We start from the raw sequence: 60,948 nt of genomic DNA, 5'->3' as shown, positions 1-60,948 counted from the left end.
AACTTCCATGTAATGGGGAGAAAATACAAAAAGTTTTACTTCAACCAATGACTACAATGAAGGATTCTAAGGGTAAAAAAATAATCAATATTAATGAAGCACATAGATAACTATTTCTTTACTGGCATAATTTCAATGAGGAAATTCCTCTATTCTTTATTAACAAAATCAACCAATGTGACAGCATAATTTTGGACAGATATTTTGCACAGAAACTCTGTGGCATACCTATTCAAGTTTTAACAGTACATCTAGAGATCTGAATGTCTTTATTAATTTCATATTCCTTTTTCTTCCAAAAGTAAAAGCAGGTTTAATTACATGATGAGTGTTGGTCAGTTTGGGGGTTATAAAAGGGGATTTGAACCAAGATCTTTTAGACACTTGTGAGTTAAAATGTGATGTAAGCATCCTTGACATCAGTGTCACCTGAAAACTTATTAGAAATACAGACTTTTAGGCTCAAGCTCTGACCCATTGAATCAGAATCTACATTTTTAACAAGATCCCTTCATGATTCATTTGCACACTAAACTTTCAGAAGCATTGTTCTAGAACTATAAATATTTGTGTTTCTTAAAATCTAGCTTTCTGTTGCTATTAGTGATTTAAATTCTGTTTATAATAATTAGGCTAGTCAACTTGTACTTAGTAAAATTAGTTAATAAAAAATATAAACTTAGAGGGGACCCCTGGGTGGCTCAGTGGGTTAAGCCTATGCTTTTGGCTCAGGTCATGATCTCGGGGTCCTGGGATGGAGTCCTGCATCAGGCTCTCTGCTTGGCAGGGAGCCTGCTTCCTCCTCTCTCTCTCTGCCTGCCTCTCTGCTTACTCATGATCTCTCTCTGTCAAATAAATAAATAAAATCTTAAAAGTATATATAAACTTAGAAACTGTTTATTGAATTGGGAATAAGGAAATAACTCATCTAACATGGGACAAAATGTTTGAACATACATTTCACTGAAGAAAATATATGATGGCAGGTATGAATAAATGCTCAACATCATCATTAATAAGGAGAATGCAGATTAAATTCAGAATAAAATGCCACCCCACACTCTCTAGAATTGCTACAACCACAACAACAATAATAGTACCTGACAATACTAAGTGTTGGCGAGATGGTAGACTAGTATTGTGATACGTTGCAGGTGGGGATGCAAAATGATACAATCACTTTACAAACAGTTTGGCAATTTCTTACAAAGTTAAACTTGTACTCATTCCAGATTCAGCTCTTCTACTTCTAGGTATTTACCCAAGGACACAAAAACTTAGGTCACACAGAAACATGGATGTAAATATTTATAGCAGTTTCCTTGGTAATCACCATAACCTGGGAACAATCCAAATGTCCTTCAACTGATGCATGGATGAACAAGCCCTGGGGTATCCATACAATAGAATGCCCCAGGGCCACAAACAAGAACAGATTACTGATAGACACAACAACAGGGAGGGATCTCAAATACATTACACATTATGCAAATGAACAAATCCAGATTTCCATTTATATGACATTGTGTAAAAGGCAAAGCTAGAGGGATGAAGAACTGATGGTGGTCTGCAGGGTTACTGGGTAGGTGGAGTATTTGAATAGGAAGGGTTTGAACAGAAGGCAGTTGCTGTGTGTTAATGGAGCTCTCCTATATCCTCATTGTGTTGATGGTTACACTGGCCTCTGTCAGGTCTCATAAAACTGTATGTAAAAGAGGATACTGTAATGTATGCTTATTAAAAATAAATTTACAAAAGTCAGATATTGTTTGCAGGGCATGCTTTTCACTTTCCAGCCACACCAAAGAGACACCTCACAAGTTCAACATGGGACCGATGTCACATGACAGCACGCATGGCAGCGAGTCTGTGGCCTTTCACCCTTTACCACTTTTCTGCCACACCATGGTGAAGGCCTACAGATGGCTCGCTTTGTTTGTTTCCAGCCTTCCCTTTTCTGAGCTGCATTCTCCTCTTGTCAAGAAGACAGGACCTGGAACACACAAGAGGGAAATGGGAGCATAGTCATTTGCATACTCTAATTAAACTGCCGTATCATGAGCTTTCTTTCTTTGGTTATGTTGGAATGGAAACAAAGGTGTGCCTCTAATTCAGATTTGGAGTGTCATCCCTGGGAACTGGCATGGATGAAATAGGCCAGGAATGTTTGCATGCATTACAACCTTAATGCAGCTCTCTGTTGCACAATTTAAGGGCAGAGCCCCTGGCGTCACAGTCCTTTGTGGACTGACCTTTATCTCAGGTAAGTGGGGCCTTTCTGGTTGGGTCTCTTCCTGTCAGGTGTGCAGGGAAAGATGAGAGCCTGGCCCATGGATGAATGATTGCTTCTCATCCATGGAATTCATTTTCGTATTTGAGGTGCTGCGTAATCTGGGGTAGATAGAGCACTGAGTTGGAAATCCAGGATACACAGACTTCATGAGGACCTTGCTGCTGATACTTAGGTGAGCACCGTAATACCTTAATGCCTGAAATAACTCACGAGGGGTAATTTGTCATAAAAATGCAGACAATTTACACATGAGTTAAGTTTATAAAGTGCTTTTACATGGTTTAATCTTTTTAATCTTCAGGTTCAGATGGTGAAAGAATGGATGAGAGCCATTCAGTGTTTGGTTTTATAGGATGGGGATGTCTCAGCTCTATATTCACTCTGTCCAGATCTTTTAGTTAATGAAGCAGATTTGATCCCAGACTTAACTCATTCCCAAATCACAGAGATTTGGCTTTTTCTTTTTCTTTTTCTTTTCTTTTCTTTCTTTCTTGTGTGTGTGTGTGTGTGTGTGTGTGTGTGTGTGTATGAGTTGAGGTCCAGAGATAAGAATGGGTGAAGGTAATTGAACTTGTAAATTGCATCCTTAGAAAATTAGGCCACAGGATTGGGAAATACAATGCTATGGGGACCCAGTACAGTATGGATAGTGTTTATAACATCTGTAGAAGAAGCTGAATTACTTTTTATCTATACTAACATTTGAGAAAGGATAAATAGAGGCAATTTATAAAGTGATTTGAATTCTTTAGGTTCAATAAAATAATTAGAAATAGTGGCCAATGGGACATAAAGAGAAAATAAAAATAAAAGGAGACATGATTTCAATAAGGGTGTGGGCTAAAATTCAAGTTGAGTATACTAAAGTGGAAATAAATTGAAATAACTTATTAATCCTAAGGTTAAATTAAAGGTCCAGTTCTGAACTGCATGACCTTGACTAGAAATAAGTTTTTTCCCTTCTCTCCCTTTAGCAATCTAGCATTGGCGTCTTCCTATGCCCCAACACTCATGTGGAAAGCACTGGCAAGGACACTAAGCACCTACATCTCATTCTCTAATCCTAGGTAGTTCTTAAACTAAAGAGAACCAAGACTCCTTGGAGACCATCAAGGAGAGGAAAATTTTTTCCTACCCCTTCTGGTTCTTTTGGATGGTCTAATAATTAAATTGACATGAGACAGAACAGGAGAAAAGCAAATTTAATTCATACTTATGGGAGGTCATAGAAAGAAGTGAGACCCAAAGAAGTGACCAAAGCAGACAGTTTTTATTTATACCTTTTAGACAAATAAACAATAAATTTGTAGAACTGGCAAGAAAAAGACACTTAGGCTTGGGTACTAATTAGTAAACGAACTAAGCCGAGTTTATTTATGCAGTATCTGGTGCCTGAATTCCCCATTTCTGGTGATAAGGATATCTCTCTCCCTCCTGGTGCAGGGAGGGGTCCCTTAACATGGAAGATTTATTCCTCCTTTCCAGAGTACAGAGAGGAGAGTCAGAATGTCCTTCTTACACTGGTTGTTTCTCAAGTAACGTTGATTTGAAGTAATCAATATGCCACTTTGGTATATTTTGGGAAAGCTTACCCTGAGCCCCATAAAGATCAATTTCCTGCTCTAATAAGAACACCAGTCATTTGGATTAGGGTCCACCTTAATGACCTCATTTTGATTTAGTTAACTCTTTAAAGAACATATCTCCAAAGACAGTTATATTAGTAGGTATTGGGAGGGGTTGGGACTTCCATTTGAGAATTTAGGGAAGGATACAATTCAGCCTATAACATATTCTATATCACAGATGTAAAGAAGGAAGAGTGCAAAGACATCAGATTGCAGGAAAAGGCATGTCTGGGGACATTCTTACTGGCATAATATGCCAATCAGGATTCTAAGAGAAACCCAGGTAAGAAATAGTTGCTAGGGTTTGAGTCGCTTTGGAAGTCCTAACTGTGTCGCTTGTTCTGGTAAATAATCAATTCATGGATAACTCAAGAAGCTCAGCTGGTCTACTATAATCTTTTTGTTTGGTAGGGGACTGTAAATCGGAAAGATGCATTAAGATATATTAAGTTACATAAACAAACAAGAAATTAGCCAAATCTATAGAATCACTAATTTTCTCAGAGGTTGAATAGAAATATAAATGTTTTATAATTATTATGATAATTTGTGAATATCATGCCTATTTTAAGGTGTCTGAAGCACTTAAGGGAACGTGGCACATTAGGCTTATGCTTTTATTGAGACAAGAATTTGACTAAGGTTTGTAATTAACTTCTAAATGTGTAAGAAGATTAGTAAAGTTTATACTTTGATTTGTTAGTTGTGTAATCTTAAACATTTAGAGAAATTTCACTTAATATAATTACATTGAAATATAATTACTAAAGAAAGGGAAGGTAATGTATTTGATTTTCTACATACACATAAACTTCTTTTGAAGTAAACCTCCTGGCAGGACTCCTGAGGTGGTTACGAGCTGGAAATAGGTGTGATGTCAACAGTCCTTGGCAGAGAGGGTATGTGGTATGAACTAGTAGCCCTCATACTCAGCCCTCCCCTTCCACCTCCCAGGACTCCTGGCTATTAATTCCAGTACAAAAAAGGAAGCTGAGTCTCACTTAAATATATATTTCACTAAATTTCCTCCTTTGATTCTGTCTCATTGAGAAATACTGTGGCTATCCCTGTACTTCTTAAAGGGGTGGGGATTGAGGAAGATGATTTGCCACTAAAGTGGTTTGAATCAAAATTGTTCCTACAGTCACTCACTGACCTTCACTAGCCCCATTTGTGCTCCAGGTTTTTCCACATCCTTACCTTTGCTTATGTCACTATCCCCTCTTCTAGTACTATCTCCACTTATGTTTACTCAGAGGTGAACCAAAGCTTGGGTCCTCCCCACAAGAAGACATTAATAGTATACGTAGGAAATTTCTCTTGCCCAGAGTCTGAGGTTGATGAGAAAATGGATTCAATAAATTTAATTCATTAAAATAGTCCATTATTGGGATGCCTGAGTAGCTCAGTGGGTTAAAGCCTCCACCTTCCACTAACAGTCCCGGGGTCCTGAAATCGAGCCTCACATTGGGCTCTTTGCTCCGTGGGGAGCCTGCTTCCCCCTTTCTCTCCCTGCCTGCCTCTCTGCCTACTTGTGATCTCTGTCAAGTAAAATAAAAAATCTTAAAAAAAAAAAAAAGAGTCCATGATTTAAGATACTACTAGAATACCCCATTACTATTTGCATTTCAAAATAGTGCTATAAAGGAGGCACATGCTTAATCTGAAAGAGTTATCTGAATATCTCAAACCAGCTTTTTAAAAATACTTCCATGTGCCCATGATTATGCTATGGATCAGGTCCCTGGTTTTAGTCATGGCATCACTATTTATGGGAAACTTGACCACAAAAAAATTAATGTCAGTAGCTGTCACGTGAGTATCTCCATAAGTGCTATTTGGTACTTTGTGTACATCAATACATGAAATACTCCCTCTAGTCAGTGTTCCATGTCTTACTTTCCTGTAGATGACGATTGGAGACTTAAAAATGTCAAGGTAGTTTTCATAGTAATATCTGGGTAGAGTTGAAATTCAAATTTTGGTCTTGTAAGCTATAAAACTATTCACTATAAATCTAGTTCACTTTTTACTTTGATTCACTGTTGTTTTACCCCTTGAATATAAGTTTCCCTTCAGTGAAACCATCACTAGGATACCTACCAGGAGATCCTTGTGCAACCCAATGTCATTGATGTGAAGAGAAGGCACGCCTCTTTCCATGATGAAATTCAAGGTAGGTGGGCATTTTCAAACCGCTAGGGTACTCTGTCCCAAAAACCTGGTTTTAAATATATATATGTGTTTATAATAATATTTATATTGGTATTTATACATCTATAAATACTAGAGGTAAGTCTACCTGTCTCTCAATTTGAGGCAGAGTATTGATGGACAGTGAGGCAGGGACCCATTTACCCTTCCACTTGGCACAGAATCCGGGTCTAGGTTTGCCATTGCTGAGTAGGGTTGACAGATTAACAAATATAAATATAGAGTTTCTAGTTACATTTAAAAGAGACAAAACATATGTTTTAAGTAAAGTTATGTCTCGTATAATATTTGTAGGTAACACTGGAGCACACTTATAAAAAAATGTTTTTACTTGAAATTCAAATGCAAGTGGACAACCTCTATGCTATCTAGCAACCCTGGTCATAAGCCCTGGGTCTCAAATTGGCAGCTCTCACCACAGATAGGCTCTTCCTAGCAGGGGACTGACACATCAGAAATAAATAGGCCTGTAGACAGAGGGCCAGGCTGACCCTCAGTGCTTGTCCCAGAGACAAAGAAAAGGAAAAGACAGGTTACCACTTACAAAAGACAAGATTAAACATCTCCAGCATTCATAGAGGAGTTGGCCCTCTTACAAAAAGGATAGTCTCTTTTCCTATTTGATGTTGACCTGATTTTCTTTTTTTATTTAGCAAAGCAGACAATTGTACTTTTCTGCTCAGCTCAAATTTGGGAAACTTCTAGTTTGCTATTTCATTTTTTTCCCCCTGTTGTGGGGTCACATGTATTTGTAGTACACTAAAACATGCAAAAACAAAAACAAAAATACCTTTCTATTTCCTATTTAGTCTTTCTACTCCACTGTGTTGTGGAAGAGAATCTAAATTAAGTTCGATCTGGAAAGCTAAGTCCTATCTAATAATTGATCTTTTGGGGATAACACATTTCTTTAGTGTTAAATGTTTAGAACATGAAATAGTCTTTCAGATTATTTTCCCCATACCCCCCCCTTTTTTTTTTCACCAGGATGGCATCAGGATACATGGGGGAAGAGGGGCTCATAGATCCATGAATACCATCTGAGTCTGCACTGATATCAGCCAATGACCAATGTGGGGTGTTCCCTGAACTGAAAACTGACCAGGGGTCAGCCTATGAACCTCACAACTGGAGTTCCAGATCCTAACTTTTCTACCAAGAGACAAGCGTCCTCTCACACTCCACCCTCTTTCAGGGAATGACTCTCAGCATCTGCTGGACCATCTGTACTCTCAGTAATGTTCCATCCCCATCCCTCATGTCAGTGGGGAACTTCTGGATACTGTCACCAACTCTTCAGAGCCAGCTGTCTAGCCTTATCCCTCAACTTCTGTTCAGCCTCACCCACCTCTGCTCATGCAGAGTGTGGCCATGGGGAGTGTTTCTCCTGGGGGCTGACCATTTCCCAAAGTTTTCCCTAGAGAACCATGTCATTGGTTCCTCATTATGTTTTGAGTTCCCCCAAACCTTCCTGAATGTGTTTCAAGCCCTCACTCTTGCCCAGGCCAAACTCCACACACTGGAGAGAAAGGAGGACCACTCCTTCTTAGTTGCTCAGTCTACTCCTGCCATTGATCAATTCCCCCAAATTTTCTGGGGTCCAAAGGGGCATGTTTCAACCTTCACTATATCATGCCCTGAGTTCTGTCTACCTCAGTAATTAAAAAGTAGGTTCCACTTGGCTCTCGATCTCCATGGAACCCACGGGAACTCAGAACATTATGTTTCTTTGTAATAAACCTCATTATAGAGATCCAGCACGAGAATTGAAGTCGATTGATAGTTTCTGTTCAAGGCAGGATTCTGGGGTGATAAACCTCATGGTTTAATTCTTGGAAGTAGAAATCTGCAAAGTGCATTATTTGGGGCCAAGCAACAATTCATTATCCCTCTTTCACTCATCCCATGGTTCTCTGCAGGGTGGAAGATCTTGCTCTACAGTCTTCCTTTGGCTGCTTCATGCTCCCACATCCTTGGTTTCCTTCTCCAAATGCATTTTACCTGGTCTATTTGTTTTCGTTACTCCTTCTCTCTAGGGTGGTCTTTCTTTCCTTTTTCACTTGTCCCTTCCCCCCTTTAAGATCTCTACTCCATTTGCCTCCTCCCAGAAGACCACCCTGACCACTGTCTATAATTATCTGAGATTTCTTTCTTTATCCCTATGTTTTACCCATTTCCTTTCATCTGTAATGTAACTTGCATCATGATAGGAACATTTCCATTTGGTTCATTTTTGCATTTTCAGTGTTTATCTCATGGTAGTTGCTCATAAATATTTGTTGACAAAATTGAAATTTATCATATGTATCTATACCCACATCCATGAATGATAGTTCAACTATAAAGGTAATTTTGTCATAGTTACCACAAAGGTACCTGTGCTGTGTACTGGCAACATACTTAGTCATCTATATTTTTCCTAATTTTTAAAGCATCCTGATACATTTCACAAACAGAGACACTGGGACTTGGATGTGTTAATTTTTGCCTGAGGTCACTCAGATTAAATGTTAATAGGTGGCAGAGCTGAGAAGAGACCCAGATATGTCAAACCTTAAAGTTTTCTATTATATTATACTGCCTTTCAAAAAACAAAAATAGTGTTTTAGTTTTACAATGTGCTTTGAGGTACTTTGGGACATGTAAGGTGAATTAAAATAACTCTTGATTTGGTGTCAGAATACATAGATCTGAAACCAGGGTTGCTCAACCTTGGGGCTTATAACAATTTAGTGCAGACAAATCTTTGCGATAGGGGCTATTCTAGGCATTGCAGGATGTTTAGCAGCAAACCTGACCTCTGGATGCCAATACTATCATTCCTCCTTGGTGACAGTCCCAAATTTCTGAACATGGACAAAGGTCCCCTGGAGGCAAGAAGACCCCTGATTGTAAACCAGTGCTTTCCACTGATGCTTACCATTTATGTGATCTGGATCAGTTCATTGTCCTTCTCCAAGCTCAGTGACCTGCGCTGTGGAGTAGGAGTTGCAAATCGCTGCTGGGACCGTAAACCTTATCAGTAACTCTATGAAATTAGAAAATGTTACATTGATTAAGAGCTTATTATATGTAAGTTATCATGCCAAAGTATATATTTTCTTGCTCAGTCCAGCCCACAACCCTCTGAAGTACTAGGATTAGCTCCATTCTCCATGTTCAGAAAGGAATGCCCTGAGGAATAAGACAACATGCTCGCTTCACAGATTTGGCAGGTGTAATATGGGAGAGTCAAACCCAGGCTGATTACAAGACAAGGGATTTGGGGGAAAAAAAAGAAAAAGAAAAGAAAAGAAGAAAAGAAGTAGGTCATTCCATTTGTTTGTTTGGTCAGTATTATCACCTTGCAATATAATAAACGACATCAAAATGTGTTTATCTTCTGCTCAGCTGGGTAGTCAGAGCAAAAAAGTAATAAGGAATATTAGTACAGACCCTGAACTGCAAAGATTGAGTAGATATTCCTAAATTTCTTTTGTGAGTATGAAAATGAACATTGTATCTTTACAAAAAAGAAACAACCAGTAGACATTATCAAAGAGACACTGATATAACCACTTCTTTAAAAATGAAAAGATGATGTTTTATTCACATGACAGAGGGAGGCAATGCCAGCTCTAGAATCTATCAAGTCAGGATAATTCCGGAGAGCATCAACGTTTTCCACTGCTTTTTATGGTTTTCAGTAATTTCACTATTTTCACTATTTTACAAATAAATAAAATTGGTGCTCTTTTCAGGGATCAGACGGGAAAAGTGGTATGTTTTGGTAACAGATAGAGAAAGAAAGACAGAGAGAGGAGAAGAGACATAGTGATGGAGAGAGAGCAGAAGAGAGAGAGAGAGAGACAGAGACAAGCAGAGAGAGAAGAGGGAAGAAGGGAGAGAGAGAGAGGAAAAGACAGAGATAGAGAGACTGAGAGAGGGAGGGGGTCAAGGAGAGAGAAAAAGAGAGAGATAGAGATCACTAGGAAGGAAGGAAAGAAGAGACAGTATGAAAACCACTCCAAGTTCTAAGTGAGGAGATTATCAGACCATCTCTATGGGAGGGCACGTGTGTAAGTCGGTTAGGTTTACCTGATGTCCCTTCCTGGTCTTGGAGCTGTTAGCTCAGTGCAGCAGTCCCTGGCCTCCCCCTCCTGTCCCGGGGCCTCTAGATGGCCCAGAATGACATCCTGAGCCTCCGGACAGCCTCTCCCAGCTCACTGTGCCCTCTTGGGAAAGAACTAAAATAGACCTCCATTTGCCTTCTCAAAGGAACTTTGTGCAGCTTGGGACTTGCTTCCTTCTGTGGTTTTTGAAAGTTGCGGGGGAGGCTCGATTCTCTCACCTGGAACCTGATTGTCTTTCTGTGCCCCCAGCAAGGCAGCTTGGAGCAGCCTGAAAATGATGAACCCTTGTCACTTTATGTTAGAAAGAAAGTGTTCCCATCTGTGGTTTCAGTTACACTTCAGGTTCAATCTTTTCATGAGTGAGGACAGGGCTAAACGTTTGCTAGTCATTAACTACCTGCAAGAACACTCAGTAACCAAGAGAGATGGTGCTGAGCTACTGTGCCCAGAGCAGTTTTTGGAAGGGAAAGTGATATTATCGATATTGCTCCCTCTTTCCTGGAGGGATAGATGCCTGCACTAGGCCATCTACAGCCTCCAGTATCAAGGAACTCAGATCTCAGAAGACACAGAGGGTGTATTTGGGGGAGAACAGTAAGGGGCCTGTCAGAAACAGCAGCTTTTGGGGATTAAGGTAATAATAATAATAATAATAATAATCTTTCTTCTTATTATTATTATTATTTTAATAATAAAGTTATTATTATTATTATTATTATCTCCTCTTGGACCAAATCATTGGGTCTTTCCACTCACCAGGATTGGTTTAGCCAGACCCACCAATTCCATGCCCTAGAAAAGAAAACAGAATGATACCCAGGATGAGGGCTTAGTTCCTGCTTTATGGTTAATTAGCTTTGTGATTTTAAGCAAATGATTCCCTTTCTCAGCCTGAATTTGTTTATGAAGGTGTGCAAACTGATCACTAATCTCCAAACTTTTTTTTTTTTCCTACCCCCAGCTGCGAGATATATTTTTCAAGCAGAATGTTTCCTGGAACTTCAGTATACAGAACAAGAATAAGCCAGCAGCTCCAGTTGGCATGGTTGACTGAGCAAAGGGCAGAAAAAAGAGCCAGCTGGGTTTCTGGCCTCGAAGAAGTCTCCTCTCCCCTAGGGGCAGGCCCAAGTCTCCTTCCCACATTCCTGGGTCATCACCAAAAGGATTGTGAAAATCCCTGAGTATTTTATTCACAAGACTCTCAAACATTTTATACATCTATTCTGTAAATGAAATAAAATCAAATAAGATCACACCAGAAAAAAAACTGAGTAAAACCGAAAGCACATTGTGTCGTTCCTGAGCTGATTCTGACGGAGATCAGATGGAGCTGGAGGGCACTTGTTTCTCATCTACAAAGGTGCATGGGCCGTTGGCTTTGTCCGGCATGGGCAAGAATGAAACCCAAGGTACAGTTTCAGGAAGATGCCTTTGTTCTCTTCTGTGAACATAAGAGCCTTAAAAAAGTGTTGAGCAACTCAGGGGGAAAAGAAAAAAAAAGGAGAGAGAGAGAACTTTTCTTGATAAAGAAAAGCTTTTCTTGATAAAGCATTTCCTTTCATCTAAAACCCAAACAGAAACCTGGGAGGGCAGGAGCCCCCAGGGCTGTGCTTCCTTACCACGCTGCTTTCACTTCCATGGCCACTCACTGCTGCATCGGGGAGGAGAGGTTTGGTGGCCCTTTGGTGGCAATTACCCATTGGCTCTGGTGGCCTGGAAGGGAAGTTAACCAGGGAGGCTAATCTCCTTGGAAAGTTGATCCCATTGGACTCCTTACAATCGCAGGTGGGGATTCACTCATCCATTCATTCATCCATCCATCCATTCATTCGTTCAGTCAGGACTAGTACAGACTATACACAAAAGAGAACACTTGTATATCCTTTTTCCAGATTCCTCAGTAGTGGATTCTTGATGTTCCAGGTTTTTGCACCATGGGAATGAGCGAGATTTCCCATGTTCTTCTCTGTCTCTGAGAATCTGTTAAGACAGCAGTTAGATATCCTCTGAGAAGCCTGCCTTAACCTCCTGGTCTAGAGTAGGTGCCCCTCCTGTGAGCCCCTGGCACCCATGCTTACCAGTATCAGCCACGCCTGTTCACTGCTACAGAAATTTTGGGATAGTGGAGTCTGGGTCTCTGTTGCTCATGGTTCTGGTCCCAGAGGGCCTAGCAGAACATGTGGCACATAGTAGGTGAGCAATAAATACTGGTTGGAAGAATTTAAAAGTACGTTCCACAACACACTATGGAATCTAGTTACTTTGTTTGCCTTCCTTCCCTACCTTCCCAATGGGCTGTGACCTGGAGGTTGGTGCCTCACCTCTTCCTGACTGACATCACCTGAATTTTCCCATTGTGAAGTGACAAGGAGTAAACCTGACGTGAATTCAAATCTAAGACCCTGGCATGTCCTGCAGTGAGTTGCCTGATTCAATTTGCTCATGTCTAAATGTGAAAATGAAGACATAATTTCTACATCCAGAGACACTAAAAAAGTTTAGAAGGGATGCCAGTGGTCTGCCTTAGACCATCCATAGTGTATGATGGGCACATAGCAATAGCTTGCTATTAATAGAAAGTTCAATTTGTTTAAACTTCTAAAGCTCATTGAATTGCTGGAAATACAGTCTCTTCCTCTCAATATACTTTTTCCAGATTCAGCAATTTTTAACATTTTGCTACATTTGTTGTATCAAATTGTGTCTCTCATTCTGTCTCCCTCCCCCCAATATATATATACACACACATCTGCATATAATGCACAACTATGTGTAAATTATAAATTCCAAAATAGTTATTCATTTTTCTGAACCATTTAAAAATAGGTTACATTTATTCTTCTCCTACCCCATTAACCCCCCTGTTGTACTTCCACTTCCTCATATCAGGGAGATCATATGATAGTTGTCTTTCTCCGATTGACTTACTTCGCTAAGCACGATACCCTCTAGTTCCATCCACGTCGTCACAAATGGCAAGATTTCATTCTTTTGGGAAGGAAGACAAACCACATGTGACTCTTAATCTCACAAAACAAACTGAGGGTTGCTGGGGGGAGGGGGGTTGGGGGAAGGGGGGTGTGGTTATGGACATTGGGGAGGGTACGTGCTATGGTGAGTGCTGTGAAGTGTGTAAACCTGGTGATTCACAGACCTGTACCCTGGGGGGATAAAAGTATATTATATGTTTATAAAAAGTAAAAAATTAATTAAAAAAATAGGTTACATACATTCCACCCTTTTACTCCAATACCTCTGTGTACTTCTTAAAAATAACAAAATTTTCTTAATCACAGCATTGCTACATTTAGAAAATATAACACTGTTGCAATATTCAATATCCCATATTTGTCAGTTGTCCCAATAATGTCCTTAAAGCTTACCCTCTTCCAGTACAGGATCTGGTCCATCTAGCAGCCACATCTGCTTTGTCTCCTTCAATCTAAAGTCCACAAATGGACAGTTTTGAAAGAATCCAGGCCAGCTGTAGACTATTGATTTTTTTTTTTTTTTTCCAGTGTGGGCTTGTCCGCAGCTTCCCTGTGATTAGATGCAGTTCATGCATCCCAACAGCAATACTCATATGTGATGTTTCCTTCTCAACACGTCACACCTAGAGGCATGTGATAGCCATCTGCTCCTCATTGAAAGCATTAATTTTGATCATACAAAATGCCATCTACTTTTTCTACTTCATAGTTACTGTTTTTCCCTTTCAACTAATAAGCAATCTGTGGAGAGAGCGTTTGAGACCAGGTAAGTGTTTTGCTCCTCAGCACATTTTCCCCTGGATTGGGCTTCACAGATAATTCTTGCCCAGGGGATCCTGGCTAGGATGGCTGCCCTTGGCGACTGCACTACCCCCACAGCTCTGTCCACTTGTCTCATTGGTTTCCTCCTATAAAGAGGAGCTCTGAGTAGGCAAGTGAAGGGACCTAAGGAAACCTATTGTCAGAAGGAAATAGAAGCTGGTGAAAAGTCAGGCTGGAGACAGCTTTGTACGTTGACCGCGGAGAAACCCCAAGAAAGGCTGGGAACAAAAAGAGAAATAAGTTCGGGAAAGTGGGACATTCAGCACAGGAAGTGGAAAGAAGATTCAGTTGTAGGAGGCTCAATGGTGCTGGGAGAGCCTATAGGCAAAGGCCGGCTCCTATCCCATTTGGACCACATTCTAAAAGATTGACTGAGAAAAGTCTCTTTACCTTTGGGTCTGTTGTTCTCTTATAAAACTGTGACCCATTCTACTGATCTCATAGCTTTCCCCCTTGTTTTAGACAGATATTGGATGTAAAATGCCAAGCACACCACTTAACATCATGTAAGTGCTCATTAAATGCTCCCCCTTCTCTTCTTCCTTTCCCTTTGTGTCGTTCAGATATTGCCATGGAAACTTCCCTCTCTGCTTTCACTAAGGTCCCTTTAAAAATTTTGCAATTACTCTAAAAGCTTGATTTTTTCCAACTGAAATGAGAAATTCTAAAGGTAATAATATGCTACCTTTTCTGCTAAAAGTAAATTAAATGTAGGGTCAAAGCTGATTCTGAACTCAACTAGGGAGTCGCAAAAATGCTTCTATTTCAAAATTGTTTTCATTATTTTTGGTAAATTAAATATAACTAATTAATTATTTTGCATAATGATAATATTGCCATTTTGTCATTATCACCAAAATGCAATAGTAATTGCTACTTTTAAGGCTAGATATGGATTTGGCCTCTTCTAGATATTTTACAATCAATACTTCTGCTCCTCCTAATGTACTTCGCTGTGTCAGTATCCTCCTCATTTTACAGATGAAGACTCTGAGGCTCAGAGTGTCTGTGAGAATGGACAAAGCCAGGCAGTATGCGCACTGTCTTCAGAGCACATATAATTTGCACTCCAGATTCCTTCTTGACAGTGATTTCAATGTGCTGAAAATCCCATGGTCCCCATGTGCTTCTTCTGAGCTTGGCTTAGCACAGCATCAAATCAATCGTATAATTGAGGCTGAGACCATTACTGCTCACCAGCTATTTCATGCTTTCCCCTCATTCCTCACTCTCCTTGCAGTTTAGTGGAAGCCACATGAGTCCTCTTGGCCAAAGAATCAGGCACAGGATGACACATGTTACTTCCAGGCTGGGGCAGTTACAAGCCGGTGCTCTCCCTCTCCATGCTGAAGTGACCTTAGAAATGACATGTGAAGGCACGCTGGAAAACAGGAGGGAGGTTCCTCAAAAAGATAAAAGTAGAACTACCCTAGATTGGGCAATTGCATGGATAAATATTTACCCAATGGATATAAAATACTGATTCAAAGGGACACATTCACCCCAATGTTTATAGTGGCACTATCCATAATAGCCACATTATGGAAAGAGCCCAAAAGTCCATTGACTTTGACTGATGAATGGATAGAGAAGTTGTGGAAAAAAAATATATATGTATATATATATATATGAATATTACTCATCCATCAGAAAGAATGACATCATGCCCTTGGCAAGTGTGTGGATGGATCTAGAGGGTATTATGCTAATTGAAATAAGCCAGTCAAAGAAAAGACAATACCATAGGATTTCACTCAGATGTGGAATTTAAGAAGCATAACTGATGAACACAGGGGTGAAAAAGGAGAGAGAGCAAACCATAAAACAAACTCTTAACAACAGAGAACAAACTGAGTGTGGACTGAGGGAGGTGGGCAGTGGGATGAGTTAAATAGGGGTTGGGGATTGAAGAGGGAACTTATGTGATGAACACCAGCTATTGTACATAAGTGATGAATCACTGAATTCTACTCCTGAAATTAATCTTTACACTGTATATTAATGAACTGAAATTTAAATAAAAACTTGACATAAAAAATTGAAAACAAATGACATATGAAGGCAACTGTATTATAATATGAAGAGAGCTTGGATCCCTGAGTCACTGGATAGAGAATCATCCTGGACAAACCACATTGAACTCTTGTGTGTGAAAGAAATTAACTTCTGTTCTGCCAAGCCAGCATGGCTGTGACTAGTATCATGGGAGGTATAAGAACCTCATTTTACAGGGTGCCTGGGTGGCTCAGTGGGTTAAAGCCTCTGCCTTTGGCTCAGGTCATAATCCCAGGGTCCTGGGATTGAGCCCCGCATTGGGCTCTCTGCTTAGTGGGGAGCCTGCTTCCTCCTCTTTCTCTCTGCCTGCTTCTCTGCCTACTTGTGATCTCTGTAAAATAAATAAATAAAATCTTAAAAAAAAAAAAACCTCATTTTTTGGGGTAGCAAGGAAGATGGTGATCTACTTACCATTGTCAATATGAAAACCAAATGGCATGGCCTCTGTAAGTGTTGTTAGGCAAATCCAGCTCATCCTGTTGTTTTGAAAAGGGAAGGATGAAAAGAAATATTTCTTCATTGAGATTTAGATTAAGTTGAATAAACAAAATCTTCTCCTTCTACTCAGAAATATTGAGGAAGAATAATCTGCAGGATGAGGCAGATGTTCCACTGGGGAGGACATGTTTTAAATAATACTCCCACAAAAAGCTTCCGCAAACATCAGAATCTAAAAGAAAGGAATCACGACTAATGAGATGAAGCTTGATTAGAGAAAATCATTTTTAAATCACTCTGGGTTTTCACTTTTGCACCAGAAGGCTAAGCTTTGTCTGAATCTTATTAATAAGAGAGCAATGCCGAGATAACTAGGATTGATAAGGAATAAATACGATCTGGCTTGATTCAGCTATAAACATCACATGTTTTCAAAGATGATTATGAGTGACTTTCAAACGTATGGAATTCTTTTACAAAATAAGTTCTTTGGACTGTAAAAATATTTTTCAATTTCCCTAGATTAGAAATGGCAAAAAAAAAAAAAAAAGGTTAATTAAAAGTCAAAAGACTACTTAGGCACTTAAACATATAATTTCTTGAGCTTCAAACTTTGATAGCTCTAACTGCAAAATAGCTGACTATTATCCTTCATGCCTTTACTCTTCAAACATTGTTTTTTGTTTCTTTGGTTTGGTTTAAAAATCCTATCTTAAAGTTCAAGCAGGATCCTAAGCATTTAACCACAAAGTCCCCCATGTAAACAAATGAGTGGGTCCACATATGCAAATCAAGAGATGGTTGGGTTCCAGAAAGTCTCTCCTGAAGCCTGGAACACAAACTCCATTTAAGGTTTTTACAACCTTCTCTTATCCTGTTTCCCCTGCTTCTCTACTCTCCTCCCACCCCACCACCTTCCCTCTCTCTGGGCTGGAGGACCCAGCAGTGAGTCATCTGTCAGAATCCTACTCATTCTTCACAGTCCAGTTCAAACTGTGCTCACTGTGAGTTGTCTTTCTTGTTGGCCATGGTCTTTTCCTCGTTTGATGTCCTATCGCATTCTTTAGGAAACCTAACCATCATTTCACAAAGTTTGCATTTGTGTTGTATAGTGAATTGTCTTTTGTAAATTGTCTTATTATTATTATTTTTTTAATGTTTCTATGTTTTCTCTCTGACAGCACATTTTCAGAGGTTAAGGAGTCTTACTCAGTGCTAGATGGGGTCCAGTAATGAAAGGATGTTTCAAGACCCCCATGTCCTACCTATATTCAAGATCTATGTTCAGCTCTGTTTCCAACAGGAATTTACTCTTTTCCTAAAGAGGAGAGGGGATGAACCCATACTTCAGCAGAGCATCAAGATCAGCATGGAAAACCCAATGGCAGCTGTGGGTTCTTGGAATTACATGAGATAGGGCCATGTCAGGTTAGAATTGCAGAAAGAGAATTTTAGTTGGAGGTTAAAAGCATACTATAGAAAAATAAAATCTTCTTTACCGATATTTAAAGTTAACTCTACCATGTATTAAAGAAAGATTAAGGATTTTCTACAATTGCTAACAGACTCCAAGAGATTGTACTCATTAGGGACAAGCTGCTCCTGTTTTGCTTTCAAGAGCACCTTTCAGAACTTGTTTCAAGACTTTGAGGTCTCCTGTTCTCTCCATGTTCCAAGCCATATTACATTATTTCTCAGGTCCTTGCAACCATTCTCTCCTTCACCAAGATAAGTGATTTGTCACAAAGTTTGCTTGTTACCTTACTTTAATAATCTTTACCAGTAGAGCTTCACACATCTTCTTAAATATCACCTCTGTGAGAAGCAAAGCCTGATCTCTCTCTTTTTTTTTTTTCCTCAACCAAACCAAGTTACTGCCTTCTATCATATGATGTCTGTCCACTCACCATTCTAACACTTATCTGCTATAATTTCTTATTTGATTATCATTCTTCCCTGATAAAGTATCAGTTGTATGGATGCAACATCAAGCTTATCTTAATAGCTTCTGAATCCCCCTTGCCTGGCGCAGTGCCTTGACAAATCAGGCACCCTCCCAAACATTTGTCAATTAAATCAGACACAGTCCTAAAACTTAGGCTACGGAAGAAGAGAAATGTGGGCAAACCAAACCAGAGTCTCATATCTCAGTTACATCTGACTAAAACTGCTTATATTACTGAAGAAAAAATTGACATGAATGTTAGAAATTGACTATGTGGTATTTATAATACAATGTGTTTATTAGGAATATAGTTAGCTAGGTTAGATTTCTCAATCTGTGGGTGAATTATAGTCATTTTCACCTCTGTGGGATATGTGAACTTAAGGTTTTTTATTAAGGAAGTTGAACAAATAGATTCTGTGGCTCTCACCTGACTATTGCTGTCAGACTTTGTTTCCAGTTTGGAGGCTACCATTGGGTGTGCACTCTACTAAGTCAGCTATGACTAAGAATTGTTAATATTATTAATTTATTATTAACTTATTTATTGAGTACTATGCTGGGTTATTTACATCAATTATTGGTCATCATAGACCCCCATGAGGACGATACTATGATGACCCCAATTCATTCACTTGTACCTCAGGTATTTACTGGGTTCCTGCTACACATGAGACATTGAAATAGGCATTAGGGATACAGTAAGGGAAAGAAGTGTGAAATTTTGCCCTCCTGGAACTGACATCCTAGTGTTGGGAAGGAGAAAAATCAGACAAAAAGCAATTAGGTTTGATATTAAGAGTGTTACAATTAAGTAGAGCAGATGAAGGGAAAAAGGTGTGCTAGCATATGTGATATTTCATTCAGAGCCGTGTGACAGCATCACCCATAAGGTACAAGGCAGCAGAAATGTGGAGATAAGAGAGAGAGAGTTATTCAAATATCTGGGGGAAGACTATTCCAGGCAAAGGGGATAGCACATACAAAATCCCACCTTGAACTATGTTGGAGTGTTGGGGGGGGTCACAAATAAAGTCTATGCAGTTAAAATAAAACTGAGTAAACTGGGGGAGACTGGAGGATGGGCCAGGCAACATGGGGACTTAGAGGTTATTTTTAGGATCCAGGCTTTATTCTGGGTGACTGGACTTGCTGGTGAACTTTGAAATTAAAATGATGTAATCTGGTTTTACATTTTTAAAAGAGTACTCTGGCTGCTGTCTTGAAAATGGATTAAAGGGGTCAAGGGTAGAAGTAGGAAGTCAAAACAGAAGATATTGCAATAATCCAGAGAAGAAGACACAATGGATCAAAACAGTATTGTCCTTGTAGAGGTGGTGAGAACTGGTCAGGTTCAGCGTGTATTTTTACACGCTGGAACCCACAGGATTTGCTGATGAATTGTATGTGGGCTCTGAGAGAATGGGAGATATCAAGAATGACATCAAAGCATTTGCCCTCAGCAACTATAAATATAGAATTGCTATTTAGCAAGACAGGAAAGATTGAAGAAAGGACAGATTTAGGAGAAAAGATCAAGGGTTTGGACTTGGACACATTAAGTCCTGCACTCCTAGTGGATAGCCGGCAGAGATATTAAAAAGGCATTGGATGTAAGTATCTGGAGTTTGGAAGACAGCTCAGGGGTGAAGTCACAATTTTGAGTCTTCAACATAGAGATGGCATTAAACTTCCAGAACCTTAGAGGGCTTATCTAGGGATTGAGTATAGAAAGATTAGCAATTCAAGGCCTGAGACCAGGGGCAACACCATAAGAAAGGAACATGTCCACTTAGGGAAACAGACAGATGATCGGGCAGAGCAAGAGACTTCTTATGTATTTGCCTCTGAAAGATAAAAGGGAAGAAAGAAGGACTGGATGAGAAAAGTCTTCAGACCACAAAGCAGATCTAATGTTTCAGAATGGGAAGAGTCAGGATGAAGCAAGGCTGGGTAAGTGAGACACGCAGCTTTGACAAAGCCTTGGCAGACCCATTGGGGAGACCCAGTGCAAAGTTTGCCTTTTAGCAGGGTCCCACGTTGGACAAGTATGGCCAGGCCCCAGTGTTCCCACCATGGTATGTCATTGACAAAGGGCTTCTAGGAAGAGATTGAGCTTGGCCTGAGCCTGAATTCTGCAGTGGATCCCAGTGGCACTGAAGCTAAAGACTGATAGCTACGGACACCTCTGAGCTGAAGATCAGGTTCTTTCTTAAAGGAGGTCTGAACAGCACCTTTCCATGGCCACCATATATATTGTTTTTACCCAGGATAGTTCAGAAGCACAGAAAGAATAGGTAACTAGACCAACATCACACAGCAAGAAGTGGGTTTGAACCCCAGCAGGCTGGCTGCAAATCTTAGTGCTTAACTATGATGTGAGATGGCTGCCCTCCAAAGCACACATCTGAAAATGTCAAGTAGTGAATAAAGTTTTATTTGGCATGGCACTTAGAACTTCCTTGAAAAACTACTATGGTTGGTTTGAAGGAGCCTCATGGAGCAAGGGGTGTGGCCATTCAAAGTCTGCTCCTTCTCTTGGGCTCTGGAATGCTCTTGGAGTATCTTCTTCTCCTCCTACTTCCTCCCCCAACTCACCAAGCCCCCCACTCTTGATCCCTGGGCTAAACCTTTAAAGTATGCAGAGCTAACTCAAAAGTGCTCACACCTTCATGAAGCTTTCTCTGGTTTTCCAAGCAGAAGCAAACTTGGACAGTTTAAAAATTTTAGAGTGTTTCATTCTCATTGTCATCCACGACGCTGTTTTTTCTTAAATGTCTTTGCCCTGCCTCCACATTCTACACCAGCAGCTCCCTGTCCTTTGATGGTAGCTTGAAGGATCCCAGCTGTAACACAGGAGCCAGCACAGGCCCTGATCTTCTGCCTGGCAGCCACAGGATTTCCTGGTCTATGCAGCCTTCTCAGCCCTCTGCGCCTGTATCATGAGCTGCTCATCACGCAGTTGGTGCCTTCTCCCCTAGATTCAGATTAAGAGCTCCCTTCTTCAGAAATCTTTTCCTCCCTACCTCCTACTAGACTCATCTACATTCCTCTTCTCTGGGTTCCTACTCACATCACATTAGCATCTTTCAAATGTTTCTGACAATGACCTAGAGTGAGAAATGGATTTTACAGCCCGACTTGGTACACAAACCTGCACATACACAGCCTCCCACACAATTGGAACACAATTGTTTCACCAGATCCTTCATCTTTACTGCTGCGCAATGCACACTGGTATATTCTGGCCTATTTTTTCCTTTCTGTTCTTTTTTTAAATGCTGTCTGCAGCCCACTAAATTGATTTAATGACTTGCCAATGGGTCTCAGCATACAGCATGAAAAACACTGCCCTCTATGGACCTTCATTAATACACTCTGCTCACAATACTGACATCATTAGTATACTTGTCTGTTCTCCCTGGCAGGCAGTAAACTCCGAGGGTAGGGATCATATCTTATTCTTATTTTTTTTCTTCTATTTTAACACCAGTAAATGTCTCAGGAATGAATAAGTGAGTGTGTGCATGCTCTGAAGTCTTGACAACCACCTACTTTTAGTTTGAAAACATAACCGAGTTCTTGGGACACTGAAATGTTTACCTTAGACTTCCCAGAAGCTTCTCCCTTGGCTCTTAGCTGTGAATCTCCACTGTGTCCTGGATGTCAATGTCAGCCCAGTAACCTCCTTGTTCTGGAAAGTACTCTTTATCCACTTTATTTGTTTTTTTGGCACAGGACCTGCCATAATCATACAGAGCTACTTCTCTGGCCTTAGAGGATGGCCCAAAGGTGGGCACACAACAGAATGAGTATTAATCAATCTTTCTCCAGATATTGGAAAAGATGTTTCCTGCCAAGTGGAGCAAACCAGTACATAGCTAGAGTGGGGATGAGGCAGAGCAGATAGGAGCAAGGGTGGGTAGAGATTGAGAGACAGAGTGTGCCTCCTGGCAGTATTCTTGAGCTCCAGGCTCTATAAAGACCATCAGATCCTATTTTATTAGGTTACTTAGGCTTCTGTTCAAATCCTCCCATATACATTCACCAAATTCTGGCTTTCTCTTTTATCAACCCAATGTAGATTTCTGTCACGGGGAAGAAGAAGTCCGAATCACACATATGACTTGTTGGAGAGTCCCAGATAAGTGTGTGGTCAGATGCACAGTGACTTGTGATGATGACTAAGGCTCTGTTCTAGATGCACCATAACCCCAGTGCTATCGGGAGAGGCCACAGAATGATTGGAGTGGGAATGCAAACACTGCATACAAGAGACATACCAAGGTTGAACCAGAAAGGGCAGTAGGAGGGTTTCTTCTTTCCACTCATATAGCAGGAGTGGTTGCAGACATCATTTTACATAATGAGTTCAAGCATTTGGGTTCTTAAGATTTTCATCTATAAAACGAACACAGTCCTAAGTATTGTTGTGAAGTTTAAATAAAACCATAAATGTGAAGGATGCAGCAGTTTCTGACATGAAGTAATCACTCATTAGAGCTCTTTTGATCTTTCTTTTTTCTATAAAAACAATGACTTAGTCTTCTAATTTTAAATTTTTCCTTCTTTTGAAAAGTTAATATCTTTTTTGTTCATTTGCTTCTTAAATTCCACATATGAGTGAAATCATATGGTATTTGTCTTTCTCTGACCAGTTTATTTCACTCAACATAATGTGCTCTAGCTCCACCCATTTTGTTTCAAAAGACCACATCTCATTCTTATTTATGACTGCGTAATATTCCATTGTATATATATACACCTCCTCTTCTTTATCCATTTATCTATGGATGGACACTTGGAGGTGGGTTGGGGGGGTGGGTGAAATAGGTAAGGAGGATTAAGAATATACTTTTTGATGAGTACTGAGTAATGCAATAAACTTGTACTCTTGAAACAAATTTAACAGTGTGTTAATTATTCTTCAATAAATAATGTTTTTGATAAAACAGAGATTCTTTCCATTTAGTGTTCTAGTATATTCTCATTCACTGATTTGTTCAATCTCCCAATGATCTGGATGTTTTGTTTGGGTAATAAATCATGGTGATGATACCACATCAAATAAAGATGATTTCATTTTTAGAGCAGTCCTAGAAATGACTTGTTAACAGTCCACCACAGCACAAGATGACAAACATTTCCCTGGATAGAGCATCTACTACAGTCTACCATTACTGACTCAACAAAATTGTCCATCCCTTCCTCCCAGACAGATAATGAAACAGCTTGTCTTGTCAGGGCCTGATGCTCGATTGTCAGGGAAAATTGAGTTTCTGAACCTGCCATATTTTGTTGTGGCCAGAATGTCACTATGGGAGACAGCAAATTGTAGCAGCTGGATTTGGCTTCTCACTTCAGGATATTTGTCTAGGACTCAGGGCTCTACTTACAAGGCTTGAGGCAGCCTCTGTTAGACCTAAGCTTGCCAGGCTGAGGCTGAGTTGAGGCTGAGATTGTGCTCTGCATTCTGAATATGCCTGGTGGGATAGAGTCCTGTCTGTGCTCTGACCCAGAAAAAGGCAGTGGGTGGAACACAGGACAATGATAGTAATTCTACACCTTCTCCAGTGTCCACCTAATCCTTACAGCTGGAAAAACAGTGCATAGAATGGAAAGTAGCCAGAAAACTTCAAAGAGGTGGCCTTGGGGAATGGGGATGATCGAAATCACCTACAAGATTTCTGTCATATAATCCAAGGCCCTGAGAGGATAATATCATTAATTTGGTTTGACAGGGAAGAGTGGGCATGGGGAGAAGGGCAGGACAACTTGAGATTGTTCTGTTTGGAATTTAAAAAACAAAAAAGTCTTCCAGATTATTTTAATATACCTCCATTACTACCACTCTCAGAAAGATAATCCTTTGTACAGCCCATTTTCTCACTAAAAACCTCCTCCCCAATGCTGGGCCTGGATCCAATGACACTGTTGTTACATCACAAAGTAGAGATAACTGGATGATGATGAAATTGATCCTGGAATTTAGTGCTTCTTATCTTTTAATCAGATTTATTTTTAATACTGTCCCAATATCTCAAACTCAGAATTCTTCCACAGCTCCCCCACCCCCCACATACCCTGTGATCCAAAGGGGATTCTGCACATCACCTACAATCAGTGCCACTACTATGGAGAGTTTCCATAGGTGACTCTGACCCCATTTTGTTCATTCATCTCCTGATACACTGTAGGGTCTGAAATCAAGACTCAAATGGTGTCTTCAAGATGAACAAGATGACTAGTGCAAGAAGTCTTAGCACTTAGCACTTAGGTTGATGTAACTGTTTGTTTTGCATTTGCATGATCATGTTCATTACTAGGATCAGATAAAAGATTTTATTTATTTATGTGAGAGAGTGGGAGAGAAAGTGCACAAGTAGCAGGGAGGGACCAAGAGAGGAGAAGAAGCAGACTCCTCACTGAGCAGGGATCCTGATGCAGGACTTGATCCCAGGATCCTAGGATCATGACCTGAGACAAAGGCAATCATTTAACCAAATGAGCCACTCAAGTGTCCTCAGATACTTTTTAAAAAGACTTTATTTATTTTAAAGAGAGAGAGAGTAAATGCAAGTGGGGGGGGGAGGTATAGAAGGGTAGAGAAAAGGAAAAGCAGACTCTGTGCTGAATGCAGAGCCCCCAACACGGGACTTGAGCAGACCTGAGCCGAAATCAGGAGCCAGACACTTAACTGACTGAACCACCCAGGCACTGCTATTTTGCTATACTGTTATTATCACATTTTTGTGTGATATAATCCATACTAATAGACAATAACATGCCAACTTGTTATACAAGTCACCTCCACTATATTGTTTTCCAAACCTCATGCATGTCCAGGATGAGCAAAGAAACATACCTCCTTTCAAAGATCCAACTTATGAATACAGAAAAGGAAGTAAGGATACTATGGCAAAGTTACTCAGGAAAGAATTTGGCTATTGTAATGTCATTTACACAGAATTTGAAAAAAAAAAAAAAAAAGATAGTGCTGCCACAAAGCCAATGTTGATATGCTGATATTGTGCACTTTTTGCCTTATACTCATTCTTTTTTGGTAACAGGATCTCTGTTTTCCTTTTGGAGAATTATTCTTCCTCCATTCCCATCCACATTGCAGCATCTGGAGATGAAGATTGTGACCGAAGACTGTGTGTTGGTTATTTTGGTGCAGCTGTAATAAATTATCAGAAACTTAGTGGCTTATAGTTCAGGAAGTCCGAAGTCCACAACGGTTCTTAACAAGGCTAAAGTCAGGGTGTCAGCAGACAAGGCCAATTCCTTTTGGAGGCCCCAGGAGGAAAGTATATTTCTTATTACTTCCAGCTTGTCCAACATGCCTGTATCCCTTGGCTTCTGCCACTTGAATCTCATTGCCACATGGCCTGACCTCTGACCCTCCTTTTCACTCTTAAAGGGGCCTCTGTGATTACACTGGGCTCACCCGGATAGTCTAGGATAATCTTTTTATCTCAAGAACCTTAATTTAATCACATCTGCAAAGTCTCTCTTGTCATATAAGGTATCCTATTCATAAGTTCCTGGGATTCAGGCATGGACATTTTGGGGGGACTATTGATTAGCCAGCCTACCACAACTAGCCAATGAAACATGAAATTTTCTTAGAAATAGTCACAGCGTTGGGTGAGTAAAGAGGCCCAGGTTAGTCCAAACAGATGGAATCTTGGGACATGTGCAGGTGTAATATGAAGAGGCTTTCTCTGCTAGCCTTGGAATTGGAGGTGCGGGGGTTGGGCTCATAGCTGGTCCACTGCAGGTATTCTGCTACCCTTGGGGAAGAGCTCGTCTCTGAACAAGAGGCGCCACATTGATTGAAACACTGTCCAGGTCTACATGTGGACTTTCTATTTTAACAGTAACAAAACAAACTGAGGGTTGCCGAGGGGAGGGGGTTTGGGAGAAGGGGTTGGGATTATGGACATTGGGGAGGGCATGTGATTTGGTGAGTGCTGTGAAGTGTGTAAACCTGGTGATTCACAGACCTGTACCCCTGGGGATAAAAATATATGTTTATAAAAAATAAAAAATAAAAAAAGACATAATAAAAAAAAATATATAGACCTTAATTAAAAAACACTTTCTTTCTACAAAGTGCTAACCATGATCTGAGCTTTCAATTAGTCTTAATCATTCCATTGGTAGAGGGTCCTGCCTCCATGTTGATGGCCGCTGACTTATCAGGGCGATGGTTGCTACAGTGGAGGGGGATGGGTCTGTGGCAATTTCTAAAAATAAAACTACAATGAAGTTTGCAGTACTAATGCACTCTGCCTTTCACAGATGCTTTCTCCATAGCATGTGATGCTGTTTGGTAGCATTTTAGCCTTGGGAAATTTCTTTCAAGAGTGGAGTCTGTCCTCCCAAACCCTGCAGTTGCTCTATCAACTACATTTATGTGTTATTCTAAACTCTTTGTTGTCTTTTCAATCATCCTCATAGCATCTCCACGAGGAGTAGATTCCATCTCAAGAAAGACTTGATTTTGTCTCATGTCATGATATTGGGGTCAAGCTCTGTGTTCAGCATGGAGTCTGCTTGTCCCTCTTCCTCAGCTCCTCTCCCTATCCCCTGTGTTCTTGCTTTCAAATAAATAAATAAAGAGATAAAATCTTTTTTAAAAAGAAGCAACTCTTTGTCTATTTAAGTTTTATCATGGGATTGCAACAATTCAGTCTCCGCTTCTAATTCCAGTTCTGTTGCTATTTCTACAACATCTGCAGTTACTTCCTCCACTGAAGTCAGGAATCTCCCAAGTCATTCCTCAGGGTTAGGATCCACTACTTTCAAACTCTTGTTTGTGTCAATACTTGGCCTGTCCTCATGAATTAGGAATGTTCTCAATGGTATGTAAAATGATGAATTCTTTCCAGAAGGTTTGCAGCTCACTGTGCCCAGATCCATCAGAGGAATCATCATCCATGCAGTTAACGCCTTACAAAATGTAATTCTTAAATACTCTTGAAAGTCAAATGACTCCTTGATCCATGGGCTGCAGAATGGATTCTGTGTTGGTAGGCATGAAAACAACCTTAATCTGATTGTATGTCTGCATGAGCTCCTGGTTCGCCAGGCACACTGCCAATGAGCAATGATATTTTAAAAAGGAATCTTTTTTTGTTTGTTTTTTCCCTGAGCTATAGGTTTCAACAGTGGGTTTAAAATATTTAGCAAACCATTTTAAATAGACAAGGTGTCTCTATTTTGTAGTTCTATTTATAGAGCTTTGTGGTTCTATTTATAGACCTCAGGCGGATCAGAATAAGTGTAATTCTTCAAGGCACTGGGAATTTTGGAAGGGTAAATGAGCTTTAGGTCAACTTAAAGTCATAAACTGTGCTAGTTCTTAACAAGAGAGTCAGTCTGTCCTTTGACACTTTGAAGCCAGACATTGACTTATCCTCTCTAGCTATGAAAGTCTTGAGTGGCATCTTCTTACAATAGAAGGCCATTTTGTCTACATCGAATGTCTGTTGTTTGGTGTAGCCACCTTCATTGCTGATATTAGCTAGATCTTCTGAATAACTTACTGCAACTTCTACATCAGCAACTTGTTGCTTCACCTTGTACTTTGATGCTATGGAGACAGCGTCTTTCCTTAAACCTCATGAACCAACCTCTACTGACTTCTGACTTTCCTTCTCCAGCTTCCTCACCTTCCTCAGCCTTCACAAAGGTGAAGAGAGTTAGGGAATTGCTCTGGATTAGGCTTTGGCTTAAGAGAATGTAGTGGCTGATTTGATCTTCTGTCCAGACCATTAAAGCTTTTTCCAAATCAACAATAAGGCTGTCTTGCTTTCTTATTTGTACGTTCAATGGAGTAGCACTTTTTTTTTCCTTCAAGAATTTGTCCTTTGCATTCCCAACTCTGCTGGTTGTTTGGTGCAAGAAGCCTAATGTTTAACTTTTCTCAACTTTGGACATATTTTCTCCCTAAGCTTAATCATTTCTAGCTTTTGATTTAAAGTGAGAGAGTGTTCACTTGAACACTTCCTGCCCCACTCTCAGACTACTGATTGACCTAATTTCAATATTGTGTTTTCAGGAAATAGGAATGCCCAAGGAAATGGGGAGAGACAGGCTAGTCAGTGGAGCAGTCAGAAGACACATTTATCAATTAAGTTCCCTGTCTTATATGAGTGTGATGTATGGCACCTTCATAAAATTACAATAGTAATATCAAAGATCACTTGTCATAGATCACCATAAAAATATAATAATTATAAAGAAAGAGCTCAAAATATGGTAAGAATTGCCAAAACATGGCACAGAGACATGAAATAAGAAATGATGTTGGGAAAATGGTGCCAGTAGTCTTGCTCACTACAAATTTCCCATAAGCCTTCAATTTGTAAAACAGCACAGTATCTGTGAAGCATAATAAAATGAGGTTTTCCTGTGATTGTCTCCTTGTAAGGTTTCTGTGAGCAGTCATAAAAAGATGCATCCAAAGTTCGTCTCATTGGAAGCTGGGTTAAGTGCTTGCTTTTTTTTTTTTTTTTTCCCTTCTTTTTCCTTTTTTTTTTTTTTAAACCATTTCAGAATAATTCTATGAATGTGACCTGATGTATTAGTTAAATTAAATTAGATTTTAATACCTTCTTTTCTAGTCCCTGATTTAATCCCTCTTTCACAAGGAATCACACCCAAGACAAGGAATAACTGGCATTCTGACGAAAATGCTCCATCTTTCTGGCAAAGACAGAATTCATGCCATAGATCAGAACTGTATGGCAAGTTTCATTTTTATAGCCTGGTGAGTGGCACATTTTGCTTCTCGTGTTTGCTTTTATCTTGAGGTCAAAGAAATGATGCAATACATTATCACAAGTGCCTGCCCTTCATTTCCTGAACATCTGTGTTCAGAGCATATGTCTGCTGAGACAAGTGGATTCATCTTGCTGCTGTCTGGTCTCTTATGTGCTGGCTCCTTTGAAGCATGGTGCATTTATTTTGACTATTTCTGCCAAGTAATGACAAGTTTAAGGGGAAATAATAAAAAGAAAGTCTTTGTTTTCCATCTGGAGAGAATTCTGCAACGGTTATTAACCACTTTCTCCCTTCTCCCCCCCCAAGGTTTAAACATGTTCAAGAACCACCAGACCTGAAGTTAAGTGATTACTACTGGCTTATCTTGAGCAAATTTTGGCTTGTAAATAAACACCCATGTGGTTTGAATTTCTTCCATAATAGGCTTAAAATATGAGAGTATAATTAGTGAGTCTTGAAGTTGAATGGATTTACAAGCATGCAAACTCTTGAGATAAGCCATGTGCCTGTGGCAGTACCCCATACTAACTAGAGACTTTTGAGGGATTTTCTGAAAAAGGATACTCGTCAGTCAGTACCCCAGAATGGTTGTTGTTAGAAGCTGTCTCTAGTCCATCATCTAGGTGGGAAGTCTGACATCTAGGAGGTGTCCTTGATACCTGCTTCTTTCTCTCCCAGCATCAAGTCCTGTGAGTTTTACACGTTGTTACCTGTCAATTAGGCATCTGATCTCCTTCTATCATGTGCTGTTCTGCCCTCTAATCTAGCCACTCTGCAGCCAACTGTGAGTTTTTCTACACTGAAATACTACTACATTATAATTCACTCACTATTGCACCCCCGTTTTCACATGCCCAGTACCTGCTAGATACTCAATAATGAATCATGGCATGATGACGAACGGCTGAGGAAGTGAGCCATGACATTTCAGGCAAATTTCACCTTCATTTTCCTTACCTGAAATGACTATTGATATACAATTCACGTGGATTGAGGAACTTAATATGTATGATCTAGATTCACGTGCAAAGTACAGTAGACCGGCAAGGCTACTTAATTTGATTAAAGTTTTATTTTCCAATAGAATAGATCTTCCTTAAAGACTTTTTTTTAAAGAAAAAGATCCTTCCTCTAGGCTTAAAATAATTTTCATTCTGGTGGGCGATACAATACCTTGAGACTCAGCTAGAGATTTTCCAAAAAAAGGGAGCACCTGTATGAAAAGAATCCATGCCAACCGCAGTGAGTAAAGTCAGTATATGGAGATCATGCTAGGATGAGTGTCTCCAACTCCGTGGCATGGAAAGGTACAGGGTTGTGTGCTAGGGTGGACAGGGCTGGGCAACACGGCATGCTAGGCTCAGGCAGAAACTTGGCTTTCTGCTTGTGCAACACTTTAACTTGAATGGGGGGGGGCGTGGGGAAACATGTAATATTCATGCTTTCCAAAGTTTATGTTATATCCACCAGATCTTCGTTTTAATTCTATCCAATTTCTTGTTGAATTTATTTCATATGACTTGCTTATATTTCGATAATTAAAGAAATTCATGTATTCCTACACATCGGATCAATTTCCTACAGCAATTGCTCTAATTTAACTGTGGTTTTATGGACATGTAGTTCTGCTAAGCTTCACTTCATTCCTCAGTGAGTTTTGGAGGGAGTTTGGGCATTTGTTTGATGTGATTTCAGCATCATGCTTTATTTACGCCTTTATTTATTTATTTTTAATTTGTTCAATTTATTTATTTTCAGAAAAACAGTATTCATTATTTTTTCACCACACCCAATGCTCTATGCAATCCATGCCCTCTATAATACCCACCACCTGGTACCCCAACCTCCCACACCCCTGCCACTTCAAACCCCTCAGATTGTTTTTCAGAGTCCACAGTCTCTCATGATTCACCTCCCCTTCCAATTTACCCCAACTCTCTTCTCCTCTCTAACACCCCTTGTCCTCCATGATATTTGTTATGCTCCACAAATAAGTGAAACCATATGATAATTGACTCTCTTTGCTTGACTTATTTCACTCAGCATAATCTCTTCCAGTCCAGTCCATGTTGCTACAAAAGTTGGGTATTCATCCTTTCTGATGGAGGCATAATACTCCATAGTGTATATGGACCACATCTTCCTTATCCATTCGTCCGTTGAAGGGCATCTTGGTTCTTTCCACAGTTTGGCGACCATGGCCATTGCTGCTATAAACATTGGGGTACAGATGGCCCTTCTTTTCACTACATCTGTATCTTTGGGGTAAATATCCAGGAGTGCAATTGCAGAGTCATAGAGAAGTTCTATTTTTAATTTCTTGAGGAATCTCCACACTGTTCTCCAAAGAGGCTGCACCAACTTGCATTCCCACCAACAGTGTAAGAGGGTTCCCCTTTCTCCACAACCCCTCCAACACATGTTGTTTCCTGTTTTGTTAATTTTGGCAATTCTAACTGGTGTAAGGTGATATCTCAATGTGGTTTTAATTTGAATCTCCCTGAGGGCTAATGATGATGAACATTTTTTCATGTGTCTGTTAGCCATTTGTATGTCTTGATGGGAGAAGTGTCTGTTCATATCTTCTTCCCATTTTTTGATATGTTTGCCTGTTTTGTGTGTGTTGAGTTTGAGGACTTCTTTATAGATCCTGGATATCAACCTTTTGTCTGTACTGTCATTTGCAAATATCTTCTCCCATTCCGTGGGTTGCCTCTTTGTTTTTTGACTGTTTCCTTTGCTGTGCACAAGGTTTTGATTTTGATGAAGTCCCAAAAGTTTATTTTCACTTTTGTTTCCTTTGCCTTTGGAGACATATCTTGAAAGAAGTTGCTGTGGCTGATATCAAAGAGATTACTGCCTATCTTCTCCTCTAGGATTCTGATGGATTCCTGTCTCACGTTGAGGTCTTTTATCCATTTTGAGTTTATCTTTGTGTATGGTGTAAGAGAATGGTTGAGTTTCATTCTTCTACATCTAGCTGTCCAGTTTTCCTAGCACCATTTATTGAAGACTATCTTTTTTCCACTGTATATTTTTTCCTGTTTTGTTGAAGATTAATTGACCATAGAGTTGAGGGTCCATATCTGGGCTCTCTACTCTGTTCCACTGGTCTATGTGTCTGTTTTTATGCCAGTACCATGCTGTCTTGGTGATCACAGCTTTGTAATGAAGCTTGAAATCAGGTAACGTGATGCCCCCAGCATTATTTTTGTTTTTCAACATTTCCTTAGCGATTTGGCTTCTCCTCTGATTCCATACAAATTTTAGGATTATTTGCTCCAGCTCTTTGAAGAATACCAGTGGAATTTTGATCGGAATGGCATTCAAAGTATATATTGCTCTAGGCAGTGTAGACATTTTAACAATGTTTATTCTTCTGATCCAAGAGCATGGGATGGTCTTCCATCTTTTTGTGTCTTCTTCAATTTCTTTCATGAGTGTTCTGTAGTTCCTCGAATACAGTTCCCTTACCTCTTTGGTTAGGTTTATTCCCAGGTATCTTATGGTTCTTGGTGCTATAGTAAATGGAATTGATTCTCTAATTTCCCTTTCTGTGTTTTCATTGTTAGTGTATAAGAAAGCCACCGATTTCTGCACATTGACTTTATATCATGCCACATTGCTGAATTGCTGTATGAGTTCTTGTAGTTTGGGGGTGGGGTCTTTTGGTTTTCCATATAAAGAATCATGTCATCTGTGAAGAGAGAGAGTTTGACTTCTTCATTACCAATTTGGATACCTTTTATTTCTCTTTGTTGTCTGATTGTTATTGCTAGGACTTCTAATACTATGTTGAACAAGAGTGGTGAAAGTGGGCATCCTTGTCTTGTTCCTGATCTCAATGAGAAGGCTGCAAACTTTTCCCCATTGAGGATGATATTTGCTGTGGGTCTTTCATAGATAGATTTGATGAGGTTCAGGAATGTTCCCTCTATCCCTATACTTTGAAGCATTTTAATCAGGAACAGATGCTGGATTTTGTTAAATGTTTTTTCTGCATCAATTGAGAGGACCATGTGGTTCTTTTCTCTTCTCATATTAATTGTGTTTGTCCTGATAGCATATAAATTTTACACTTGGGGTTCTTTTTGATAAGGTTCTTTCTTTATTTGCATATATATATATTTTTTTCTCTTGTCATATACTTGTATCAGACTTTTTATCTCTTTTTGTTTGTCTACTTCATAAATCTTACCTTGGGGCCCATCTGGACTGAACCTTCTTTTTCATATTCCCTTTCTTTCCTCTCTCTCTCTCTCTATTTTTTTCTTTCTTCTTTTCTTTTTTCTTTTTCTTTTCTTTTGTCTCTCATTTGGGTGGGGAATCCTGATTGCTCAGAAGTGTTCCAGGGTGCACCTTGACTGCACCACAGTTGATACATCCAGCTACATCTGTTCAATCATCTCCCACCAAGGTGACTAGGAGGAGGAATGCCCAACAGAAGAAAAATACAGAGGATGGACCTTCTGCAACAGAGCTAATGGCTATCAACATAGACAATATGTCGGAAAGAGAATTCAGGCTAACATTTATCCAGACAATAGCTAGGTTGGAGAAAGCCATGGATTACCAAATGGAATTGATTAGGACCGAACTGAAAGCGACCAGACAGGATGTTCACAATGTTAGGGCGGAGCTTAAAGCTACCAGGGAGGAGGTTCATAATGCTCTCAATGAGTTCCAATCTAATCTAAACTCTCTCAAAGCTGGGGTAACTGAGACAGAAGATAGAATTAGTGATCTGGAAGACAAACAGATAGAGAGAAAGGATCAGGAGGAAGCCTGGAACAAACAGCTTAGAAACCACGAAAACAGAATCAGGGAAATAAATGATGCCATGCAGCGTTCCAACATCAGAATTATTGGAATCCCTGAAGGGGAGGAGAAAGAAAGAAGTCTAGAAGATATAGTGGAACAAGTCCTTCATGAAAATGTTCCCAATCTCATGAATGGAACCACATTCATGTACTAGAGGCTGAACGGTCTCCACCCAAGATTATACATTCCAAAAAAAATCACGACACCTGATAGTCAAATTGAGGAATTTTAATTGTAGGTATAATCTCTTGAAAGCCGCCAGGGCAAAGAGGCTCCTTACCTACAGAGGGAAGCCCATCAGAATAACGTCAGACCTGTCCACAGAGACCTGGCAAGCCAGAAGAGGCTGGCAAGATATATTCAAGGCACTAAATGAGAAGAACATGCAGCCAAGAATACTTTATCCAGTAATACTGACATTCAAAATGGATGGAGAGATAAAGAGTTTTCAAGACCTGCAAGGCTTAAAAGACTATGCAACCACCAAGCTGACACTGCAGGAAATATTAAGGGGGGTTCTATAAAAGAGGGAAAATCCCAAGAATAGCATTGAACAGAAATATAGAGACAGTCTACAAAAAGAAAGACTTCAAAGGTAACTCGATGTCAATAAAAACGTATCTATCAATAATCACTCTCAATGTGAATGGCCTAAATGCATACATAAAATGGCACAGGGTTGCAGATTGGATAAAATGACAGGACCTATCCATATGTTGTCTACAAGAGACCCATTTTGAACCTAAAGATACACCCAGACTGAAAGTGAAGGGATGGAGAAGCATCTTTCATGCCAATGGGCCTCAAAAGAAGGCTGGGGTAGCGATTCTCATATCAGATAAATTAGACTTCAAACTAAAGAGTGTAGTCAGAGATACAGAAGGACACTACATAATCCTTAAAGGGACTATCCACCAAGATGATCTAAGAATTGTAAATATCTATGATCCCAATATGGGAGCAGCCAATTACTTAAGAAAACTGTTAATCAAGATAAAGAGTCATATTGATATGAATACACTAATCGTAGGAGATCTTAACATGCCTCTCTCAGAAATAGACAGGTCGTCGAAGCAGAAAATCAATAAAGAAACAAGAGCATTGAATGATACATTGGACCAGATGGACCTCATAGATATATACAGAACATTCCACCCTAAAACAACAGAATAGTCATTCTTCTCAAGTGCACACGGAACCTTCTCCAGAATAGACCACATACTGGGTCACAAATCAGGACTCAACTGATACCAAAAGACTGAGATTATTCCCTGCATATTCTCAGATCACAATGCTTTGAAACTGGAGCTCAATCACAAGGAAAAATTCCGAAGGAATTCAAACACCTGGAAGCTAAAGACCACCTTGCTTAAGCATGCTTGGATCAACCAGGAGATCAAAGAAGAACTGAAACAATTCATGGAAACGAATGAGAATGAAGACACTTCGGTCCAAAACTTATGGGATACAGCAAAGGCTGTCCTAAGGGGGAAATACATAGCCATCCAAGCCTCCCTCAAAAAAATTGAAAAATCCAGAACACACCAGCTGTCTCTACACCTTAAAGAACTGGAGAATCAACCACAAATCAAACCAACTCCACACATAAGAAGGGAAATCATCAAGATTAGAGCTGAGATCAATGAGGTAGAAACCAGAGATACAGTAGAACATATCAATGAAACTAGAAGCTGGTTTTTTGAAAGAATCAATAAGATCGATAAACCATTGGCAACACTAATCCAAAAGAAAAGAGAGAAAGCCCCAATTCATAAAATTATGAATGAAAAGGGAGAGATCACAACTAACACCAAGGAAGTAGAAACAATCATCAGAAGTTATTATCAATAGTTATATGCCAATAAGCTTAGCAACATAGATGAAATAGATGCATTCCTGGAAAAATATAAACTACCAAAATTGAACCAGGAAGAAATCGACAACCTGAATAGACCGATATCTAATAACGAGATTGAAGCAGTGATCAAAAACCTCCCAAAAAACAAGAGCCCAGGACCTGACGGATACCCTGGGGAATTCTACCAAATATTCAAAGAAGAAATAACACCTATCCTCCTGAAGCTGTTTCAAAAAATTGAAGCAGAAGGAAAACTTCCAGACTCTTTCTATGAAGCAAGCATTACCCTGATCCCCAAACCAGGCAAAGACCCTACCACAAAGGAGAATTTTAGACCAATATCACTGATGAATATGGATGCTAAGATTCTCAACAAGATCCTAGCCAACAGGATCCAACAGCACATTAAAAGGATTATCCACCATGACCAGGTGGGATTCATCCCTGGGCTACAAGGATGGTTCAACATTCTCAAATCAATCAATGTGATACAACAAATTAATATGAGAAGAGAGAAGAACCACATGGTCCTCTCTATTTACATCTTGAAATTGAAACATCTTCAGTCTTGCCTGTTCCCCATATTGTGCATGGATATATGTGGGAGGCATGCTTGGGATCCATTTAAATGCTCTTCTTGAAGCCTACTAAGTTTCTGGACCAATATTACATGGTTGCTTCAGAAATGGTTTATGATTACAGGACTCAGATTTGTTTTGTTTTGTTTTTCTTTTCTTTTTCTTTTTTTCCTGAAAGTTTTCAATGACTTTAAAAAAATTTTTCTTCAAAATTATGCCTTCATCTTATGACTAATTTTCCTCAGGTCCTGTGGTACGGGGGCCGGGGGGGGAGGTTCTTCAACCTCACCCCCAAGTTCTAGAATTTTCTCAGTGGTGCCTTATCCATAAACAGTTGTTAGTTGTTCTTGTTGGGGGGAACAAATTCGGCGGTAACCTATGTCACCATCTTGAGGATATCACTACTCCCGCCCTGTTTTCAAGCATTCTTCACACTCCAATTAATCCTTCCCCCCACAGAGATTCTTCTTTCCAATGTCCTTTTTGAGTCTGGACTCTTTCTTCTCTAAAAATGGTTTCCTAGCACCTATTCCCTGGATTTCCCTTTACTGCTCTTGGGTTAAATTCACTGCTTTCTGGAAGCCATGTCTTCCTCCTGTTTTCTACTTTCATTTTCACTGGTGTATATCATCAGATCACTTCCTAAATATGGGTGTGAAGGTTATGTAGTTTATTCATTATATATTCATTATTCATTATTCATTGATTATCTATCAGACAGTTTGGGTGCATATAAATTTCTAGATGGGAAAAGTATATTTTCCTTCATAACTTAAAATCCTTTTTCTCTCTCTTTTCTGTTTTGTTTTGTATTATTTTTGTTTTTTGTCTCCAGTGTTCCTGATGCTCTGGCCTTTATTCCTGTCTAGAGAACCTAATTTTCTCTCTGTAAGATCGTAGGCCCATTGTTTAGTTAATAGTGTTCTGAAATTGCTTCCTTTTAATACATTTTATTTTATTGTACTAAGAACATTTAACATGAGATATGCCCTGTTAACAAAACTCTAAATGTAGTACATATTATTGTTGACAAGAGTTACAATGTTGTACAGCTTATCTCTAGAGCTTGTTCATCTTGTTCAATGAGACTTTTGTCTGTTGACTAGTGACTCCCTATTTTCCCTTCTCTCCAGCTCCCAAACCACCATTTTACTCTCAGATTCTATTAATTGGTTTATTTTGCATATACTTTTACTTCTGTAAGTGGAGTGATGCAGTATTTGTCTTTCTGTGACTGGCTTTATTCACGGAGCTAATGTCTTCATGATTATCTACATTATTGCATACAGTAGAATTTCCTTCTGTGAAGGCTGAATATCATCCCATTGGATGTATATACTACATGTCCTTATCCATTTATCTATAAATACACATTTAGGATGTTTTTAGATCTTGTCCATTGTAAATAATGATGCAATGAACATAGGAGTGCTAATATCTCTACAAGATCCTGATTTTCATACTTTTGAATAAACACCCAAAGTGATTCCTGGACAGTATGGTAGTTCTATTCTTAATTCTTTAAGGAAGATTCTTCATACTGTTTTCCATAAAGATTGCAGGATTTTCATCCTCATCAACAATGTGTAGGGTCCCAATTTCGCCACATTTTCACCAATTTTCCTTTTGTTTTGTTTTGAATACTAAACATTCTAACAGGTGTGAAATGATATCTCAGAACAGTTTTTATTTGCATTGCCCTGGTGAATAATGACATTGAACATTGCTTTTTTGTTTATTTGCATGTTTGCTTTTTCCATTTACCTGTTGCTATTCCCATGTATTCTTTGGGAAAATGTCTAGTTAGGTCCTTAAACAGTCTTTTTTTAAAGATCAGGTTGTAGGTTTTTTTGTTTTAATTTTTATTTGTTGTTTTACTCTTGATTTGTAAGTGGTATTTACATATTTTGTATGCTAACTCCTCATCAGATATCTGTGTTATGGTCAACTGTTGATGTATTCCCCTGCCAGAATTCATATGTTGAAATCCTTATATCCAATATGATAGTATTAGGAAGTGGGGACTTTGGGAGATGCTGAGGATACGAATGTGGACCCCCATTATTGGGATTAATGCTGTAAAGAAAAGAGACTCCACAGAGCTTCTTGGCCTCTTCTAACAAGTGGTTAAACAACAAAAAATCTTCAGCAAGGGATGCCTGGGTGGCTCAGTCAGTGAAGTATCTATCTTTGGTTCAGGTCATGATCCCTTCAGGCTCCTTGCTCAGTGGGGACTGCTTCTCCCTCTGCTTGCTGCTCTCCCTGCTTGTGTTCTCTCTCTCTCTCTCTCTCTCTCTCTCTCTCTCTCTCTCCTCCCTGAAACAAATAATTAAAATCTTAAAAAACAAAAACAAAAAAAAAAAAGGAAAAAGAAAAAGAAAGAAAAAGAAAGAAAAAGAAATCTGTAATTCTCACAGGGTCCTCATCTGACCATGCCTACACTCTGATCCCAGAGTTCCAGTCTCTAAAACTATGAGAAATAAATTTCTGTTGTTTAAAAGCTACTCTGGGGACACCTGGTTGGCTCAGTTACTTAAGCATCAGAATCCCCATTTAAGCTCTGGTCATGATCTGAGGGTAGTGAGATTGAGCCCTGAGTAGGGCTCCATCCCCAGCAGGGAGTCTGTTTCTCTTTGTCTCCCTCCTTCTTTCCTCGCTCTTGCTCACAATCTCTCTCTCTCTCTCTCTTAAATAAATAAACAAACCTTTAAAAAATAAGTAAAAGCTACTCAGTCTGTGATATTTTGTTATAGTATCCTTAACAGATTATGAAAAATGATTTGCAAATATTTTCTTCCCTTCCTTAGGTTTCTTTTTTACTCTGCTAATCGTTTTCCTTGCTGTGCAGGTTATAATTTGATTTAATCTTACTTGCTTATTTCTGTTTTTGTTGCCTGTGCTTTTGGTGTCATATCCAAGAAATCATTGTTAAGACAGATATCATGAACTTACTACCTAATTTTTCTCCTAGGAATTTTACAATTTCAGGTCTTATCTTAATTCTTATAACCATTTTCAGTTGATTTTTGTGTATGGTGAAAGATGAGTGTCCAGCTGCATTCTTTGTAATGTGTAGATCCAATTTTTCCAGCATATTTATTGGAGAGACTAACTTTTCCCCACTGTGTATTCTTGGCCCCCTTGTTAAAGATCAGTTGGCCATGGACTCATGGATCTATTTTGGCCTCTCTATTCTGTTCCACTCTTCTATATATCTGTTCTTATTCTAGTTCCATGATGTTTTGATTGCCATAGCTTTGTAATATGTTTTGAATTCAGGAGTTGTGATGCCTCCAATTTTTCTCTTCTTTTTCAGAACAAGTCCCATTATTCATGTTTTTTTTTTTTTTCTAATTTTGTGGTTCCCTAGGAATTTTAGAATATATTACTTTCTTCTTCTGTTAAAAAAAAAAAAATACCATTGGGAATTTGATAGGGTTTGCACTAAATTTGTAAATCACTTTGGGTCATATGGACACTTGAAAAATATTGTCTTCCTGTCTGTGGACACAGATATTTTTCCATTTGTGGGTGTCTTAAGCAAGGAAATGAAATAGTTTCCTCTATCAATCTTTTCTACTTTTCAGTAAAAAAGTCTTTCACCTCTTTAATAAGCTTTTCCTAAATATTTTATCCTTTTTGGTGCTAATGTAAATGGTATTGTTTTCATAAATTTTTTTCTCAGATATCTTTTTAGTGTATAGATGTGCCATTGAGTTTTGTTCTATTGACATTATATCCACTGAATTCATTACTTCCAAAAGTTTTGTTGTTGTTGTTTTTTTTTTTTTTTTGTTGTTGTTGTTCATTTATTTGTTTGTTTTTTTAAAGATTTTATTTATTTATGACAGAGAGATGGAGAGCACAGATAGGCAGATCAGCAGGTAGAGGGAGAAGCAAGCTCTCCAGGGAGCATGCTTTATTTATTTATTTATTTATTCATTTGACTGGCAGAGACCACAAGCAGAGAAGCAGGCAGAGAAAGAGGGGGAGAAGCAGGCTTCCACTGAGTGGAGAGACCAATGCGGGGCTGGATCCCAGAACCCTGGGACCATGACCTGAGCTGAAGGCAGATTCTTCAACCCACTGAGCCACCCAGGTGCCCCTGTTTGTTTGTTTCTTAATGGAGTCTAGGTTTTTATACATAGGATCACATCATCTGCACACAAGTACACCTTCCTTCCTTCCTTCCTTCCTTCCTTCCTTCCTTCCTTTATTTCTTCCACTTCTTCCTTTCTGATCTATGTAGCTTTATTTACTTTTCTTGTCGAATTGCTCCAGCTAAGACTTTCAGCACAGTACTGACTGAATAGAAGTGGTAGGGGTTTTGTTCCTGGTCTTAGAAGAAGAGCTTCCAGTTCATTCATGTTGAGTATGATATTAGCTGTGAGCTTTTTATATATAGCCTTTATTACATTGAGTTAATTCCCTTCTATTTCTAGGTTGTTGAGGGTTTCTATTATGAAAGAACATTGAATTTTGCCAAAATGCTTTTTCCATATCTGATGGGACAACAATGCAACTTTTATCTTTTGTTCCATTTGCTGTGGTGTATCGCATTGATTGATTTTTGTATGTTGAAAATCATTTTGTCCAAGTAATACATTTCACTTGGTCATGGGTATGATTCTTTCAGTGTGCTGCTGGATTATGTTTGCTAGGATTTTGTTGAGGATTTTTGCATCTGTGTTTGTCAGAGATTATTGGCCTGCAGTTTCTTTTTCTTGTAGTGTTTTCATCTGGCTTTGGTATCAGGGTCCTGCTGGCCCCATAAAATGATTTTAGAAGTGATTCGTCCACTTCAGGTTTTTGGGAGAGTTTGAGAAGGATTCACACTGGTTCTTCAAATGTTTGGTAGAATTCATCTGAGGAACTATTGGGTCCTGAGGTTTTCTTTGTTGGGATATTTTTGATTATGGATTTTATCTCTGTACTAGTGGTAAGTCTATTCACATGTTTCTTAGTTAGTCTAGCTAAGGCTTTGTCAATGATGACTATCTTTTCATAAAGCCAACACTCTTTTTTTTCTTTTTTAATTTTCTATTTCATTTATTTCTGCTCTAATCTTTATTATTTCTTTCCCTCTGCTAACTTTGGGTTTAGTTTGTCCTTTTTTCTCACTTGTTTGGATGCCAATATAGGTAGTTTGTTTGATATCTTTCTTCTTTTTTAATTTTATATATTTAAATCATTTATTTATTTTATTTTATTGATTGATTGATTTTTTTTTTTTTTTGAGAGAGAGAGTGAGCATGAGTTAGGGGAGGGGCAAAGGGGGGGAGAAGAGGGAGAAGTAGGCTCCCCTCTGAGTGCAGAGTACAATACAGATATTTAACCAACTGAACCACCCAGGTGCCTGAGATCATTCTTAATGTAGGCATTTATTGCTATGAACTTCCTTTGAAGACTGTTTTTGCTACATCCCATAAACTTTGGTATTTTTTGTTTTCATTTTCCTTGTTCTCAAATATTTTCTATTCCCTTTTTATTTTTTCTCTGATTCAAAGATTGCTCAAGGGTGTGCTGTTTAACTTCCATAGTATCTGGATTTTTCAGTTTTCCTTTTGCTATTAATTTCTATTTTTAATCCATTGTGGGTAAAAAAATCAAAACAAAAAAAAAAAACTTGATATAATTTCAATCTTTACATTTGCTAAGATTTGTTTTTTGATTTAACATGTCACCTGTCCCAGAGAAAGGTCTGCTCATATGGTGCTGTGCCAGGGGAAGGGCCTCTGTTGAGAAAATCCTCTGTCTCCTTGCTGGCTTCTGTGAGTCTGCTTCTTGGAAGAGTTTGATTTCTCCTAAGGTGCAGGACCTTCCAGTTTCTGATTTCTCACAAGGGGAATTTGTCCATGAATTCATGCTGAATTTGTGTGTTTGTAGGAGGAAGGAGGACCCAGGTCTTCCTATACTAGCATCTCACTAACATCACTTCTGAAATTTCTTAAAGACATAGCTAACATGGGTATTTAAAAAATCATCTTGCTTGTGATTCAGTAAGCTTTTTTAGGCTTTTATTGAATTTAGGTTATTGAAGAGGGATTCACAAATTTATCTATTCTTTTAATTTTCAAGATTTTATTTATTAATTTGAGAGAGTAAAAGAGAGATAACATGAGCAGGGGGAGGGGCAGAAAGAGAATCAGACTCCCTGCTGAGCAGGGAGCTGAGTGTTGGGTTCTATCTCAAGATCTGGGATCATGACCTGAGCCTAAGGCAGAAAGTAACTCACTAGGCCACCCAGGCACCCCTTATCCATTCTTTTGAAGTATATATTTATGTTTTCACAAGCATATAACACTACAAATTCACCACTAATAGCAGCATTTGAGATATTTTCAGGATTTTATACTTTTCTTAATCCCAAGTCCCTCCTCCTTAGTCCCTGGCAAGCCATGATCCTATTTCTGTTACTACGGTTTTGACTTTTTCAGAATGTCATACAAATGGAATCAGAGAGTATATAGGCCTTTCTGTCTTATTTTTTTTAACTTAGCATAATGCTTTTTGGAAGTATTCATGTTGTTGAATATGTCAGAAATGCATTCCTTTGATTTGCTCTAATATTCTCTTGTTGGAATGTACCACAGTTTGTTTATACAATCACCAGTTGATGAACTGATAATCATTTTAGCTGTCATATAAATAAAGCTGCTATGAACATTTATTTACAGGTTTTTGTGCAGCCATGTTTTCCCTTGCCTTGGATAAGTCACTAGGAGTGATATTTTTGGGTCATATGGTGATTATATATTCAATTTTACATGATCTTTCCAATTTGTGTTCCAAGGTGGATTCACCTTTTTGTTCTCTTACCAGTAGTATATGAGAGTACCAGTTGGTTTGCACCCTCCCCAGTACTAACAGTTTTCCATTTTTATGTATTTATTTTCTAATGTTAACCATTCTAGTGTATGTGTAGTTGTGTCCTGTGATTTGGACTTGTTCTTTTCAAGTTCAGGAAACTTTTCTTGTATTATTTCTCTGGCAGCATTATCCCCTCTCTCATCACTGATACTCCTTTTCAGAATTCCTTTTTATCTGATGCTGGGCCCACTGGATTGTCTGAGTCTCAAAGACGAAGCCATTTCTTTGACTTTCAAGCTATACATACGTATTTTTTTCCTTTAATTTTATCTGTCATTTTTTAACTGCCAAAAGTGTTTGCTTTTCTTTCTTTTTTTTTAAGATTTTATTTATTTGACAAACAGAGATTACAAGTAAGCAGAGAAAGAGGAGGAAGCAGGCTCCCTGCTGAGCAGAGAGCTTGATGTGGGGCTCAATCCCAGGACCCCAGGATCATGACCTGAGCTGAAGGCAGAGGCTTTCACCCACTGAGCGACCCAGGCATGCTCGCTCTTTCTCTCTTTCTTTCTTTCTTTCTCTTTCTTTTCTTCTTTATTTCTATCATTCTTAAGAATTAATTTACTTGTTTAAGAGAGAACATGAAGGGGAAGTGGTTGAGGGAAAGGGAGTAACAGACTTCCTGCTCAGCAGGGATCCCAATGTGGGGACTGATCCCAGGACCCTGGATCATGACTTGAGCCAAAGTCAGATGTTTAACCAACTGAGCCACGCAAACACCCCCAGGAATGCTTTCTTGTTCTCTAATGGCTTTTCTATGGCAGCTAATTCTTGTTTTTTGGGGGGAAGCAATGTATCCTTAGATTTCCATCAGGATACTAATCAGATTCTGCTTCCTGTTAACTATATGTATCTTCTAGGGTCTTTATTTCTTAATTAGTTAATCTCAGTCTTCATCACAGTTTCCATCACATTTATCCATCACATTTCAGGTGTTTCTGTGGTGTTTAGTCATATTTAGAAATTAGGCACAAGGGTGTTTTCTAAAATTTCTTTGTGCAAATGGGTACAAACACTACATACATAGCAAAGACAAGTGCACTCACTGGTTTGGGTTTTCTACTGTCAACCTGTAGAGGGGGAAAGGAGGCAATTAATATTTATTGCAAATTAACTATGGGTTTAAATTCTTTCAAATTATAACAATGAAAACAATGAACAGTTATACTGTGCTCATGATCTGCCTGGCCCTCCTGTAGGAACTTTTCATGTATTCATTGAATTCCATAACAGCCCTGTCTGGGATATCTATTACTATTATTACTCTTTAAATATGAGAAAATTGAGGGACAGAATGGTTAACTAATGTGTCTAATTTTGCAAAGCAAATGAGTGGCAAGACTGTGTTTGAAACACAACAGTATGGATCCAGTGGCTTTGCTCCTTAACAGAGTGGTATACAGAGCTCTCTGACATTGGCTTCCTCCCCAAACCCTTCCAAGAGATCTGTGAGGTGAGTATTCTCAATTTCAAAAGGAAATTTGAGGCACAGAAATTTGAGGCCCAGAAAGATTGACTGAGAATCCTTATTCCACACAACTTATGAGAGCAAACTATCTGACTCCAAAGCTCATAGTATATTGCCGCAAATTTGTCCAAAAGATAATTTTAAACACCAGTAAAGATTTCTTGATAATTAAATCAATGTTTATTTGAAACAGGGTAACATTTGAACTCAATATTTTGGTTTAAATTATAAGAACAAAAAACTCTATTACTAATGATCTGTACAAACTGTCTCTTTTACTTTGGAATCAACAATTAAGGTCTGAAATATCAATTATGTTGTTTCTCAATAACACAACGGATCAATAACCTTCATTTGGTGTTCTTCTTAATTACTGCGTGGGGGTTTCTGCAGAAACATTCTGAACCAGATCTTGCATATTAATCTCAGCACATAGTTCTTGTTCCTCACAATGGAGCAATCAGACCTTGATTAATGTTAGCATTAAACTAACTGCTATCTAATCAGTTGACAAAATGCTGGTTTTGACTCCAGTTTCTGTGGTCTTTTTGTTTCAGATGCTTCTGATTGGTGTTTGCTATGGGGAAGAATAAGGAAATAAGACATAAATTATTCATTGAAGTGAGTAGAAGAATTTTGTGATATTCCCTCTGGCTTTGACAGAATGACAGAGCAGTAACTCAAGGCCTAAATGTAAACCGCCATTCTCCACTTCCTGCTATTTTTTGAAGACTAGAGAATTTAAACCAATCATCCAATAAGTAAAATGTCCCTCTAGAATTCCACATCATGAAAAATGATACCACCAGTCATCCAATTCACCAAGGGGAATAGATTAAAGACAAGAACAAAAAAAGAAAGTGTGTCTCTTTCTTCTCTTCCTTGAACACCAGATTCCTTCAGATCCTGAGATCATCTTTTTTCTTTTCTTCTCTTCTAGTTAAAAATGGCACTTATCATCTTTTTCTTCTTCTGTTTTCATGCCTCTGTAGTCATCCATTCCTGTTTCCATGTTACCTCCATGTGTCAGTCCTTCACACTGGATGGAGTGACTTTCCCAAGACATAGTTTCAAATCATTTGTTCCATGTTCAAAATTCTCTGGTGGCTCTCTGGTGTTTCCATGCTCTATAGAGTTCCAAGTTTCAGTGAAAGTGGCTCTGGGTCAGTGGTGCCTGAGAGGGAAGCTCTCCATCCACCTTTAGCTAGAGCTTTTCCATTTGTATCTGGTCTCTCAAAAGGGATTCTGAATAATGTTTCATTTGAAAAGTAAAAAAAAAAAAAAGTCTGTAACTTAACAACGATTTGGAAACTACTGGTGCATAGGAGAGAATCCACATTCTACCCTAAAACAAAGATATTCCATACTATGTTATTCAATAACAGAGAAAATCATCCCTGACTTCAGGCAATTGAGGTTATGCTCCTCATTCCAGAATGCCCTTTAAAGACTTGGAATTATTCTAATTTATATGCAACTCACTGGACAACCTGTGTCTTCTCCTGTCTTCTTCCTGCCTTGGCACATTTGATTTCTTTGCCTAGAATCTACTGCATTTGATGGTTTGTGTGGAAATTTCTATTTAATCTTCTAGTATGAGCTCAAGAACCACTTTCAGGGAAGCTTGTTTGATCCTCTGGTGTGGCACTGTCCCATAGAACAATGTACAACCACAGGAAAGTTCTTAAGCTGCACTGTCTACTTCAGTAGACATTGGCCATGCATGACTGTCAAGTCCGTGAAACATTAATCTTTTTTTTTAAGATTTTATTTTATTTATTTGACAAACAGAGATCATAAGTAGGCAGAGAGGCAGGGAGAGAGAAAGGGAGGAAGTAGGCTCCCCTCTGAGCAGAGAGCCTGATGTGGGTCTTGATCTCAGGACCCTGAGATCATGACCTGAGCCAATGACAGAGGCTTTAACCCACTGAGCCACCCAGATGCCCCCAAAACGTGACTCTTAACTGAGGAATTGAATTCTTCATTTTATTTATAAAACAATTTCAATGATTTAGATAGACAAACAAGAACAGTGACTTCTGCATTGGAAAAGCTGCTCTAAATGAACCTACCCTGAGACTTACTTCTGTTACAGCGCTTCAAAAACCAAACCAAACCAAACCAAAAAACAGAAATCCAAAAGACAAAACAAAACAAAATCATTATAATTCACCAACATTGGCTTTCATTGTTCTGGTCCACCAGCATCTGTGGGAAGAGCTGTGTGTTTGGCTGCATAAATCCTTTGCTGTTAGTGCAGCATTTAGGTCATAGTAGGGAATCCCTGAATATTGAATTACTAGGTGAAAGGCAACAGCATAATCAAGCAGGAAATGTGTCACATTAAAGGAAAATTACAAGGGCTTTGCCATCAGACCCTCCTTATTTGGAGTCCAGAATGTTTCATTTAGGTCATGAATGATCTGGGCTAGTTGCTTTTCCTGAGTCTAACTTTCTTACCTATTTAGTGATTTAATGAAAAAATTCCTCTCATTAGATTTGTCATAAAATTGAAGGAGTGATGGTATATAAATCATATACAAGTTAATTAGTTAATATTAATCCTTTTCTCCAGATGACCCATTATGTATTTAGCTACTTATATGTATTCTGAAGCATATTTAAGTTACTTGCAGTTCAAAATTCTAATAATAGAAATGTTTGAAAAATCCACACCAAGAAATGGCAACTTGTAATATATACTAATAGTCAAGGGATACTTTTTTTTTTTTTTTTTTAAAGGACTGCATCTGGTGAGTTGCAGACCCAGGTAAGCACAGGTGTGTGCCCAACTTCAGTGAAACCCAATCCACCTCTATGTGGCTAAAAGTATTTGCAGAAGCATGCCAAGTGACAGGTGGTGAGCTAAACCTGCATGACTAATGGTGGGAGGAAAGAGAAAGGCAGAGGGAGAGAGGCTGTTGGTGGAAATACAGTGATTTATTATTCACTGGGAAAAATGCAGTGTCAAGAAGTATAGGGTCTTGGCTGACATCAGCACTCTGTATCAATTGAAACAGTTTTATTCGGGTGAGCTGCAGCCAGAAACAATTGTCCACCTTTGTCATCACTTTGTATGCCTAAACACAAAATGAAGCGAAGGCTGCCATCAGCAGAAGGGAAGGAGGCCATCATCACAAAAAAGTATGCAGGTCCTGTCCTACGTGGGGAGAGACAGCAACCCTGGAAGCACCACGATGACTTCTATAAACACACACACACAAATACATGTATGAGCATCACCTTATCTCCAAATCAAAGCCGCAGACTCACCACAGCACACACTAGGGGCAAACTAGTGGCATCGCTTTCCTCAACGCCAACCAGATTTTCATTTGAGGTTTGAGCAGATTCAGGTGTAGGAAACCTGCTGTTATTAATCTAATCAAGGTATTTCCATAGTAAAGTAATTCTGGTAACTGATAACTCTCATGTAATTACTAATTTTGAAAGTTGATGAACCCAGCTATTGCCAGGAATGGCCAGCAATCCCTGTACCAATGGATGAAAGATAACTCCAAAAGGTACTATGTAAGAGAGGACTAAGCAAGGGGGTCAACACTCAGAGATGAAGGCCCTTTGCTCTTTGCTTCTGCCTTTATTTGTCTTTCAGGATAATCGTAAGTTTTTATCACTGTTTCTCAAGCATGTGATGTGTGACAAGGGGCATTACTGGAACTAGGAGGATCTGTTTACAGGAAAGATATGCTATGCTATGTATGCTAATCAGCGTGTTCTACAAGTTCTGCTAAACATAGCCTAGGGGACAATACATACACCTCTTAGATCACAGGATGGCTGTTTGGGCTAAGGAGGCTCCTGGGAAGTTAACTCCCCACAGTATTCCTATAGCAGAGCAGTCTCACAGGCATTGCCATTCCAAAGGCCTATGCCCTTCTCCAAAACCCTCCCTCAACCCCAGCAGCCTCCATGTTACATTTTAGCCAGATATTATGGATGGTTTCATGCTCTACATTAACCCCAACAAATAGTAAAATGTGCAAATCTGCCGAACTACACTTTCACTTTTCAGAACGTCTGTCTTTCTTTCCATTTTGTGATATTTCTCTTCCATTTTAAATTTCTCCTCCTATGGATCAATATCCACCAAAGGACTGCAGTTCTTTACCTAATTGTTGTTTTATTTTTTAAATTGCTATTTGAGATATTTCTTTTGCCAGCCATACAACTAAAGCAGATCATTTTAAAGCATCAAAAATCATTGAAACTGAAATACATTCAACTTAAGAATGAATACAACATCAATTGCTATTTATTTATTTATTTTGTTGGGGGGAGACTGTGTCCATTGGGAGGGAAGGGCAGAAGGATAGGGAGAGAAAGAATCTTGGCTGGGGCTCAAATTCACGGCCCTGAGATCATAACCTGAGCCAAAATCAAGAGTCAGACACAATGAGCTGAGCCACCCAGCACCCCACATCAATTGCCTTTTATGTCAGAAGCTCTGCTAGGCACTGGGAAGCCTACTCAGTGAGTAAGATTCACTTTCCATCTGCAGTTGGTAGAATTTCTAGGTATAGCCATAAGGACCCCATGCTTTAATCCTTGGAACCTGTGAATAAATATGGTACAAAGTTGATCCAGAAAAAAAAAAAGATCTAGGCATACCTGATCTACTCATATGAACTTTTAAAAGCGAAGACTTTTGTCTGGCTGGTGGCATAAGATGACAGAGGTGAAAGAGTTTCACAATTTAAGACTTCATCTACTATTGTTGGCTTTGAGGATGGAGAGAGCCATGTAGGAAGATGTCTGGGCTGCTTCTAAGAGCACAGAGTGGCAATGAACTGATAGCCAGCAAGGAAGCAGGAACCACAGTCCCACCATCACAAGGAAGTAAACTCGAATGATTTGGAAGTAGATTCTCCCTAAAACCTCCGCTGAAGACCTAGGCTGGCTGATATCTTGATTTCAGCCTTAGGAAACACTAAGCGGAAAATCTAGTTGAGCTCATGGGAACTTCAGACCTATGAAACTGTGAGATAATAAATAGGTGCCATTTCAAGCTACTACATTTTTGGTAATTTATTGCACAGCAGTAAGTAACTACTATAGTATCCTTGCAGAGCAGAGAATTTCGTAGGAAATGAAAATATCTGAAGAGTAATTATAAGGCAGTGTAATATATATTGATATCAAGGAGAACCGAAATGTGCTCTAGCAGTTCAGAGAATGGTGGGTCTCACTTTGGGGCATTTAGATGACATTTGACTTCAGATTTGAAAAATGCATAGAAGTTTGGCAGGCGGGCAAAGGTAGAATAGAAATGCTATCTGGGCAGAGAGTGCGCATCTGCAAACAGCCACTATCTGATTGTTCCTTGGGAGGCAGATTTGGAGGTGGGATTCCTGCGCAGGAGTTTTTGTTTGTTTGTTTGTTTGGGTTTTGTTTTGTTTTATTTATTTGTTTTTTGGTTTGTTTGTGTTTTTTGTATTCTAAGAGTGCCCTTGGGATCTCTACCCTTGAACAAGAGAGAAAGGAAGCAGATATTTGCAAAGAGAGAATCTGAGTTGTGATTTGGCACCAGCAAAGTCTTCAGCTGACCCTAGGGAGAGCTCTGGAGCTGGGACGGCTCATTTGGGGTATCCTGAGTTGATGCATGGAAGCCAGGACTTCACGCCCTTGTGTGGATCAGTTATGGATGCAGACTGTCCTGTGGAAGAAGACATGACCTTGAGCAAGGCAGTTTTCTGTAATTTAGGACTATTCCCAGTGAAGGGGGACAACTAAGAGCTTCTGTCAATATACATTTCTGAAGTGGGGACTGATAGATATGCACAGAGGCATGGAGGAGTCTAGTCTACTCAATGATCAATGAGAAATTTAGTGTAGGTGACGATATGCAGAAAATTAGAGATTAGTAAGAAATCATTCTATTTTTTAAGATCTTATTTATTTTAAGAGAGAGAGAGTGAGCAAGAGAGATCAAAAACACAAGTGTGGGGTGGGGGAGGTACAGAGGGAGAGGGAGAAGCAAAATACCCTCTGAGCAGAGAGCTTGATGCAGGGCTCAATTCCAGGACCCCAGGATCATGACCCAAGCAGAAGCCAATGCTTATCCAACTGAGCCATCCAGGCACCCACATAAGAAATCATTATAGAGAAATGAGTGGATCTGGTTAATGGTGAGCCCTGTATGTTAGGCTAAACAGATAGATGGGAAACCATTAGAAGGTTTTAAGTAGAGGAGTGACTTGAATTTTTATGAGTTAAAAGTTCTTGTGGCAGTGGTAATAGAGTGGGTACCTGATAAGACATAAGGAATGGAGGAAAAAAGTGAATCAAGAGATACTTAGAAGAATTCAACAAGGTTGGGTTTGAGATGTGGGGGAAAAGCTGGACTTGGTGATTATCTTTATATTTTATATTTATATTGGGATCCTGTGATATATTTTACTGTCTGAGCAACTGAGTATAGAGTGGTGCCATCTATTCAGCTAAGAATAGAGGTGAAGTAGCTTCAAAGGTAAAGATAGTTTCTGTGTTGAACATGGTTTGGAGGAGTTGGTAAAGCTAGAAATAACTGGTAGGAAGTAGGAAGTATAGAAATGGAACAAAGGAGGCAGAACCACAGTAGTGTTGGGAATGCAAATGTCAGTGACAGAATAAGGCACTTATTAAAGTCTCAAGAGGGTTAACAATTTCCAAGATAGCTCACTGACCACAAAAAGAAAGTGACTAAGATAGAACCTCGAGGAAGCAATATTTAAGAGGTAGTTCAAGAAGAGGATGGGAGTGACGAACTCTGAAGGAGCCTGAGGTATAGGAAGACATGGAAAGGCAGGTTTTATCCCAGAAATCAAAAGGAAGGACATAAAAAAACAGTAAATTGTTGAGAGGGTCATATGCTAGATCCATCCATTGCCCTCATGGAGTTTACATTCTGATGGAGGGAGGGATGGACATGAACTGAGAATTACACACACACACACACACAATAATTATTTATAATTATTACCATGGTAATGATCCACAGTGCAGAATGCTAACATAGATTGTACTGGGGAAGTCTGACCTTGTTTGGAATATCAATGAGAACCTCTCCAAGGCAATGTTTGAATTGAAATATAAAGGATGTTATCATGTGGTTTCACTTATTTGTGGAACATAAGGAATAACATGGAGGACAGGGGGAGATGGAGAGGAGAAGGGAGTTGGGCAAAATTGGAGGGGGGACGAACCATGTGAGACTGTGGAATCTAAGAGACAAACAGGGTTTTGAAGGGAAGGGGGTGGGGGGTTGGATTAGCCTGGTAATGGGTATTCTGGAGGGCATGTATTGCATGGAGCACTGGGTGTGGTGCATAAACAATGAATTCTGGAACACTGAAAAGGAATTAAAAATAAATAAATAAATAATAAATGATGGTGATATTATGGGCCGAATTTATCCCTTGCCCCTAAATTCTGATGTTGAAGTCCTAACTCTCAATACCTGGGAATGTGACTATATTGGAGACAGTGTCTTTAAAGAGATAATTAAGTTGCAGTGAGGTCATTGAGGTGGGTCCTAATCCAGTACAACTGGTGTCCCCATAAGAAGAGATCAGGATGGGTGCCTCAGTGGCTCAGTGGGTTAAAGCCTCTGCCTTCGGCTCAGGTTATGATCCTGGGGTCCTGGGATCGATCTTCACATCAGGCTCTCTGCTCAGTAGGGAGCCTGCTTCCTCCTCTCTCTCTCTCTTTGCCTGCCTCTCTGCCTACTTGTGATCTCTATCTGTCAAAAAAAAAAAAAAAAAGTCTTTGGGAAAAAAAAAGAAGAGATCAGGACACAGACATATACAGAGAAGGCGGTCCTGAATGAAGCAGGGAGAGAGGCTTCAGATGAAACCAACCCTGCCAACACCTTGATCTTAGACTTCTAGCCTCCCAAATTGTGAGAAAATGCATTTCTGCTGTTTAAGCCACCCCATCTGTGCTACTTTCCAACTGTAGTCCTAGCAGACTGACTCAACAGGAACCCACCCACCAGAGTGAAATGATGAAGATGTAGAGATGTGGATGAAGTCAGGGGATATTTGACAGATAGAGTAGCACCTGAGGGTGACGAACTGGATATCGGGAAACAGGATTGTTGTATGTGGTGATACATACAGGACAGCAGCTCACTGTGAGTGGTGGGCTGTGTCCAGGATGTGGGAAGTTGGAAAGCTGGGGAATGGAAGGAGTGTTGTTAAAGATGATGAGTGTAGTGAGCACGTTTGAGTGGTCAGTTGCCTGAACCCAGTATCTTCCAGTTGGCAGGGACTGGGGCTGCTTTCTCCTTACAGAATGGACAGCTTAGATATGCAGCTTAGACAAGTGAGATGTTCTACAAGGAAGTATACTAATAACTATTTCATGTTGTGTTAAGTCCTTAGAAGGAGAAATATAAACTTTACAGAAGCATGTAAACAGGCAAAGAAATATATTGGGCTATAGTTGGGGTGGTTATTACTGAGGAGGGGGTTTTAGAATGGGGACAAATGTGGTTGATTGAGCTAAATGAGCGACATGATGGGGAGAAACAATAGTGGGAGAGAGAAAATCAATAGGTGAAGTCAGGGTGGAAGTGAGGGGGCATTTGTAATCACGAACCATCATGTTTAATGGTCATGGGAGAAGGAAGGTCCTCTGAGCAGGTGGAAAGGGCCTGACATTTGTTACTCTGGAGCCCAGCAGAAAGAGAGCCTGTCTACCTTTTTTGAATAGCATGCAGAATACCATGCCACGAAGCTTGTTTGGAGATAGCCACCGAGCCCTGTCCAGCTGCTCCTTCCAGGGCCCTCACTTCCTATGGAGCTTCCCTGATGGTATAGGGAGACAATGGGAGGCTCAGGAAGTCTGGGAGCTACAGCTCTCAGGGATGGGAGGGGCCACCTGGCAAAAACGTGGGGTCGGAGAGGGAAAGTTTTAAAGTGATAGTGAGGGTTCACCCAACACAAATTTGAAGAAAGCATGATAGGGAATAAGCACCATCTTGGGCTTGGAGACTCTGGGGGTCCTCAGTAGAGTGAAGGTGTTTGCTCTGGAGTGGGTTGCATTATGCCTTTCCCTCAAAAAAGTATGTCTAAGTCCTTGCTCCTAGAACTGTGGAGTTACAGTTATTTAGAAAGAAAGCCTTTCTATAAATTAAAAAAATCTCAATCAAGAGGTCATCCTGGATTTAGGGCAGGCTCTACACCCATTGGCTGGTTTCCTTGTAAGAGAGAGGAGAGGGGTATTTGAGATTAAGCCACACAGACATTGAGAAGGAGGTCATGTGAGGATGGGGACAGACACTGGAGTGAGGTACTTACAAGCCAAGAACACCAAGGCTTCCCTCCACTGCTAGAAGCATGGGATGGAGTCTCCCTCAGAGCCTCTAGAGCAAACAAACACTACTAGCACCTTGAGGTCAGACTTCTGGTCTCCAGGACTGTGAATCAATCCATTTCTGTTGTTCTGAGCTACCTCATTTGTGGTACATGTTACAGCAGCCTTATGGAACTAAATAACCTCTAAACTTACACTTTAATAATGGATGTGACACAGAAGCAAGTAAATATGGCCATATATGTCCATCTCTTTCATAAATGTACTTAAACTCTAATCTGGGGAATGTGATTGATTCCCAACCTCCTCTGGGCCCTCTCGGGTACAATCTGAAACCAGACCCCTATATACAGAGGGCAGAGAGTCATCAAAGACAGAGGCATGCCACTCTGGGTTGGTAGGTGGCAGGTGTAACAAGCCAGGGAGCTTTCACACGAGGCTCCTCAAGAGGAATAGATTTCCACAACAACCCCCAAATCTTAAAAGTTTCTATAGAAGCTTAAGTGGTGTTCTGTCACATATGCTGTACATGTAGTCTCAACACCACCTTGTTATCTCAAGGCTATTTCCTTGGGCAGCTGCTGAGAGCAGGAAAGCCAACTGAAAGACACATTCTAAGGAGAGGGGATGACAGGGACTTCTGGAGGCCAACCAAAGGTCATGTTCTCTCAATGACCTCCCCCAACAATCATGATCAAGGCAGAAGTGGCAAGCAGGAATACAAAGCCTAAGTTATTCAGAGAGGGGTCCTCTAAGGAAGTGACATTTGAGCAGGGAAAAAGTAGTAGTTCTGGGGGATACATTTAAGGAGGAGGTGACAATGTGGACAGATACCTTGAGTCAAAGACGGCAGAGGGGAGTGGGGCCAGAGCCCCCAAGGAGGTTGCAGCCAGCTGTCAAGTTGGCATTTATTGTGAAGAGTCCAGGGCTTGGTGTGCCTGGGTGGCTCAGTGGGTAAAGCATCTGACTTTGGCTCAGTTCATGATCCCAGGGCCCTGAGACCGATCCCCAAATCAGGCTCTCTGCTCTGGCAGGAGCCTGCTTTTCCCTCTCAGCCACTCATGTTCTCCCTCTTTCTCTCTCTCTCACTTGCTCACTCTTTTTCTCTCTCAAATAAGTAAATAAAGTCTTAAAAAAAAAAAAAAAAGAGTCCAGGGGTAGTGGTGGTAGTGCTGGAAGAGAGAGGAGAAAACCGAAAGGCTCAGGGTAAGGTTTGGGCAAGTCCTTGCAACGCAGAATCTGCCTTTGTAGAGCTAGCAGGAACTGCAGGAAAAGGGCAGTTTGCTCTTCCCAATTGTGCCTGTGACTGGGTAAGATGTCCCTTGGCCAGAGACTTCACTAACCTCACCTACCAACCTTCCTGATCCTCCCACATCACACGGGCATGATGCCTTGTGCCGGCCACTGCTCAACGGCTTTTAATGAAAGGGGAGCCCAATTCAACAATGTGGCCCAATAAGAAGAGCAAAGGGTTGAAGACCAAATGATTTTATTTTAGGACATTCATAATAGAATCCTGGGGCTTACCTATTAACAATCCCAGATTCACTGATTCCATGGTTCCATGCATATCCCATGGGGTCACTGTCAATCTTGTGATTTTCTTGGGTGGGATATACAGTTGCTGAGAGAATCAGGAAAGGCCTGATGGGGCTTTCCCTGGGGGGTGACAGTAACTAGGCAGAGGAAGAAAGTCATAAATATTTTTGGTGCGCCTACTCTGTGCCAGGCATTGTGCTGTGTACATAGCACACAGTAATTCACCTACCTTTTCTACCCTCTTAGAAACTGGCATTACTCATATAAAGAGTCTTCCTATGAAGATTCTGAGGTCTTAACAGGGGTTAGGTGATTTGTACAGGGTCAAGTAGAGTAAAGCCACAACCCCAGGCCAGCTGGGAACCCAGAGCTTGTACCCTTCCAGTGCCAAACTGTATTTCCCACACCCCTACTCCACCAAAAAGATCCTGACTCAGCAGATGCCACATCAGACCTGTCTACATATGCCTCCATTTCCTTATCTGTTAACCAGAGACTAGACACAACAGTTTAAGGTAAGTTTTGCTTGGGTTTGGAGAGCCCAGAACTTTCCATTTATGCCACCTGCACTGGTACGTTTCCTGCATCCAGTATGCAAAGTGAAACATGTTCATTCTCGCTCTAACTGCTCTTGTGGTTGTAATTCTTACCTTTATTGCCAACCCTGCAAGGAAGAGTAAATCATTATGTGTGTACTTTTGTTGGCTCTCCCCCCCACCTTTCAAAATTAATCGGGTTACTTCTTTGTAATTTTTACAAAGTAAATTTCCAACCACCTTTAACCACAAATTAGTCATCACATTGAGCTTTTCAGGGTTATATTAAGTCATTCGTCATAGATGCTGCCGATAATAGTTAGCTTAGGCTAAATGTTTCCTCGTTCAGGGTATTTATCACATCCTGTACTTGCCATGCTTGTGGAAATGAAAGCAGCCGGGGTGCGAACTTGTTCACGGAAAACGCAGGGTAATGAATGAAAGCTGGCGAAACTGACGAAGCCTCTGTCGTTGGGGGGTGGTTATTATTGGCATTAAATCCCTCTTGGGCAAGTTTCATCCCTGAATGATGGAAGAGGTAAAGAGGAAGTGTACACAGATTCATGAGTACATACAGGTGATGGAGGAAGAATGTGGGCTTTCCTCTCTGGGAACCAAGATTTCCTTTGACCTTGGACAAATCCTGTTCCCTCCCACAACGTTAGGATCCTCATTTGTGATGTGTGAACTGGAACCTCAACCCCACAGGGTTGTTGTGAGGTTCAAATGAAATCCCGTCTATGAAACATGAGCCCAATGCTTGACCCATAGCATTTGGCAGATTCTGACTTCCTGTAACTTGACACCTGGCTTGAAAGCAATCTCCAAAGCATTCAGCTGAACTTATTATGATACCTCATATCCCTAGTCTTCCATATTGAATGGATCTGCAGAATTGGACCTCATATATGCCCCATAAGAATATTTCTTCAGATGTACAGCATGAATTAATTTGGAATCTCCCACTGTGTTCTCCTGGTATATCCTAATTTATTATTATTATTATTATTAATTATTATTATTATATTTTTTTTAGACAGTAGCTTTTGGTCCTGAGTTCATGCTCTCTGGTATTCAACATCTACCCAAGCCCTTATTCTGACTTCATGCTCTCATCTATGAACTGATCTTCAGGGAGATACTTCATTGGTTTCCATTACACAGGGAATAATATAGAAATAACTCTAGGATCCCTGCCAACACTGGCCTCATATATGGTAGTGCTGAGGACATCCTTCAACTTCTCTTGTTATCTCCTTTCCCCTTTTCCATCCACCAGAAACAGGCCTTCCCTTGGCTCCAGGACCCCACCAAGCCTATTCTCACGTCAGCTGATTGGCACATGTCTTGTCCTTGCTAGAACCCCTGCCTCCCAGTTATGGCTTATACTTCCACCAACTTCCACTTCAGTCTGTTTCATTTGTCTTCCCAGTCTTTATCATTGCATTATATATTAACTATATCTTTTGTCTGATTTGTCCCACTAGAATGTGAACAATATGGTGGGAATGAGGTTCTTTGTTTTGCTTTGCTCCATATCCCCAACCCTAGAAAAGTACCTTCCATACAGTGTATATGTTATAAATATATTCTTTCACTTTGTTAAGTGAAAGAATACATAAACCACTGATCTTTATCAATAACCATGTCATGGAACTTGGAATAGAGGGATGGGGCAGATGAGTGAAGGGCTTGTCCTTTCCATGCATTCTCTCTTTGAATGATGATTGCTCTGTTCTATCATGTTGGAGGAATTATCTATATTTCATAGACAAGAGAAAAAAGAGGCTCAAAGATTAGGATATTCAGGTAAAAGGATGGTGTGTGAAAGTGCCTCCATTTCTCTAACAGTAAATGCTCTGTATGGGCTTTTCTAGTGAAGAAACAATTTGTTATATAATCCAGGTTTGGTAACTATGTTTAATCTTCTGATTGTTGGGTTTATAATTGTTATTATTATTACTAATTATTATTATTATTACTCCTTGAGCTTGATATCATAATATTGAGTTATCAATATCTTATATCATATTAAACATCACAAACTCTCTGAGGCTATATGAATGAGGACATAGCATATATTCTGTATCCACATAGGATTCCATTAATTCACACATGCAAGATCTAGATGAAAGGCTAGACTCACATTCATGCCAACTACACTGCAGCCACTTCTACTTCCTTGTCCTGTACTCTCCTTGTTTATGTGAAGGAGCTGAGGCTCAAGGTCACACAGAGGCAGAACTTACATAAGGCAGGAAGTCTACAGAGTCCTTCAAGCTTTCTATCCATCACGAGGTACTATTCTATTCTTTCTTTCTTGATCACAAGCCACTAACAAAGTTCTTGGTATTTAGTAAGTCTTGGGAAATGAATGCCTCTATGCTAGCAACACCAATTATACCCTTTGTAGGTGGGTCCCCTTAATTCATTCATTGAACACATATTTACTGGACTCTTCCTATTTCCCAAGCCCTAAGCTGTTGCCAGGGGATGAAATGGTAGTGGGAAATACACAGGTGTCCTTGCCTGCAGGAAGCTTACATTCCATTCCCACATCAGTACAGTATATATTGTTGCAGATGCTACTTTCTCTACACTGATTCTGGGAAATAGAAAATGAGAATGCCTGGTTTAATATTTTTCAGTTCACTGCTTTTATTCCAAGAACAATTTTCACTCCAATTCTCTGGCCTTACCAGTGTTACTGAACAGAGATAATTCTTAAACACCCAGCAAGATGAAACACATGGTTTCTTTCTTTTGATGAATACATAACAATGTTTTTTTTTCTTTAATCTATTTTTGGAGACAACCTTTTTTTGTACAAACAAATTTTATATATGATGTTTTAAAGAAAAGAACAACTAAGGAATGTAAACAAAAAGCTTTTTCTTCATATATCAAATGGTTCATAAAAAGCATTTAGCTCTTGTTAAGGAAGCCATAGTGCTCCCTAATTACCATCAAGTATTATCTCTTAAGCTCACCACATAAGGCATCTGCTTTAAGATAGAAGATAACATAAATATAGTTGGCTGAGCCTACACATTAAAAAAGAAATCAACTGTCAACAGATGTACAGAAAGTACCTACTACATGCAAGACAATATTCTAGAAATTGATGCAAACAAGAGAGACCTCATCTTTGCCATTAAAAAGCTTACATTCCAGGGAAGAAACAGAAAAAAAAAAAAAAAAAACAACATATAACCAAACATAAATGATGAGGATAAAGTTAGGTCCTGATAAGTGTTATAAAAAAAAAAAAAAAAAAAAAAAGAGCATTGATCTGTGTGTTCAAGAGGGACTGAGGGTGTCACCTTAGCTGGAGGTGGAGGCTCTTGAGATGTTCTTGTGTTGGGACCTGGGCACTGAGAAGAGTCACAGAAGATGGGAGGCAATGGAAGGAACAGCACACACAAAGGCCCTGATATGAATGCACGTGTTGTGCTGTTCCAGGGACAGCAAGAAGGGCATGTGCTTGAAGCTTGGAGGTGAGGGAGTGAGTGGCTGGAGTGAAGTTCGGGAGACAAGCAAGGGGACAACCCAGAAGGTCTTTCAGGGCCCAGGTAAGAGCTCAAGGAATGGCTTTATGCATGGAAGATCACATTGGCTGATTACAAAGCTCTCTCTGGCTTCTATGTGGATAACACGCTTTAGGGCACACCCATGAGGAGGGGGCATGAGGGAGCATAATGGTGCTGGACAGTGCTGGCTTGGATTCACATTTCAGTGATAAAGGTGATAAGAAAAGACAGGGTTGAGGGGGTGTTTGGAGGAAGCACTCATAGAACTTGCTGACAGACTGGTTTGTGTTAAGAGAAAAGGGAAAACTTCAAGCCTTGATGCTAGTTGGGGGCTTTAGGAGCTGGGTTAATGCTGGTGCCATTCCCTGAGATAAGAAGGCTCTGGGAGAGGGGCTTTCGGTAAGATCATGGGGATGTGGGGAAAACGTGTGCTCTGTTCTGGGTCTAGCAAAGCTTTAGATCCCATCAGGTAGTTCACTAGAAATGCTGAGTTGGCGGTTATGCACAGGAGCCTGGGACTCGGAGTCTTCCTGGCTAGAAATGCATATTTGAGAGTCTTCCCTGATCTACGGTATTTCAAGTCAGGAGGTTGCATAAAATCACCTAAAAATTACCATAGCCACAGAAGGTGAGAGGTTTAGAAATGGAATGCTAGATACTCCAAAATTTAGGAATCTGGTAGAGAGGAAGGAGACAGCTTAAAAGGCCAAAATGAAGTATGACTTGGGACCAAAACAATGTAAGAGATACATTATCTTCTAAATGTCTTTCCCAGCTAATCCTTCTGAAATCCTTGTACTCTTCTTTGTCCCTGAGATAGCTTACTGGTCATCCTTTCTGGTCCTAGCTTCACCTTCAACTACATTTTCTAGTTTTGGCCTGTTTCTACCTTGATGCTATTCTGCCCTGCTTGTCCCCCCTGCTAGGTTGTCCCCCTGCTTGACAGAGCCCTGCCTTGTCTTGGGATTTACTTCTTAGAAACTCCTGTTGGATATCTGTGAGCTTCAAGTACTTGTGGATGCATTATGAGAGTGAGAACCATGGGCTCTCAAACATAGAATGGGAAGAAACAACAAAAAAGCACTGACTATAAATATGGAAACTTCTCTGGCTACGTTCCTTCATGTTTCCATCCAGCAGGAGAT

The 60,948-nt window shown here is 39.8% G+C and overlaps 2 long non-coding RNA genes across 5 annotated transcripts; one reads left to right on the top strand and one right to left on the bottom strand.

The window, feature by feature from the left end:
- Window positions 1–909: 909 nt before the first annotated feature.
- LOC131819376 (uncharacterized) lies at window positions 910–12,521 on the bottom strand. Its single transcript, XR_009349172.1, has 6 exons — window positions 12,326–12,521; window positions 11,004–11,039; window positions 10,213–10,515; window positions 9,056–9,163; window positions 6,025–6,142; window positions 910–1,993 (listed from the first exon to the last, which is right to left on the bottom strand). It is a non-coding gene; the product is annotated as an uncharacterized LOC131819376 (long non-coding RNA).
- On the top strand, window positions 2,140–11,530 carry LOC131819369 (uncharacterized). Of its 4 annotated transcripts, XR_009349170.1 has the most exons (5): window positions 2,140–2,263; window positions 2,380–2,465; window positions 4,100–4,204; window positions 5,990–6,097; window positions 11,209–11,530. It is a non-coding gene; the product is annotated as an uncharacterized LOC131819369 (long non-coding RNA). The 4 variants fall into 4 exon arrangements; XR_009349171.1 differs by lacking the exon at window positions 4,100–4,204; XR_009349167.1 differs by lacking the exon at window positions 2,140–2,263 and having other exon boundaries at window positions 2,275–2,465.
- Window positions 12,522–60,948: the final 48,427 nt, after the last annotated feature.

The sequence above is a fragment of the Mustela lutreola genome, chromosome 1 (assembly GCF_030435805.1).
Source record: "Mustela lutreola isolate mMusLut2 chromosome 1, mMusLut2.pri, whole genome shotgun sequence".
In the NCBI taxonomy this organism is placed as follows: Eukaryota; Metazoa; Chordata; class Mammalia; order Carnivora; family Mustelidae; genus Mustela; species Mustela lutreola.
Note: the sequence above shows the minus strand (reverse complement) of the source record. Positions and strands in the feature narration are given on the sequence as shown.